Below are 60948 nucleotides of genomic sequence, written 5' to 3' on the forward strand. Positions count from 1 at the left end.
AAACCTGCTCATTCCGGCAAAACTTCCATCGGTGAACAATTAACCGCGCGTCCGCGGTAGCGTGGTTACAATACTACGGAATATGGTGACGCTCACCGTGCAGTTCTGACGTCATTTCTAGAGCTGCTAGGAGGTTCGGATCTTTTTGGGCACCTCCAGTGGATGTGATCAACAGGAAAACCTGCTCATTCCGGCAAAACTTCCATCGGTGAACAATTAACCGCGCGTCCGCGGTAGCGTGGTTACAATACTACGGAATATGGTGACGCTCACCGTGCAGTTCTGACGTCATTTCTAGAGCTGCTAGGAGGTTCGGATCTTTTTGGGCACCTCCAGTGCGATGTGATCAACAGGAAAACCTGCTCATTCCGGCAAAACTTCCATCGGTGAACAATTAACCGCGCGTCCACGGTAGCGTGGTTACAATACTACGGAATATGGTGACGCTCACCGTGCAGTTCTGACGTCATTTCTAGAGCTACTAGGAGGTTCGGATCTTTTTGGGCACCTCCAGTGGGATGTGATCAACAGGAAAACCTGCTCATTCCGGCAAAACTTCCATCGGTGAACAATTAACCGCGCGTCCGCGGTAGCGTGGTTACAATACTACGGAATATAGTGACGCTCACCGTGCAGTTCTGACGTCATTTCTAGAGCTGCTAGGAGGTTCGGATCTTTTTGGGCACCTCCAGTGGGATGTGATCAACAGGAAAACCTGCTCATTCCGGCAAAATTTCATCGGGGAACAATTAACCGCGCGTCCACGGTAGCGTGGTTACAATACTACGGAATATGGTGACGTTCACCGTGCAGTTCTGACGTCATTTCTAGAGCCACTAGGAGGTTCGGATCTTTTTGGGCACCTCCAGTGGGATGTGATCAACAGGAAAACCTGCTCATTCCGGCAAAACTTCCATCGGTGAACAATTAACCGCGCGTCCGCGGTAGCGTGGTTACAATACTACGGAATATGGTGACGCTCACCGTGCAGTTCTGACGTCATTTCTAGAGCTGCTAAGAGGTTCGGATCTTTTTGGGCACCTCCAGTGGGATGTGATAACAGGAAAACCTGCTCATTCCGGCAAAACTTCCATCGGTGAACAATTAACCGCGCGTCCGCGGTAGCGTGGTTACAATACTACGGAATATGGTGACGCTCACCGTGCAGTTCTGACGTCATTTCTAGAGCTGCTAGGAGGTTCGGATCTTTTTGGGCACCTCCAGTGGGATGTGATCAACAGGAAAACCTGCTCATTCCGGCAAAACTTCCATCGGTGAACAATTAACCGCGCGTCCGCGGTAGCGTGGTTACAATACTACGGAATATGGTGACGCTCACCATGCAGTTCTGACGTCATTTCTAGAGCTGCTAGGAGGTTCGGATCTTTTGGGCACCTCCAGTGGGATGTGATCAACAGGAAAACCTGCTCATTCCGGCAAAACTTCCATCGGTGAACAATTAACCGCGCGTCCGCGGTAGCGTGGTTACAATACTACGGAATATGGTGACGCTCACCGTGCAGTTCTGACGTCATTTCTAGAGCTGCTAGGAGGTTCGGATCTTTTTGGGCACCTCCAGTGGGATGTGATCAACAGGAAAACCTGCTCATTCCGGCAAAACTTCCATCGGTGAACAATTAACCGCGCGTCCGCGGTAGCGTGGTTACAATACTACGGAATATGGTGACGCTCACCGTGCAGTTCTGACGTCATTTCTAGAGCTGCTAGGAGGTTCGGATCTTTTTGGGCACCTCCAGTGCGATGTGATCAACAGGAAAACCTGCTCATTCCGGCAAAACTTCCATCGGTGAACAATTAACCGCGCGTCCGCGGTAGCGTGGTTACAATACTACGAAATATGATGACGCTCACCGTGCAGTTCTGACGTCATTTCTAGAGCTGCTAGGAGGTTCGGATCTTTTTGGGCACCTCCAGTGGGATGTGATCAACAGGAAAACCTGCTCATTCCCTCAAAAATTCCATCGGTGAACAATTAACCGCGCGTCCGCGGTAGCGTGGTTACAATACTACGGAATATGGTGACGCTCACCGTGCAGTTCTGACGTCATTTCTAGAGCTGCTAGGAGGTTCGGATCTTTTTGGGCACCTCCAGTGGGATGTGATGAACAGGAAAACCTGCTCATTCCGGCAAAACTTCCATCGGTGAACAATTAACCGCGCGTCCGCGGTAGCGTGGTTACAATACTACGGAATATGGTGACGCTCACCGTGCAGTTCTGACGTCATTTCTAGAGCTGCTAGGAGGTTCGGATCTTTTTGGGCACCTCCAGTGGGATGTGATCAACAGGAAAACCTGCTCATTCCGGCAAAACTTCCATCGGTGAACAATTAACCGCGCGTCCGCGGTAGCGTGGTTACAATACTACGGAATATGGTGACGCTCACCGTGCAGTTCTGACGTCATTTCTAGAGCTGCTAGGAGGTTCGGATCTTTTGGGCACCTCCAGTGGGATGTGATAACAGGAAAACCTGCTCATTCCGGCAAAACTTCCATCGGTGAACAATTAACCGCGCGTCCGCGGTAGCGTGGTTACAATACTACGGAATATGGTGACGCTCACCGTGCAGTTCTGACGTCATTTCTAGAGCTGCTAAGAGGTTCGGATCTTTTTGGGCACCTCCAGTGGGATGTGATCAACAGGAAAACCTGCTCATTCCGGCAAAACTTCCATCGGTGAACAATTAACCGCGCGTCCGCGGTAGCGTGGTTACAATACTACGGAATATGGTGACGCTCACCGTGCAGTTCTGACGTCATTTCTAGAGCTGCTAGGAGGTTCGGATCTTTTTGGGCACCTCCAGTGGGATGTGATCAACAGGAAAACCTGCTCATTCCGGCAAAACTTCCATCGGTGAACAATTAACCGCGCGTCCGCGGTAGCGTGGTTACAATACTACGGAATATGGTGACGCTCACCGTGCAGTTCTGACGTCATTTCTAGAGCTGTTAGGAGGTTCGGATCTTTTTGGGCACCTCCAGTGGGATGTGATCAACAGGAAAACCTGCTCATTCCGGTCAAAACTTCCATCGGTGAACAATTAACCGCGCGTCCGCGGTAGCGTGGTTACAATACTACGGAATATGGTGACGCTCACCGTGCAGTTCTGACGTCATTTCTAGAGCTGCTAGGAGGTTCGGATCTTTTTGGGCACCTCCAGTGCGATGTGATCAACAGGAAAACCTGCTCATTCCGGCAAAACTTCCATCGGTGAACAATTAACCGCGCGTCCGCGGTAGCGTGGTTACAATACTACGGAATATGGTGACGCTCACCGTGCAGTTCTGACGTCATTTCTAGAGCTGCTAGGAGGTTCGGATCTTTTTGGGCACCTCCAGTGGATGTGATCAACAGGAAAACCTGCTCATTCCCTCAAAAATTCCATCGGTGAACAACTAACCGCGCGTCCGCGGTAGCGTGGTTACAATACTACGGAATATGGTGACGCTCACTGTGCAGTTCTGACGTCATTTCTAGAGCTGCTAGGAGGTTCGGATCATTTTGGGCACCTCCACTGCGATGTGATAAAAGAGGAAAACCTGCTCATTCCGGCAAAACTTCCATCGGTGAACAATTAACATGGCGTCCGCGGTAGCGTGGTTACAATACTACGAAATATAATGACGCTCACCGTGCAGTTCTGACGTCATTTCTAGAGCTGCTAGGGGGTTCGGATCTTTTTGGGCACCTCCAGTGGGATGTGATAAACAGGAAAACCTGCTCATTCCGACAAAATTTTCATCGGGGAACAATTAACCGCGCGTCCACGGTAGCGTGGTTACAATACTAGGAATATGGTGACGCTTCACCGTGAAGTTCTGACGTCATTTCTAGAGCCACTAGGAGGTTCGGATCTTTTTGGGCACCTCCAGTGGGATGTGATCAACAGGAAAACCTGCTCATTCCGGCAAAACTTCCATCGGTGAACAATTAACCGCGCGTCCGCGGTAGCGTGGTTACAATACTACGGAATATGGTGACGCTCACCGTGCAGTTCTGACGTCATTTCTAGAGCAGCTAGGGGGTTCGGATCTTTTTGGGCACCTCCAGTGGGATGTGATCAACAGGAAAACCTGCTCATTCCGGCAAAACTTCCATCGGTGAACAATTAACCGCGCGTCCGCGGTAGCGTGGTTACAATACTACGGAATATGGTGACGCTCACCGTGCAGTTCTGACGTCATTTCTAGAGCTGCTAGGAGGTTCGGATCTTTTGGGCACCTCCAGTGCGATGTGATCAACAGGAAAACCTGCTCATTCCGGCAAAACTTCCATCGGTGAACAATTAACCGCGCGTCCGCGGTAGCGTGGTTACAATACTACGGAATATGGTGACGCTCACCGTGCAGTTCTGACGTCATTTCTAGAGCTGCTAGGAGGTTCGGATCTTTTTGGGCACCTCCAGTGGGATGTGATCAACAGGAAAACCTGCTCATTCCGGCAAAACTTCCATCGGTGAACAATTAACCGCGCGTCCGCGGTAGCGTGGTTACAATACTACGGAATATGGTGACGCTCACCGTGCAGTTCTGACGTCATTTCTAGAGCTGCTAGGAGGTTCGGATCATTTTGGGCACCTCCAGTGCGATGTGATCAACAGGAAAACCTGCTCATTCCGGCAAAACTTCCATCGGTGAACAATTAACCGCGCGTCCGCGGTAGCGTGGTTACAATACTACGAAATATAATGACGCTCACCGTGCAGTTCTGACGTCATTTCTAGAGCTGCTAGGGGGTTCGGATCTTTTTGGGCACCTCCAGTGGGATGTGATCAACAGGAAAACCTGCTCATTCCGACAAAACTTTCATCGGGGAACAATTAACCGCGCGTCCACGGTAGCGTGGTTACAATACTACGGAATATGGTGACGCTCACCGTGCAGTTCTGACGTCATTTCTAGAGCAGCTAGGAGGTTCGGATCTTTTTGGGCACCTCCAGTGGGATGTGATCAACAGGAAAACCTGCTCATTCCGGCAAAACTTCCATCGGTGAACAATTAACCGCGCGTCCGCGGTAGCGTGGTTACAATACTACCGAATATGGTGACGCTCATCGTGCAGTTCTGACGTCATTTCTAGAGCTGCTAGGGGGTTCGGATCTTTTTGGGCACCTCCAGTGGGATGTGATAAACAGGAAAACCTGCTCATTCCGGCAAAACTTCCATCGATGAACAATTAACCGCGCGTCCGCGGTAGCGTGGTTACAATACTACGGAATATGGCTAAAAGAAGCCCGCTTTTATTTTTAACACACCGTTCTGAGTAGTCGTTCGTGGCTGTAATATACATTTTATATCTTAATTGCGCCAGATACGGAACGTAGTATACTTAAGAATGTCACAAAAAGATTTACTATAGATAATTATATACATATCATATAATTGATCATTTAATCATCGATACGTGGGTATATTTAACCATTTACAGATTGCATAGGTTAGTTTTATAGACCAGTAATGGAGCCTATAATAAAACTGGTTATATAGGTCTTGATATACAAATTAAAATGCAGTTGGTTTGAAGGATTTTGATGTAAAGTGTATATACACGTAGGTCACTTACTTTTTGAGCCGTATGGGAATACTTGTAGAAGTTAATTGCCTCATTTGATACTTATTGTGTCGTTTATATTTAAAACATCATGTTACGCTTTCATAGAAACTTTGACAATGCATGTGTAGTTTTTAATATATAATAATTGTATAATTCAACGTGTTGACAGTGTATAATTATTTCTATACTTTCATATCAAATATACAATCACATCGCACACATCGGAATATTAATAACAACGAAGGAGTTCCGATTGATAACGCAGTAAACAAGGGGAACAACTCTGTTAGCCAAGCTATCATAGTTGTCTACCTTACTCTGATGTTATTATAACAAACTAAATCGATCGTCAATGTTTCTAGTAACCCCTTTCCCCAAATAAATTCTCTTCGGACATGAAGAATTGTAAAAATTGATGCAACATTACATGGTTTCTTATGGAAACTAAGTTAAAACTTCTATACCAACAAATACAAAATCTGCATGACTATACATTTAAGTATATACATGTATATATATGAAAAAAATAACAAAAGACAAAAACAAGAGGCCCAGGGGCCTTAACGGTCATCTGACTCTAAATTAAAACCCTTATATTATTGTAGTATGCATTCTCTGTAGCAAGTATATAGTGGCACTGTTGGCCATGGTGGCCATCTTGGATTTCTGAACAACCCAATAAATAACAACACTTGGTGTGGACCATCTCAGGATCATTTCTGGTAAGTTAGAGCTGAATTCCACCAGTGGAATTTGAGAAGAAGTTTGAAATAGGTGTTGTTCAGGAAAACCATGATTGCGCAATCTTGTTACAAAATGGCCGCCATATTGCTGCCATGTCAAAGTTTTTACGAGGCCAAAAAAAAACCACTATGTTGGCTCGCCTTCCTTGACATCCTCATCCATTCCCAGCTCAAAGGCACCAATGAACCTGGACAAGAAGTTTAAAATGTGTTTTTCAAGATGGTGGTTATGGTGGCCATCTTGGATTTCGGACCGACCCGAAAAATAACGAAAAATAACAACACTTGGTCGGGATCATATCAGGATCATCTCAGGCAAGTTTCAGCTCAATAGCACTGATGGAACTTGAGAAGAAGTTTAAAATGTGTTTTTCAAGATGGCGGCTATGGCGGCCATCTTGGATTTCGGACCGACCCGAAAATAACAACACTTGGTCGGGATCATATCAGGATCATTTCAGGCAGGTTTCAGCTCAAAAGCATTGGTGGAAGTTGAGAAGAAGTTTTAAATGTGTTTTTCAAGATGGCGGCTATGGCGGCCATCTTGGATTTCGGACTGATCTAAAAAATAACAACACTTGGTCGGGATCATATCAGGATCATTTCAGGCAAGTTTCAGCTCAATAGCACTGGTGAAACTTGAGAAGAAGCTTTAAATGTGTTTTTCAAGATGGCGGCTATGGCGGCCATCTTGGATTTCGGACCGACCCGAAAAATAACAACACTTGGTCGGGATCATATCAGGATCCTCTCAGGCAAGTTTCAACTCAAAAGCATTGGTGGAACTTGAGAAGAAGTTTAAAAAGTGTTTTTCAAGATGGCGGCTATGGCGGCCACCTTGGATTTCGGACCAACCCGAAAAATAACAACACTTGGTCGGGATCATATCAGGATCATTTCAGGCAAGTTTCAGCTCAATAGCACTGGTGGAAGTTGAGAAGAAGTTTAAAATGTGTTTTTCAAGATGGCGGCTATGGCGGCCATCTTGGATTTCGGACCAACCCGAAAAATAACAACACTTCGTCGGGATCATATCAGGATCATCTCAGGCAAGTTTCAACTCAATAGCACTGGTGGAACTTGAGAAGAAGTTTAAAATGTGTTTTTCAAGATGGCGGCTATGGCGGCCATCTTGGATTTCGGACCGACCAAAAAAAATAAGAACACTTGGTCGGGATCATATCAGGATCATTTCAGGCAAGTTTCAGCTCAATAGCACTGGTGGAAGTTGAGAAGAAGTTTAAAATGTGTTTTTCAAGATGGCGGCTATGGCGGCCATCTTGGATTTTGGACTGATCTAAAAAATAACAACACTTGGTCGGGATCATATCAGGATCATTTCAGGCAAGTTTCAGCTCAATAGCACTGGTGAAACTTGAGAAGAAGTTTTAAATGTGTTTTTCAAGATAGCGGCTATGGCGGCCATCTTGGATTTCAGACCGACCCGAAAAATAACAACACTTTGTCGGGATCATCTCAGGATCATTTCTGGCAAGTTTCAGCCCAACAGCAGTGGTGGAACTTGAGAAGAAGTTTAAAATGTGTTTTCAAAATGGCGGCTATGGCGGCCATCTTGGATTTCGGACCAACCCGAAAAATAACAACACTTGGTCAGGACCATCTCAGGATCATTTCTGGCAAGTTTCATGTGAATGCCACTGGTGGAACTTGAGAAGAAGATTGAAATGTGAAAAGTTTACGGACGGCGGACGGCGCACGGCGGACGACGACGGACGAAGCACGATGGCTATAGGTCATCCTGACCCTTCGGGTCAGATGACCTAAAAACCCTAGAGAACAAAACTTTTCATCATAAAAAGTGTATATTGCCACGCCGAATACCTATATGAAGCACGCTATTATTTTTAACACACCTTTCTGAGTAGTCGTTCGTGGCTGTAATATACATTTTATATCTTAATCGCGCCAGATACGGAACTTGGTGTAATTAAGAATGTCACAAAAGGTTTCACTAAAAATACTTACATGCATAGCATTTAATTGTAGACATGTGAGTAGATTTAACCATTTACAGGTTTCATAGGTTAGTTTTATAGACCGGTAATGGAACCTATATTAAAATTACTTATATAGGTCTTTACATACAAATTGAAATGTAGTTGATTTGAAGGAGTTTGATGTAAAGTATATATAATTCCCGTATGGGAATACTTGTAGTTGTTCATTGCCTCATTTGATACTTATTGTATCGTTATATTTAAAACAACATGGTACTTTTTCAGAGAAACTCTGAAAATTCATGTATAATTCTTAGTATATAATAATTGTATAACCCAACGTGTTGACAGTGTATCATTATTTCTATACTTTCATAGGACAATTTTAGGATTTCATTACATATAGTGATTGATAACATAATTTTCAAATGTGAATTTGTCACCAGTTTTGGTATATGGGTCATGCTATATAAGTTATCAACCAGAGTTCATTTATTCTTCTTTTTTTCTGACTGATGGTACAATTCTGACAGTTTCTCACCACTCTATATGTAAGACTGTCCGTGTATCAATTTTGTGGTGAGAAACTAAAAGTCTAAACGATGACGAATGAGTTTTCATTAGCGGTGTTTCATTAGTTCCTTTTATTCTGATTATGTATAAGATAGTCAATGGAGATTCCTGGGTATATCCAGTGTGAACGGAATTATCCTGCACTAGCTGTGCATACAGTTTGCCGTTATCAGTTCATGCTTTCTGAATGCGATCGTCATAATTGCACATGTCTAACAAATGTTGATTGTCATAAGTTAGATCATCTTTTACAACAATATGTGTCCCTTTCAGTCTGTACCGGTTAGCAATACAATCCATCTTTTTTCTGCGACTCATAAATTTCACAATGACCGGTCTGGTTATTTTGCTATCGAAACGTCCTAAGCGGTGCGCGATATCGATATCCTTGTTATGGATTTCCATTTGCAATTTGGTCTGTAGAAGTTTGTGAACTTTTTCGCAGGTGTTCTCAGCTTTTTCGTTTCCGTCATCTTGTAGTCCGAAAATGCGTACGCTAGACTTTCTAGTGTATTGCTCTAGCTCGTTGATTTCATATTCGGCCTTTTCAGCAGCACAATAGCCTCTATCGTCCATGTATTTACCCTGCTCTCTAATGTTACAACTTTCTTTTTCAGCTCGTCGTTGATTGTCTCTAGATCGAAGGTTCTACTTTCTAAGATGTCAACTTTCTCGTTTAACTTGTCAACGATTGCTGAAGTGGCATTATCTAAGTCCGTCTTTGTAGCCATTTTACTGAATTTGTCGTTGAGACTCTCCACAGTTACCATTTCAGACAATTTTTTTGTCAATGCAACACACTTTCGACTCTAGATTGTTTATAGCTTTCATCATTCCTTCTCCGAATTTTTGAAGTTGTGTATTTTTTTTATTTTTTTTTTTTTGAAATTTTTTATTTTCTTCCAAACATATGCATACATGTAGCAATACATAATATTGGTGTATATTTAATTGCAGCAATTACATTTTTTCATATGCTTAATAAAATTCGCTTATCGATACATGAAGTATACCTCAGATGCAGTTTCGTCACAATACATTCAATCTTGCAATTTATTAGAGTGTCGCATAAAATGAATGTGTTCATCACGATTTCATATGATCTCATTGTGTAATGTGGCTGATAGAACATGCTCTTTTATATTTTTTTTTTTTATTGTGTTGCTATAGCTATTTGTGGTATACTTCAGGTAAGGATGTTGCCATATTAATTCAGAAGAAAACTTTTTATACATGTAGATATACAAAAAGACATACATAAAGACTTCTTTCATACACGCACAGACTCGTACTTTAACAGTAGTAGAGTTCTAAAAGTAACAATATCAAGTTTTTCCTCTTTTTTTTTGATTTGTTACGTTACAAGTGCTTTCAAATCAACCCATCGTTTTTCAAATTTTTGGACAGTCATATTTTTCCTATGAACGTACTGTTCAATTTTGTAATGTTTTTCTAGTTCCATTTTGAATATAAATAGAGCAGGCAGATGATTTTTATACTTTTGCTTGTGTATGTGTAATTTTGCTAAAACAATAATTAAGTTTACGTTGTTTATTTCGTTGTCCGTTTCCCCAAGGATGACATCTGAATTATTCAAACTCAGAGTTTTCCCGGTTTTGTTTTCTATCCATGTGGTGAATTCTTGCCAAAATTTTGTAACAAGAGTACATTCCCAAAACAAGTGGATTATTGATTCTACATTTGCTTTACAAAATGAGCATACACAGGTATTTGTTTGTGCTAATGATTCTGCGAGTAATTCGGTATTGGAACCATTGAAGTGTTGAGTCCGAGGTTAACTTAATATTATAAAGTTAATCTTTTCCCACCAATATTGATTTTGATGTATATCAAGTTCAAGTGACCATTTGACTTTGTATTTATCATTTGTAGTTAAATCTTTAATAAAAAGATTATATATCGAGAGCCCTCGTTGTTTATTTGTTAAGATGTGATAAATGTACTTTTGACAATGTGGAAGTATAATAGTGGAATTATAATTTCTCAGAAAAGGCCATTTAGACAGAATGGCATTACTGATGCCATAAAACTGAGTTAGTATTGGTGAAAAGGAAAATTTCTCGCAAAATTCTTCATAGTTTTCAATTAATTTACCTTGGTCATTACATAAGTCATACACATAACATATCCCTTTTCGTGACCATTGTTTAAAATGTGTGGTCTTGTTATCAATCTTTATTTCTGGATTGTGCCACAAGGGACGATACAAAACACTTTCTTCGTTGCATGGAAGGTACAAAAAACAATGTATATTTTCGAGGACTTCTTTCCAGAACAGATTTTTCATAGATTTCGACTTTTTTCTCCAATAGTCCGCCCCATATGAAATAATAGTAAATTTTGATTCGCCAATCACTTCTTCAAAAAGGTAGGTCCATGAATTATCATTTGTTAACAGGCGTTTTATCCAGGATAGTTTCATGGATTTAATAAAAGCATCAATTTGAACCATTTTAAGGCCGCCATCTTTGTAATTTTGAACTATCTGGTTTCTTGAGATTCTGTCGTTTTTCCTGCCCCATATAAAATTGTATATAAGTCTTTCTAGGATTTTTACAAAGTCCTTATCAGGTCTTGGAATACTTATAAATAAATGTGTTAATTTAGAAAGAATGATGCTTTTAACAACTGTAATTCTACCTATTGGATTAAGACACCTCTTTGACCATATGTGAATGAGAGATTTAATTTCTTTAAGTTTGTCACAGTAATTCAAGCCAGCAAGTTCTGACAGATTCGGACTGAATTTCACTCCTAGGAAAGTGAATGGTTTATTTGACCAAATAATGTTATTATTAGCACATATCCTATCTGTACTTAATTTTTTAGTTCCAAACCATATACACTTTGTTTTTTCGATGTTGGGTTTTAACCCAGAGTATTTGGCGTATTGAGTAAGAAGATCTAAAGTTTTCTTGAGTGCTTTGTCTGAGCCATCTAATGTGAGACCAGTATCATCTGCATACTGTGATAACTTGAATTCTTTATTACCGACTTTGATGCCTTTTGTGTCTTTATCATTTCTTATTAATATGCCAAGTATCTCCACACACATAATAAAAAGATAGGGTGTACAGCGGATCGCCTTGTCTACATCCTCTACCAATATTAAAAAAATGAGAGAAAAAAACATGTTGTGTAACACATAAAGATGCATTTTGGAATAAAGTATGGATAACATTTTTGAAATAATTACCAAAGTTAAAATATGTTAAAACCTTTGTTATGAAGTTCCATGAAATAGAATCGAAGGCCTTTTCGAAATCTATTAATAATAATAAACCAGGTATCTCCTTCTCTTCTGCATATTGCATTAAGTCATAAATTTGTCTAAACATCTTCACCAATAAATCTACCTTTTAAAAAAAACCTTTGATTTTCATGTATTATACTATTTAAAACATCTTTTAATCGATAAGCAACTGCATTAGAGAGTGTTTTATAGGAAACATTAAGGAGAGAAATTGGTCTCCAATTTTTTAGGAGTTCTCTAGGTTTATTACCCTTAGGTAGTAGAGATACGACACCTTGTTTTTGTGTAAGTGATAACTCGCCCTTTTGAATACCCATAGTTAAGGATTTTGTAATAAAAAACTTGAGATCAATCCAAAAGAACTTATAGAATTCTGTTGTATACCCATCTGGGCTGGGACTTTTGCCATTTTTAAGACATTTTACTGAGTGAGCTAGTTCGTTCATGGTAATTGGTCGATCTAACTCTGATTTAATTTCAATGTCTATTTTAGGTACTTCATAATCCCCGAGAAGAATATCCAAATCAACTTCTTCTAATTAATTATCTTTACTTGCATATAGATTTACGTAAAAGTTTTTTTATTTCATTCAGCAAATCATCTTGATCGTTTATAATTTTACCATCCCCCTGGATTATTTTGGTGATATTTTTATTAACATAATTACGTTTTTCTAAGTTACAGAAGTATTTTGTGGGTTTTTCACCACTTTCGATCCACTGAGCCTTCGCTCTTATTAGCAGCCCATTCATTTGATTTCCCGGAGGTCCTCTAACTCGGACTTAAGATCAGTTAAAATCTCTACTAGAATATGATTAGGGTCAATGTTGTCTAGAGTTAATTCTTCAGTGACTCTAAGGTTTTCCAATTTTATCTGTCTTTCCCTATTTTTCCTCTTCTTTTTACAGCAATAAGATATAGTCATGGATCGTATATTCAGTAAAACCATTTCAAAAAATAATTGGTCATCGAGTGATGACTGAAACATGGATGGGTCTATCTCTGGTATATTTGAAATATTATAAACCGGCAGAGCATATTCTGGTTTTGTTTTCAGAATGGTTTCCTTTACTTTATTTATATAAAGAGTATCTTTCAGGAGGGAGTTATTAAACTTCCAGAATCCCCTACCGCGTTTAAAGTCGGATATTATTATTTGCAAGGTGATTGCTGAGTGATCAGTTTTGTAACCTGGAATTATATCTGTTTTACCTATGTTTGTTAACAGCTCGGATGAAATAAGGTAAAAGTCTAGTCTGGATTTTTTATAGGGTTCTTTTTAAACCAGGTGTAGCATTTTAAATCTGGATTTTTGACTCTCCAGGGGTCTACAAGGCCGAAGTCATTTGCAATGTTTTGTAGCTCTTCGCTAGCCCTAACATTATTTCTCGAATTATAATTAAGACAGTCTAGATCATAATCTTGAACCATATTAAAATCACCACATAAAATTATAAATTCTTCCTCTTTCTCTAATAATTTTTCTTTCAATGTTTTGTAAAAATCTGGAATATCCCTATTTGGTCCATAGACATTCACTAAAGTAATTGTAAATTTATTTTCTATTAATATATTCACTAGTAGATAATTACCATCTTTGTCTGCATCAACAGAGATTAATTTGTAATCAAAATTATTATTTATCAAGATACACACTCTCCTCGAGTTATGAGTACAATGACTGAATAAACACTCATATCCCCACTGCGATCGAATTATTTTTTCATCCGATTCTGTGAAATGCGTGTCTTGGAGACAGTATAGAGAGAATCTTTTTCCCTTAAATAATTAAAAACATCTCTACGTTTGTTTGCATCCCGCAGTCCCCTACAGTTTAGACTCATAATATTAACACTATCCATTTGGGTTAATTTTAAATGTGATGTTAACACTAGAACAAGTTTTCATGGTGGTAACTAAATATATTATTACTTTCACACACTCATACAAAACATAAGTTGTGTATTATCAAGTTTGAACGCCGTGATGGTGGGCTGATTAGTGCTCACTGAAGTTTTGGCTTTTTTTCACAATTTTTTTGGTGCATTTCTTTGTAGCATCATTGTTCTGAAAACTTATGTCAGAACTAGATGTAGACATTGTTTTCCTTTTATCCGCCATTTCAAATATATAAGTTCACTTTAGACATCAAGCTGTAAAACAGGTGAGCGTACGTATAACGAGGGTATACATGTACGTGTCGTGAGTACTGTTCTAGATGGAGGTGATATCGATAAAATGTCTGTTTTACTCGCATTTTAGGTGGGTTTCGAGTCTATGTTGTCCTCTCAGTTAATCACATAGTTATCGTAATTCAAATGTCGAAATCGTAATTCAAATGTCGAAAATTAGCACCGAGGATATCGTTGAGCGATAATTAACAGGAGCGAAACAAATACCATCCACATGACTGACTGATCACGTGACTTTATTATTATACGTTTCTCTTTTAATTTTAAGCATTATACATTTACCTCTTGGAATAATATAGCACTTTTTGTTAATAATCATTGTACTTCTTTTAACATTACAACAAACCTGTTTTTGATATTCTGCTCCAACTACATCTTCTTTTCAAGACTCAACATTTCTGAATCAATTACACTGTAACTTCTGTTGATAGTGAAAATAATTTCCCTCCCAATTTTGCTCTCTATAAATTGTATTATCATATTTCTCAAAGATGTCCCGATATGTGTATTTGTAATCTTGTTACATTTAGTTTAAACATTATTTTATTCAACAAGACACAATAACATTACATATACAGAAAATAGCAAATGGGATGGGAAAACAAGCTTAAAGCTTATATTAATTCCTTTCCCAATTGATTATCAGGTCTTGTTTGTTTTAAAAAAATGATTGGTTGAAGGAGTACATGGTTGCAAATTTCAATATGTTACTTTTAAGAAAGTTTGTTATTTGTTTTTTAAGCTTTGGTATGTAAATGGTACCAGGTTATTTTAATTCAGTATACACGTTAGGAAATATTTTCGAATATACAATGACTTTTTATGTCATCTATACGGATTTGAAACACACACATATATATATGTAAACATATCCTATAGTATTTGATGAACTTGAACTCCCGTCCTGTAGATTTGGTGTGGTATTGGTTGAAGGGTGTTCATGTTTTACTATTCACATTGTGTACTGGTATATTATGGGTGTAGTAAGAGTGCAGTACAGTATAAATATAACATAAGAATTTTATTTAAAGACAATTGTTTCAAAATATGCGACTTATTTGTACAATTGTATCTAAATGTCATTCTCAAGCAGGTTTCAGAATGTTTCATCAGTCAGATGTCGCTGTCATTTAAACCAATTAAATCTTTTTTCAATTTAGTTGCAATTTCAGCCACAGGTCTTCGACTTCCTCATGAATTCATTAGCATTGTCAGAAATCTGGTAAAATAAGAAAAAGAATCTTCCTGGTTCATTTAAATCTGATATTAAATCGGAAGTGGTTTCTGAAAATTCATTAACCACATGAAGCACAGATGACTGAGCATTACAAGAAGGGATGTTAGTTTTCTTTTCATTTTACATATACAATACTCTTACAAAATCAGTTTTACATCGAACATATTTTTTTCAGAGGTTCATATATAAAACTAAGGATGTCACAATTTGTAGTAATTATTGATGGTCTATTTGTAGAGTGATATTTTAGCAGATGTATGTTGCCAATCTTGGTATGCTATATGTAACTCATTGTCGATTATATAAGACATAATTGTTAAAGCTGATGACATCTGTCGGTCAATCAATAGTGTGAGATTTCATTATCTACATTTCCGGTCAATCAATAGTGTGAAATTTCATTATCTACATTTGATGGCAATGTATCTGTAGCATTACCAATGTTGGAGTACTACAACCAGCTAAGTCATTACACTGTACTCTGGAGTGGGAAACTCTTGTGAGTTGTGAGACAATATGTACAATGACATTGTGTGATTAAAATGAAACATGTGATTAAAATGAAACATTTGAAACTTTCCATCTCGTCAATTTTCTTTTCTTTTCATTAAAACTATTTTTGTACCTCTAAAAACAATCTAGCAAGTATTAGATTTATGAGAATTTATTTTCAAGTCTGAAAATTAAACAATGGCTGGAATATCACATCACATTCACATTTTTTATTCAATACATCAACAATTAGTATTCCTACACAGTAGCAGGGCTACGTTATAGGTCAAACAACTACATATTTGTATTGTTTAATAAACAAATCGTCAAATCAGTAAGACAGCCTTTGTTCACTGTATTCCAAACAGTTTTATAAGACTGGTAATGTTTAGAAAATGACTACAGGTTGTATTCCCTAATAAGCTTGAATAGACTGAATATATAACCTGGAGACGTACTTGAGTAGCACAGAAAATAAATTAAAACAAGTACTAATTGTAATGGGAAACCATTACAGAAGTCCCCCAAACACCCCCGCAGTCATACGATTACGTTCGGCATCCCTCAATATCCCTATATACTAAATTTAATTAAAATCGAACAACATCTAAATTTCGACCAATCAGAAGCTTCTGTATGGTAGTTATGGTAGCGAACACCATTCAGTTGATTTTGCAGTCCCGTAATACCGCTACATACCTATTTTCATCAAAATCTGACAATATGTAAATTTGGACCAATCAGAGGCCAGGAAATGGCGGTGATTTTGTTAAAATATGAAAGTGAGGTAACGAGAGTGACCAGTGACCCATGGTATACTATCATACAAAATTTGATCAAAATCAGACAATATGTAAATTTAGACCAATCAGAGGCCAGGAAATGGCGGTCATTTTGTTAAAAAGTGAAAGTGAGGCTACGAGAGGGACCGGTGCCCAAAGATGTACCAACATACCAAATTTCATTAAAATCGGACAATGTGTAAATTTGGACCAATCAGAGGCCAGGAAATGGCGGCCATTTTGTTAAAATGTGAAAGTGAGGTTACAGGAGTGACTGTAGTCCCATGATGTACCTACATACCAAATTTCATCAAAATATGACAATATCTAAATTTCGACCAATCACAGGCCACCACTTCATTACCATGGCAACAAATCTTTTCGGAAATGTAACCACGTTATTCGGCATCCCTAAAAACCCATATACACCAATTTTCACTGAATCGGAGACCGAAATCTAAAAACAGGAAGTGGGCTCTGGTGGCCATCTTGGATGTCTGATTGCGAAAAAAACACCTGGTTGCACACCCCTATACACTAATGAGTATGTCTGTGAAGTTTGATGATGATCCGCCCAGTAGTTTCTGAGAAAAGTGTCGGAAACCTCCGCGGCGGAAGAAAGTGGAAGAAATAAGAATAATAATAAGAAACGGAGCAAAAACAATATGTCCCCCCACTTTCGTTTGGGGGACATAATTACTAATACTGATCGAACAATAGGACGAGTGGTGAAAGTTGAAATAAATGCACTGTTTTTTCATTAGTGAATTTTCAGTGTGTGACATTAAATATATATAAAACTATGTATTGAAACTAAAATCTTATATTTCCTTAAAAGATAATGTTATATCAAAAATGTTAAAAAAGATGAATAAATCTGATTTAAATGAGGAAATATTTAAGAGTTTTAAAAACCACATTGTATTAATACACTAACTGCTGCATAGGTAACATTCATTAAAAAAAAGAAATTGACACCATGTAATTTGCACCCACAATGAACAAAAACTATCATGCCTAATCATATAGAACTTCAATTTTCCTTTCCACTAACACGCTGGAAACTATCATATGCGAGTTCCCTGAAAGTTTTAGTTGAATCACCTTTACACTCATAACATACTAACAAGTCAACACAGATCCATGCATACATTCATAAACATAAAATTACCAGTACCATCTATCAAATAACAGAAACATGTTCATAAGGCACTTGTCCATATAACTGGCATCACGTTCCTTACATCAGTCACTTGGTCCCATGTCTCTTTGTTAGAGATGAAATTATCAACCAAAATCATAACATATTATATGCCACAATAGAGTTCTTTCACAATACAGCACAAAACCACATACCCAGACCATTCAGGGACATATAACTTGCTCAATTCTACAGATGTTATGATGTGTGATTTCACAATGTCAGGTAAGCTGATTTGGGAACATGACAGGTGCTTGGATAACAGAAATTTCAGATATGGTGTTTGGATATATCTACAGTGGAATCCTGATGGTCGAGTAATTATCAGTTAATAGAGGCTACAATGTGACAGTTTTATGTTGAGGAATACTCTTCACATTTAAAACTTGACCCAAGTTTGTAGTATATTAATGGTATTCTATCTGCTATACAAGTTAATTACTAGCATTAAGGACACATGGTACAAATGACAATATCACAATTTTGGTTTTTAAACATACCTGTATCTGTACAGGGACATTAAGTAGTGTTAACAACTTGATAATAGTTCCTGTTCCATCACATGTGTCATTCAACTGATTATGTCCACTGATGTGTCACAATGAGTATGTTAGTCACATGGCACTGAAACCATGATGTTCACAGTGGTATTAGTACACTATTAAGTAGACACTGGTATATAACTGGTGGATCGATAGCCAGTACACTGAAAGTATGTATACTACACATCAATCTTTAATTGGCAACAGGCAATCCTGTCTGATGACTTGAAAGTTTGTATCTATGATGCTGTTAATATAGCAGACACCTGTGTACTGATGTCTATGGAGTAGTCAGGTACCTATCGTTTATAGATGGTTGTACTGTCTATAGAGTTGACAAGGGTACCTATCGTTTATAGATGGTTGTACTGTCTATAGAGTTTACAAGGGTACCTATCGTTTATAGATGGTTGTATTGTCTATAGAGTTGACCAGGGTGCTACCGGCGCCTTCGTTTAGATGGTCCCTCGGCACTGCTGTCTGCTGGTCTCTTCTTGGAATTGTTCAATATCTGGTAAGTATGAAATATTAAGGACAATAACAAATGGCATTAATGATCAGTCTCAAGCCTTAAGTATAGGGAATACTGAGGCTATTAGAAAATAACTTCAGTCACTTTTCTCCATTGTGGGGGGAATACTGAAGGTGTTATCTCTGGTCTTCTGTATACGAAACACTGGGTACTTTGTCATTTGCCACAAAGGCATTTTGAGGGCTTTTTTGAGTAAATTATCGACTGCATTTCGAACTTAAGCTTTTTCTTTCTTTTTTCTTTGATAAAGCCGAATTCCCAAAATTGGAAGTTTTCTATGGAAAATTTCCTTCCTAATACCTCTTACGTTAATTTCCTTCCTAATACCTCTCACGTTAATTTTCTTCCTAATACCTCTTACGTTAATTTTCTTCCTAATACCTCTTACGTTAATTTTCTTCCTAAAGCAAGAAAAAAAGGATGCATCTGAAACATTTCTGCTGCTCTTTGTAGTGTAGACAAATAATGATGGGATGACCACATATCAACAGATCAGTAATTTAAACAACAGTAAAGGTAAAAAGGATATTTGTATGGGTTAGCATCCTGTTGTAAGATTCCAGTCAACACAAACTCGGCATTGACTACGGGAATGTCTGCCTTCAGTGCCTCCTGACAAAGTTTACGGTCCTCCTCGCACGACACCACCACGGTCTGGTCTTTGAACTTACTAGGCACACTTTCCAGGTACTGTTAGGACACAGAATGTTATATTTCATAATTAAACATTTGGTTTCTAAAATATATTCAAAGAGACATGTATATAATCCTTATTTGCTTGATTTTATTGATAGATCAGTCTTTTTCAAAACATTTGGGGGCTCTCTTGAAACTAAGTTAATCTATTTCAATCGATTTGGCCTTATAATTCAATATATTTGAATTTTACCCCCAATTCGGATTTATATGCAAACATGTACAACCCTGCACCTATGGGGATTTCCCAGTGGCTGCGGTTATCACTATGGATTGGAAATTACCAAGTTAATTCCAAATTTACCTTAAGGAATAATCCTACAGAGTAGCCCCTAAGAATGCCAAAAAATTATAATGTGTTGATACATGAAAGTAGAGCTTTTCAATAAATGTAACTTTTAGAGCTAATGTGACTTGTGTTATTGTATAAACAGAAAGTTTATAATACTAGATGGTGACACCTGAAGGATGTCACAGATGGAATGAAGTGTAGTAAGGGGCGATAACTCTGTGTGAGCATGTTTTGTCAAAATCGCTCAATATCTAAGTTTCGACCAATAAAAAGACTGTTGTTCGTAAAGGCAACAAAACCCATCAAGTTGAATTTGCAGTTCCCTTAAAACCCCCATATATCAAATCTGATTGAAATTGAACATTATCTACATTTCGACCAATCAGAGGCCAGGAATTGGCGACGATTTTGTTTAAATGTGAAAGTGAGGCTACGAGAGCGACCGGTGATCAATGATGTATCTACATATCAAATTTCATCAAAATCAGACAATATCTAAATTTAAACCAAGCAGAGCTCAGTTGATGGCGGCCATTTTGTTAAAATGTGAAAATCAGGTTACGAAAGTGGCTGATTTCCCATGATGTACATAAAAATAAACAAGGACCCATTGGAGGGCCAGAACATACGCCCGGGCAATATTTGACACTTGGAAGGGGATAGTTTCACAGGTTGTAGTGCTCCGGCTCAGCAAGATGTATATTTGTGTCAAGTTATGGAGAGCCTGGGTCGGGAAGTATTGGAGTTATAGTCTGGACAAGTAATATCATCAATAGGGAATAACGCCGCAAATACGGGTGTGAGGGGCATGATTTTGGTATGGGACACTCCGGCTCATCAAGATGTATATTTTTGTCAAGTATGAAGAGCCTGGGTTAAGTAGAATTGGAGTTATGGTCCGGACAAGTAAAATCATCAAAGGGGAATTACTCCGCAAATACGGGGAAAAGGGCATGATTTTGGTATGCGACACTCCGAGTCATCAAGATGTATATTTGTGTCAAGTATGGAGAGCCTGGGTTGAGTAGTATTGGTGTTATGGTCCGCACAAGTAAAATCATCAAAGGGGAATAACTCCAATACGGGGGTAAGGGGCATGATTTTCGTATGTGACACTCCGGCTCATCAATATGTGTATTTCTGTTAAGTATAGAGAGCCTGGGTCGAGAGTTATGGTCCGGACCACCCGCCAACATGATAACATTATAATGTACGTCGGGTCGGGCGTATAAAAATCATTAAAACAGGACAATATCTTAATTTGGAACAATTTCCTCACAACATAGGGATTAACTCAATTTCCTCACAATATAATCATTAACTCAATCAGATGTAAATTTTCATGATTTTACAGGAATTAGCTCGCACCAATTTCAATCTTGGAGGAAAAGTTAATAATTCATACTTGCGTGAGGAAAATCCAAATTTTTAGTATGTATGATAGAAGGAAATTTGTTTGTTTTTTTGCCTAAGCTATTTTAATAATATGCTATTTCGAGAATTTCCCTGAAGTTCAAAGTCATGATCAGTGTCAGTCGTCCATATCAAGCAAATAAGGAAATGTCTATTACATTTGTTTTAAACAGTTTGCAACTTCTTATAGTGTTTGGAATCACTATAAAGTTCTTGATCGATCGATCATCAACAATTCTTAAACAATCCATGATCAATTATTGATCGATCATGAATAGAAAGAGAAATATCAATAATCACTACATTATAATTTATGATAAATTGATATCATGACCAGATGAGCGAGTTAATTCCTTTTATCTTTCCCTGATGAAAATTCGGTGATTAGCAAGTTTTGAATTTTTCTAAGTGAATTAGAATTCTCAATATCTAAATAGCTTGAAATTGAGAGAATAATTCTACAATATGAAACTAAAACCAGATTTCTGGCAAAATTTCAGAATATTTCAATTATTAGAACAAAGAGGGAAGTTGATTGCAGTCAGAGGCCTACAAAGTAGAATGTGTCTCCTGATGTAAATATATTTTCCATGGCAGTGTGGGCCTTAAAACAGAAACATACATTGCGAACTGTTTACACAAGTCCCTGTGCAAGTCACAGTATTCTACCTGTGTGCAGATGGCATTTTTAAGACTATTCTGAACAATTTTGCTAATTAAATCAAGTTATCTAATTCTTTGATATTGTCAAATAATCTCTATACCTTTTGTAGTAAGTTAAAATAAATCCAAATATTAATTGACTTAATAAAATAAAATATGTATTAGATATGGTACATATTACTTCAATGTAATTTTTTTTAGTTTAAATTTGTCAGAATTGGTTTCTCGCACCTTTTTTCCTTTGTTGTATGTGAGCGAAATGTTTAATAAAATATGTTACAGGAAATATGGTATTTGAGGCAAAGATATTTCAAAATTTACTGATTTTTACCTGTGCACATATGACATTTCCAGGGAGAATATTTTGTAAACTTATGATTACTAGGTAACTTCTATTAATACTTTAATATGGTTGTTTTCTAAAATACCTTTGGTATGAAGATGAAATTACTTTAAAATCAAAATATCAAAACAAATTATGTTAAATTGATGACATGATTTTAAACATGAAATTACTGAATTTAACTTAATGTGACATAATAATTAAGTTGTTTTAGTATAAATTTGTTACACCAGGTTGCTTGCAATCCTTATCAATTGCAAACACAATAAATTAATTAATAACCGACATATTCTAGGATAATTTTGTCAGAACATGTTGTCCACACATTGTTTTCTTTGGCACATGTAAAGAAATGTTGAAATATGTTGATATAGTATTTTAGGTAAAGACATTTGAAAATTTACTTATTTCTACCTGTGTGCAGATGACATTTTGAAGAAAAACTATCTTATATATGTTTAGTAATTTTCTTAAATACATTTTTTAATATGTTGATACAGATTTGAATTCAAAATATAAAAAAATCCAACATGGTTCTTAAATAAGTTAATTTAACTTAATGTGACATAATAATTGACAATATTTTAGCATAAATTTATCAGGACAGGTTTGTCACAAATTGTTTTCTTCGGCACAAGTAAGCGAAAGGTTTATATATGTTGTAGGGTATTTAGGCGAAGAATTTGAAAATTTACTACAATTGTTTTCAACATTTACATGCATGCAAAAGATTATATGATTTAACCCTGTCCAAAGGCAGTCTCAATAAAGGGCATGTAACAGCCTTTTTAATTTCAAGTTATAGGCATTTGAATATAATAGACCAGAATACTATTTCATTAAAAATTTCAAAAATGAATATGATGTAGGCCTGCTGTAGTGTAGTGAGGAAGTTTCCAGCTCGCAGTGTAGGTGGTTCAATTTAAATAGTTCTACAAAATTAAATGAAATCTTAGCCATATTTAAGTCGCCCGCGTTCTACATATGCTTGTAATGATTTTTATAATGTTCATTGATAATACTAGTCTCTCTCGTGCGAGTAGGTAGCAAGACAAACATGCACGAGTAAGGCATCGCTTCACCGCGGGACTCTAGTAAGTCGACTGTATATGTCAGAATATGATCGGTAAAAATTAAAATTTATTTCATTTCTCCTTTCACAAGGTAATTCATATATCAGAGAAGTTGCAAAGTAGTAGTCTTGTGTTTGTGTTCGTTCACGAGATAGTGTCCGAGAGAACACGGTTCTGTGTACATTGTCACCTCAATCTGGAGATTCCCGTTGTTATTTTTAGACGTAAACAATCACAGAGTCGAAGCTAGTCACAAACAAATACACAGACTATCGAAATAGTTCTATCAATCAATTAAAGTTGGAGACAAAGCAGGCCTATCACTACAGTAAATATCAAATAAACAGGAACTATTCTTCGTGCATATTACCGTCGTCTGTTTACATCAACGTTAACAAACAAGTTTACTTACCGTCAGCGTTAGGCCTACGAGGCTTCGGGAATTTGCTTGACATTCTGAACGCTGGGTTGATTTTTCGCATGCATGTTTGTGAAAAGCGACATACAATGATCGTGACAAAGTATCTATATTCTGGAGCATTGCCTCTGATGTTGATAAAATAGCAATATATACTGGCAGTGACAGTAAAATACAACGGAACCCAGCTCACCGAGCAGTTCAATCAACAGCCGGCTTACACAACAAAGTTTCGTGACGAGTTCAGGATGGGCGTTACGTCATCAAAACATGCGCTCGTCTGCTATCAAAATACCCCTGTCGAGTGGAAAAATACTGAGAGGGTCGAAAAAATAGTCCATTTTCAAAACAATATTGTGACCGTTCTGATAAAGATATCGAAAAACTAAACAGACGGTTTTCTTCAGGAAACATTTATCTACTTATATGTGCATTGTATATGTTTCTGGATTTTTTTTTCGAATATTGAGAGCGGTTTAAACAGAAACTCTTAGTCAAAATGACGATTTTGGTGTGTTTGGCCCCAGATATCTCCATAACTAGATTTTTCCCAGACATACCGAATATGTCAGGACGTAGATCACACCGAGTTTTACAAGTGTGGATAGTTTTTATCAAAATGTATCGAGCCGTTTTCTTTGCGCCCAAAGTGCGACTATATGCTGCTAAGTAGGCAGAATTAGCCGTATCTACATTACGTTCCGTAAGGAACGATAACTCAGTTATCGCCTCCTTACTGCACTTCATTCCATACATATATCCTTTTCTTGATTGGTTTTATTGATAAATATGTGTTTTTTCAGAAAGGAATTTCATAACTTCAATGAGTGACTTCATCTCTTGATAAAATGTAATCATATACAAACAACTTGTGATAACTTTACTAACCTCAGCTCCAGCACATTCTAAAATATCTGAAAAGAGAGAATACAACTTGATGACCGGTCAACATAACACTGATACATGTATGTATTAAGTGTTTCTACACCTAGCTTTTAGACCAAACTCTTCAGAATTTGTCTTTAATATAATCCAGTTTACATAGGGTGACCTTCTACAGCATTTCTCTTGTAATAAATAACAATTATAGTAAATCAATGTTCTTTTCAACAAGACAAGAAATTTTGGATATTTGTGAGATGGAAATAAAATGTCAATGCCAAAATTGCAACTACAGGAAAAGCGTAAGTATATTGCACATACTACTTCCAACACTTGTTTAAAACATGCTAGACATCTATTTTACCATACAATATGTTGACAAGTTCATCTCAGAAGGACTGACCTTTCATCTGTGTGGGATCTGGTCGGACGGACTTGGTGACATGGACACGGTAGCCAAGCAAAACACTGGCTTGACTAGCACGTTCTATTGATCGCTGGAGGGAGAACTTGTACTGTTTCTCTGTGGCCGTGTCCTTCACTAGGTAGGGTGTAACATCTGTAGAAAGTAGAAGTTAGACTTTTCTTAGTTCACTGATTATGTTTCATCACTTTTTGCAGCAATTAAATTTCCGATCTGAAAGTCATTCATGTGTGCTTTATTTGCAAATAATTAATATAATACAGGTATTAACAGTCAAACAAACAGAGTGAAGGAATTATTCTAGAACTTATGTCTTGGAATGTTAGATCATGACTTTGGTCAAGAAAAAACTACTACTTGCTCGACAGGCCAGTGTAAAATCATCTATCAAATATAAACATATGTAAATGCTTTTTGCAATAGTATGAAAAAGATTTACATTAATCATGCTATAAATTATCAGTATGATGTTATACAAAGGGATGAACCGACAATCACATCTTTCTCAACTGAAGTGTTGGAGAATGATAAACTATATGTAAACCTCATTCCTCTGTCTTACCCTGTACAAATGTGCGAGCCTGTCTGTGTTACCCTGTATAAATGTGCGAGCCTGTCTGTGTTACCCTGTATAAATGAGCGAGCCTGTCTGTGTTACTCTGTATAAATGTGCGAGCCTGTCTGTGTTACTCTGTATAAATGTGTCAGCCTGTCTGTGTTACTCTGTATAAATGTGTCAGCCTGTCTGTGTTACCCTGTATAAATGTGCCAACCTGTCTGTGTTACCCTGTATAAATGTGCCAGCCTGTCTGTGTTACCCTGTATAAATGTGCCAGCCTGTCTGTGTTACCCTGTATAAATGTGCCAGCCTGTCTGTCTTACCCTGTATAAATGTGCCAGCCTGTCTGTGTTACCCTGTATAAATGTGCCAGCCTGTCTGTGTTACCCTGTATAAATGTGCCAGCCTGTCTGTGTTACCCTGTACAGTGTATAAATGTGCCAGCCTGTCTGTGTTACCCTGTACAGTGTATAAATGTGCCAGCCTGTCTGTGTTACCCTGTATAAATGTACCAGCCTGTCTGTGTTACCCTGTATAAATGTGTCAGCCTGTCTGTGTCACCCTGTATAAATGTGCCAGCCTGTCTGTGTTACTCTGTATAAATGCGACAGCCTGTCTGTCTTACCCTGTATAAATATGACAGCCTGTCTGTGTTACCCTGTATAAATGTGCCAGCCTGTCTGTGTTACCCTGTATAAATGTGCCAGCCTGTCTGTGTTACCCTGTATAAATGTACCAGCCTGTCTGTGTTACCCTGTATAAATGTGCCAGCCTGTCTGTCTTACCGTGTATAAATGTGCCAGCCTGTCTGTGTTACCCTGTATAAATGTGCCAGCCTGTCTGTGTTACCCTGTATAAATGTGCCAGCCTGTCTGTGTTACCCTGTATAAATGTGCCAACCTGTCTGTGTTACTCTGTATAAATGTGTCAGCCTGTCTGTCTTCCCATGTATAAATGTGCCAGCCTGTCTGTCTTACCCTGTACAGTGTATAAATGTGCCAGCCTGTCTGTGTTACCCTGTATAAATGTGCCAGCCTGTCTGTGTTACTCTGTATAAATGTGCCAGCCTGTCTGTGTTACTCTGTATAAATATGCCAGCCTGTCTGTCTTACCCTGTACAGTGTATAAATGTGCCAGCCTGTCTGTGTTACTCTGTATAAATGTGTCGGCCTGTCTGTGTTACCCTGTATAAATGTACCAGCCTGTCTGTCTTACCGTGTATAAATGTGCCAGCCTGTCTGTGTTACCCTGTATAAATGTGACAGCCTGTCTGTGTTACCCTGTATAAATATGACAGCCTGTCTGTGTTACCCTGTATAAATGTGTCAGCCTGTCTGTGTCACCCTGTATAAATGTGCCAGCCTGTCTGTCTTACTCTATATAAATGTGCCAGCCTGTCTGTGTTACCCTGTATAAATGTGCCAGCCTGTCTGTGTTACCCTATATAAATGTGCCAGCCTGTCTGTGTTACTCTGTATAAATGCGACAGCCTGTCTGTCTTACCCTGTATAAATATGACAGCCTGTCTGTGTTACCCTGTATAAATGTGCCAGCCTGTCTGTGTTACCCTGTATAAATGTGCCAGCCTGTCTGTGTTACCCTGTATAAATGTACCAGCCTGTCTGTGTTACCCTGTATAAATGTGCCAGCCTGTCTGTCTTACCGTGTATAAATGTGCCAGCCTGTCTGTGTTACCCTGTATAAATGTGCCAGCCTGTCTGTGTTACCCTGTATAAATGTGCCAGCCTGTCTGTGTTACACTGTATAAATGTGCCAGCCTGTCTGTCTTACCCTGTACAGTGTATAACTGTGCCAGCCTGTCTGTGTTACCCTGTATAAATGTGCCAGCCTGTCTGTGTTACTCTGTATAAATGTGTCGGCCTGTCTGTGTTACCCTGTATAAATGTACCAGCCTGTCTGTCTTACCGTGTATAAATGTGCCAGCCTGTCTGTGTTACCCTGTATAAATGTGACAGCCTGTCTGTGTTACCCTGTATAAATATGACAGCCTGTCTGTGTTACCCTGTATAAATGTGTCAGCCTGTCTGTGTCACCCTGTATAAATGTGCCAGCCTGTCTGTGTTACTCTGTATAAATGCGACAGCCTGTCTGTCTTACCCTGTATAAATATGACAGCCTGTCTGTGTTACCCTGTATAAATGTGCCAGCCTGTCTGTGTTACCCTGTATAAATGTGCCAGCCTGTCTGTCTTACCCTGTACAGTGTATAAATGTGCCAGCCTGTCTGTGTTACTCTGTATAAATGTGTCGGCCTGTCTGTGTTACCCTGTATAAATGTACCAGCCTGTCTGTCTTACCGTGTATAAATGTGCCAGCCTGTCTGTGTTACCCTGTATAAATGTGACAGCCTGTCTGTGTTACCCTGTATAAATATGACAGCCTGTCTGTGTTACCCTGTATAAATGTGTCAGCCTGTCTGTGTCACCCTGTATAAATGTGCCAGCCTGTCTGTCTTACTCTATATAAATGTGCCAGCCTGTCTGTGTTACCCTGTATAAATGTGCCAGCCTGTCTGTGTTACCCTATATAAATGTGCCAGCCTGTCTGTGTTACTCTGTATAAATGCGACAGCCTGTCTGTCTTACCCTGTATAAATATGACAGCCTGTCTGTGTTACCCTGTATAAATGTGCCAGCCTGTCTGTGTTACCCTGTATAAATGTGCCAGCCTGTCTGTGTTACCCTGTATAAATGTACCAGCCTGTCTGTGTTACCCTGTATAAATGTGCCAGCCTGTCTGTCTTACCGTGTATAAATGTGCCAGCCTGTCTGTGTTACCCTGTATAAATGTGCCAGCCTGTCTGTGTTACCCTGTATAAATGTGCCAGCCTGTCTGTGTTACACTGTATAAATGTGCCAGCCTGTCTGTCTTACCCTGTACAGTGTATAACTGTGCCAGCCTGTCTGTGTTACCCTGTATAAATGTGCCAGCCTGTCTGTGTTACTCTGTATAAATGTGTCGGCCTGTCTGTGTTACCCTGTATAAATGTACCAGCCTGTCTGTCTTACCGTGTATAAATGTGCCAGCCTGTCTGTGTTACCCTGTATAAATGTGACAGCCTGTCTGTGTTACCCTGTATAAATATGACAGCCTGTCTGTGTTACCCTGTATAAATGTGTCAGCCTGTCTGTGTCACCCTGTATAAATGTGCCAGCCTGTCTGTGTTACTCTGTATAAATGCGACAGCCTGTCTGTCTTACCCTGTATAAATATGACAGCCTGTCTGTGTTACCCTGTATAAATGTGCCAGCCTGTCTGTGTTACCCTGTATAAATGTGCCAGCCTGTCTGTGTTACCCTGTATAAATGTACCAGCCTGTCTGTGTTACCCTGTATAAATGTGCCAGCCTGTCTGTCTTACCGTGTATAAATGTGCCAGCCTGTCTGTGTTACCCTGTATAAATGTGCCAGCCTGTCTGTGTTACCCTGTATAAATGTGCCAGCCTGTCTGTGTTACCCTGTATAAATGTGCCAACCTGTCTGTGTTACCCTGTATAAATGTGCCAGCCTGTCTGTGTTACACTGTATAAATGTGCCAGCCTGTCTGTCTTACCCTGTACAGTGTATAACTGTGCCAGCCTGTCTGTCTTACCCTGTATAAATGTGCCAGCCTGTCTGTGTTACTCTGTATAAATGTGCCAGCCTGTCTGTGTTACTCTGTATAAATGTGCCAGCCTGTCTGTCTTACCCTGTACAGTGTATAAATGTGCCAGCCTGTCTGTGTTACTCTGTATAAATGTGTCGGCCTGTCTGTGTTACCCTGTATAAATGTACCAGCCTGTCTGTCTTACCGTGTATAAATGTGCCAGCCTGTCTGTGTTACCCTGTAGAAATATGACAGCCTGTCTGTGTTACCTGTATAAATGTGCCAGCCTGTCTGTGTTACCCTGTATAAATGTGCCAGCCTGTCTGTTACCCTGTATAAATGTGCCAGCCTGTCTGTGTTACCCTGTATAAATATGCCAGCCTGTCTGTGTTACCGTGTATAAATGTGACAGCCTGTCTGTGTTACCGTGTATAAATGTGCCAGCCTGTCTGTCTTACTCTGTATAAATGTGCCAGCCTGTCTGTCTTACTCTGTATAAATGTGTCGGCCTGTCTGTGTTACCCTGTATAAATGTACCAGCCTGTCTGTCTTACCGTGTATAAATGTGCCAGCCTGTCTGTGTTACCCTGTATAAATATGACAGCCTGTCTGTGTTACCCTGTATAAATGTGTCAGCCTGTCTGTGTCACCCTGTATAAATGTGCCAGCCTGTCTGTGTTACTCTGTATAAATGCGACAGCCTGTCTGTCTTACCCTGTATAAATATGACAGCCTGTCTGTGTTACCCTGTATAAATGTGCCAGCCTGTCTGTGTTACCCTGTATAAATGTGCCAGCCTGTCTGTGTTACCCTGTATAAATGTACCAGCCTGTCTGTGTTACCCTGTATAAATGTGCCAGCCTGTCTGTGTTACCCTGTATAAATGTGCCAGCCTGTCTGTGTTACCCTGTACAGTGTATAAATGTGCCAGCCTGTCTGTGTTACCCTGTATAAATGTGCCAGCCTGTCTGTGTTACCCTGTATAAATGTGCCAACCTGTCTGTGTTACCCTGTATAAATGTGCCAGCCTGTCTGTGTTACACTGTATAAATGTGCCAGCCTGTCTGTCTTACCCTGTACAGTGTATAAATGTGCCAGCCTGTCTGTGTTACCCTGTATAAATATGCCAGCCTGTCTGTGTTACTCTGTATAAATGTGCCAGCCTGTCTGTCTTACCCTGTACAGTGTATAAATGTGCCAGCCTGTCTGTGTTACTCTGTATAAATGTGTCGGCCTGTCTGTGTTACCCTGTATAAATGTACCAGCCTGTCTGTCTTACCGTGTATAAATGTGCCAGCCTGTCTGTGTTACCCTGTATAAATGTGACAGCCTGTCTGTGTTACCCTGTATAAATATGACAGCCTGTCTGTGTTACCCTGTATAAATGTGCCAGCCTGTCTGTGTTACACTGTATAAATGTGCCAGCCTGTCTGTCTTACCCTGTACAGTGTATAAATGTGCCAGCCTGTCTGTGTTACCCTGTATAAATATGCCAGCCTGTCTGTGTTACTCTGTATAAATGTGCCAGCCTGTCTGTCTTACCCTGTACAGTGTATAAATGTGCCAGCCTGTCTGTGTTACTCTGTATAAATGTGTCGGCCTGTCTGTGTTACCCTGTATAAATGTACCAGCCTGTCTGTCTTACCGTGTATAAATGTGCCAGCCTGTCTGTGTTACCCTGTATAAATGTGACAGCCTGTCTGTGTTACCCTGTATAAATATGACAGCCTGTCTGTGTTACCCTGTATAAATGTGCCAGCCTGTCTGTGTTACCCTGTATAAATGTGCCAGCCTGTCTGTGTTACCCTGTATAAATGTGACAGCCTGTCTGTGTTACCCTGTATAAATATGACAGCCTGTCTGTCTTACCGTGTATAAATGTGCCAGCCTGTCTGTGTTACCCTGTATAAATGTGTCAGCCTGTCTGTGTTACCCTGTATAAATATGCCAGCCTGTCTGTCTTACCGTGTATAAATGTGCCAGCCTGTCTGTGTTACCCTGTATAAATGTGACAGCCTGTCTTTGTTACCGTGTATAAATATGACAGCCTGTCTGTCTTACCGTATATAAATGTGCCAGCCTGTCTGTGTTACCGTGTATAAATGTGCCAGCCTGTCTGTCTTACTCTGTATAAATGTGCCAGCCTGTCTGTCTTACCCTGTATAAATATGCCAGCCTGTCTGTCTTACTCTGTATGAATATGCCAGCCTGTCTGTCTTACCCTGTATAAATATGCCAGCCTGTTTACTACTGCTAAGCCAGGTTGGCTGGACAATGGGAATTCCTCGAGACAGGCAACAGAGTAGCTTGACTGTTCGTCGTACCTGTGTGGAGAGGAAACAGGGTTAGTCGCATATTATTTATTAATAAATGCAAACAGATATGTGCTGTAAGATTGAAAATAATCCTTTAATAAGATTATAAACACAAATATTATGGATTTATTCATAGGATAACAAAGCGATTATGTGATAAACAAGCATGCTGAGTATTGGTAAAGCTATACGTGTCCCCTAATGGCCCCGCTAAAAATAGTGACAGTGACACTGACCTTGACCCAAAAACCTGAAACTCAATGTTGATCTGTAGCTACTCATATTGAAGTAATATAGCAACTTTCACCAGTATACCTTGAAGTATAACCTAGAAAAGTGCAGAAAACTGAGTGGACTGACTGACAAACAAACAAAGAGGAAACCTGTTGTCCCCCAAGTTCCACCAGAAGGGACTAATAATTTGCACACGATTTAAAGTTGAACCCTGGACTAAGTGTAACTTTCTCCTTGGAGGCATGGATCTGCTTGTAATGTGACTTGTTACTATACAAATATCTGACATACTTTCCTTAAACATGATGGTTTCAGAATCACTTCCTTAAGAAGATTTGAATTGAAATGGTTGGTAAATGTAATGATTAAGATTACACATACTGTACAAGGTGTCATTAAGTCAGATTTTAGGTAGTATTGATTACCTTGTCAGTGACTAAGTGGGTCATTAAGTCAGATTTTAGGTAGTATTGATTACCTTGTCAGTGACTAAGTGGGTCATTAAGTCAGATTTTAGGTAGTATTGATTACCTTGTCAGTGACTAAGTGGGTCATTAAGTCAGATTTTAGGTAGTATTGATTACCTTGTCAGTGACTAAGTGGGTCATAAAGTCAGATTTTAGGTAGTATTGATTACCTTGTCAGTGACTAAGTGGGTCATTAAGTCAGATTTTAGGAAGTATTGATTACCTTGTCAGTGACTAAGTGGGTCATTAGGTCAGATTTTAGGTAGTATTGATTACCTTGTCAGTGACTAAGTGGGTCATTAAGTCAGATTTTAGGTAGTATTGATTACCTTGTCAGTGACTAAGTGGGTCATTAAGTCAGATTTTAGGTAGTATTGATTACCTTGTCAGTGACTAAGTGGGTACAATCATGGATAGAAGTCACCATCTCACCACCAAGATCCTTCACCGTCTGAAATATGATACAACTTTTCAGAAATAAGGTTTAAAACAATTAAGAACAGAAACAAACTGACATGAACTCATGTGGTTACATTAGACAAGCTTAGGATTGGCGGAAGAAGACAGTAAATCTTGTTAAATTGGTGAGGATTTACTCGGACAATATGCCTAAATACAGTCAAACTTCGATGTTTCGAAGTTCAAGGGACTAACAGAAAAACTTTGAAACAGCGGGACTTCGAATTATTCATGGTTGACAATATATATAGATTTTTGTTTTCTTGATAATGACCATAGCTGTTAATGTTACATTTACTTGGTGTATTCATGTTGATCGTCGCCTGTCAGGCTCACATTGAAAAGTTTAGTTAATTTACCCCAAACCCATAAAAATACTTTTCATCAATTATACCTAAGCACTTTTTAATCAAACAAACTATGTATCTCTTACAAAACACTTAAATCCCGTCTAATGGATAAAGCAAAAGTACAATGCACACTTACGTTAACGTTTTTCTGCTAAAGACATGTGTGTTTACATTATGTGCATATAAAATACGGAATGCCAATCAGTTGGGGAATGCATGATTGAATGACAAATAACCGATTTACATGGATATTTATGTATAAGTTTGAAACGTGACACTTTAAATATGAGTGAAGACATCGCTAATTGTTTTTGTTTAAAATTGATCCGCTTGTTTTACTGTTCCGTAAAATTTACTCACCAACCGCTGATTTCAATGGCGGCGGAGATCATCAAAGATGACTAGAATCTATCGGTATGGTATATCGGAGTGATTAAATGCCATGGCTTCTAAATACCCCATTTATCTATCAATTGGGTCTGATTATTAATTAACTCCATGATTGGGAGTGACAACACACGCTATCGTTATCTCTATTGTCAGTCAGGGCATTTGTGGGAGAGGTGTGAAATCTTGCCGCGGGGTCACGACAAACACTTGTCCAGTGGTCAGTACAGGTAATTTTTTTGTTCGAATCATGAGATGTCAATTACCTATAATATCATAGCTAACGGGCCATGAAAAAAGTTTGATACATCAAAAACTTCGAAAAATTCGAATCATACATAGGTTCGTTAGTAGCGTTATATAGTGAGGAAATTCGGGACCAAGCAAAAAGTTCGATACAGCGAGAAATTTGAATCAATGAAGTTCGAATCATCGAGGTTTGACTGTAATTTCAAACAAGGATACAAACAGGTCTGCATGTACTTGACCATGTACATGACAGTTCACCCCCCCCATCATATTTTTGAAAATGGTGACGTTGAATTTAATTATGAACATGTCAACCCAATACAAATCTACATGATATACCAGGATTACACTCGGGTATTTTATTTCTAGATTTTCAGATAATCTCTGGTAACTGAAAATAATAGAAAAAGGGACACTGTAATTAGCATTTGGCACAGATCTAGAGATAAGGAGACATTCGGCCAACAGATGGAAAAGCAATCAAATGAAAATCAGAATCATTTGACATAAGCATTCCAAACAAAGCTTGAAATACAAATGTCAACTGGAGTTATTAATTATTAATTCATATACCTTCTGGCCTTGTTCATCCTCCATCCCTGTAAACATGACGCGTGGTTTGGGATCCATGGACTTTCGTCTCAGAGACGGTGAGTCCACAGCCAAAACATTCTGTTTAGACTGGACGGGTGTCCCTGGATCTGCTTTATCTTTAACCTTCTTGGCAGGTGTTTCAATCACGTCCTATAAGTTACAAACACAAACACAATAGAAAGGTATTCCATATTTTTCTTTTATGTTAATCTAATTAGTAAGAGTAAAATATCTCTCCCAACTTTTTATCAACATGAAATAACTTTTTAAAATCAAATAGCCCAAAATGAACAAACAAAACCCAGTTCCCGAATAATTTGCAGTGATGTGTAGGAAATCTTGGTAAAACTTCCAGGTGTGAATATAGAATCATACTTCAACCTTCACATTAAATGCTTTTACTATTTCCATGGACAGATGCCTCTGGTTTAGCTCACGTTAATCAAGGCATCCATTAGACCCATGAGAGTATGTTTTTGACTCCCCAGAATTAGATGTCTATTTGACATGTTTTGACCCTTCAGATTTCTGAGAAATGTTAGTTGATTTCTGAAATTGCTAAAATTCAAAAGTCAAATGGATGCCCTGATAAGTGCAATTTTCTATAAACAGGTAACTTATTTTCTTTATATCCGACCTTTAAATCAACCTGATGAATAAAATTCATTAATAATATTTCTTCTGCTTAGACTATTCATCCTGATGTCTTAATTAATGGACTTTCCAAAAAAGATGAAAAATAACTATTTATACCTGGTCCTGACTGTGTCCGCGTTTACCCCGAGATGTAGTCTTTCCTTTCCGACTTGAACTTGCTACAGAATCATCCTCTCCCTGATCGGTATCACTAATGGAAGTGTCAGTTTTCCTACCCTTTCCTTTTCTGACAACACTTGAATTATTTTCCTCACTACATTTTGTAACACTTACATCCTCTTTTGAATTTGATGCTTTGCCCCTACTTTTAGTCCTATTTTTAGTTTGTTCAAAGTTACTTTCCTTTTCAGCATGTTCCTCCTTGGAATCTTTACTATTAAAAACATTGACTTCCTTGATCTTACTTGCACGTTTAGTTTTAGTCTGTCGCGAGGTAGAAGCCTCACTTTCTGCCTCTTCTGTTTCTTCACTATCTGCTGATACACTGTCTCCTTTTAGTTTACCCTTACCTCTACTACTCCGACCCTCAATTCCACTGTCCACACTAGTCACCTCTATTTTCTGTTTACCACGTCCACGAGATCTCCTCTCCGACACACCACTCATATTAGCCAAATCTGTAGCTGATATTTCCTCAGTCTCTACAGAATCCTTCTGGGAGGGTTCTTCCACTTTTTTCCCTCTACTTCCTCGTCTAGGTTTAGGAGGCTCAGCTGTTTCTTTTGCAGTAACTGTCTCCTCCTCGACTACCAACTGTTTAGATTTTCTTCCTCTTCCAGTTGTCTTTCCCTTCTTTTCCTCCTCCTCCTGGTCATCCTTCTCAGGGACAACCTCTGTTAATGATACTTGTTCCAGAGATGTTCCTTTTTTGTTTGACCTACCACCTACAGTCCTACCAGTTTTCTCCTGAACAGGTTCCACATTGTTGATAATGTTGGTGACCTGTTTGGAGCGTTTCCCTCTAGACGTTGATCCTGCTGTACTATCTACTGTATTTTCAATAGAGTCCTTCATTTCATTATTTTTCTTACTTCCCTGTTTTGGAGTGGGAATAACCTTTTCCGACTTTTCTGCTTCCTCTACAGTGTCTGACTTTTGTTTAACTTTCTCCTCCACTAGTGTTAACTTTGACCTTTTACCCCTTCCTCTTGTAGGAACATTTATCTCCTCAACTGCTTCTTTCTCTTTTACCTCATCTCCAGAAGTTTGTGAAGATCTCCGTCCTCTAGAGGTTGTCCTATCTCTTTCTATCACTTCATTAGCTGTCGGACTTTCCTCCCTTGATTGGATTTCCACAGGTGCATGTCTAGATTTCCTTCCTCTAAAAGTCTTTCCTTTAACTTCTTCCTCTTTATCCAACGAAGAGTCATCATTTTGCACTAAATTATCCAGATTGGATTTAGTGCTAGCAGGCTCCAATGCCTCAGCTTCCTTTCTTTTACTCCCTACCCTAACAAGCTTAGTAGCTTTCTCCTTATTTTCACCACTTCCTCCAGCCTGGATTGACCTCCGTCCCCTACCTCTTCCCTTGACCTCATCCGCAGGAGTTTCCATCTTTGATTCTACACTATCATGGTCTGTTGTTAACTGCCCAACCTCATTTTCACTTTCTTTAACATTTTGGAGAGTATTTTCCTCATTTTTTTCTTTGAACTTTGAATTTCTTCCCTTGCCTTTATCTTTTTTCAAATTAACATCATTTTCCTCTTTTTGTTTCATATACTTGTCATCTGATGCTGATTTTCTTCCCTGAGTTTTACCTTCGACCTTTGGCTCATCATTCAGCTTGACCCCAGTTGACCTTCTCCCACCCCTTCTCACTGCAGTGGTTGTCTCTGCCTCTACTTCATGTTCCTTTTTTCCAAGTTTTTTAGTATCCTCCATTTCCAGCTTTCCTTTCTTTATATTCTTTCCATTATTTTTCCCTGAACCAATATTGTCTGAATTTGAGGCAGGAAGTGACCTTCGACCTTTAGCTGATGTGCTAGCAACTCCTTTTTCTTCAACTGCAATGGCAGGTAATGACCTGCGGCCTCTTGTCACGTTTTTCTTCGGTTTTTCTTCTGCAGTTGCAAGTTTTGACCTTGTAGCGGTGTTACCAGTAGATGGACCAGCTTTTTCATTCTCATCACCAATTGTTGATTCTGAAGACTGGCTCTAAACAAGTAAAATATTGCTTAAGTAGTTGTGCATGATTGCATTGCTTCATACATTCTGTGTATATTTATTAACATTGTTACCTTGACCTTTCATCATACGACAATAATGCTGTCCTCATATACTATCTACTATTAAAAGGTTTATGATTGAATTTTCTTTCGTTAAACCACAGGTGTCTGCTTCTGGTTAGTATTTATAGCAAAAAATATTAACCCTTAAAGGTGTAACACTCAAAAAGTCGGAAGTGGGGGGGGTCGAGCTTCGATTCACCTTCAATCTGACTAAAATATCAAATACAAACAAACTTTATAAGTACCTTGGTTTAGAATCCTTAAATATCAATGCTTGTTATTCCTTTGTCATGTGACAATGATTTAAGATGAGAAAATGATCAAAAGTGGTCACGATAGCTGATGATGCATCAACTGTGGAATGGAAGTAGAGCGGTTTGCAAGGGGCAATTTGATTGGTTGACAGCTCTGTAAACAATACTAACTATAATTGTCGTCCAATCAATAGCCTATTTCCGTTCCACAGTCGATGCATCGTCTGATCTTTTAGTGTTACACCTTGTTGATATAATAGGAGTAGGAGCTAATTCCCCTCCCCCCCCCAAAAAAACACCTGTGGTTAAACCTCAATAAATACCACAGTAATTCTCCCAATAAGTTTGCTACCCTCTTTTAATGCTAATCACCACATACGTCAATCACCACATACGTCAAAATTTATATGCCCTAAATTGGTGTGTAACTTCCATCAATATTATCACCATTTATGAAGGATTTCACATTTGGTATATGGAAATATCAGTTTTGAAAATTTTGTGCATGAAATGCATATTTTACAAAACAAATAATAGCTGATACCAAAAACAAATGCATGTTAGCAATTTATATTAGGAACTGCACGCTAATCTAACATACAAGAATTTATTATTTACAGTAAGTGCATTAGTGTAGTGAAATCCTCAATCTTGATTCACCATATATTATGCTTATTGATATACATTGTCTTATTATTGAATTCTTTTCAATGAATGAACATATATAAAGTGATTATGTGTGCCTCAATATATTTCCAAAATTTCTACTAAAATTATTAACTGTTAGATAAAATACATGGGTAATAGACATTTAAAGGTATCGCCATAACACTCACTTGCTATGCCAACTATGTTCAATTTTAGCAAGTCTATGATAATTTTTGACCTTATATAATAGGATAATGATCTCTTAAATAAAGATGGTGATTCTCTACAAATACGTCCTTATCTCTAGCATACTTCATCCCCTATTGTACCAAGTAACAATGATTACTCTGGAGAAGACCCTGTACAAAGACCTGACTTACCTCCACAGCAAACTTGACCCTCTTTGGAGAAGGGCTTTTGTTGCGTTTGTCTGGACTGGAGAGAGCTGATTTGTGGGGTGATGTCTGTGGAAGTGGTATGATGGGGCTCTTCCCTAGGACGTCCTCACTGTCTTGTACCATCTACAAACCAAACACAAGTCCAGAATGACCTTTTTGTTCTAATATCAAATTCCTACACAAGAAAGAACATGTTTGAAATTCAAAATTCAAGTAAAAATTGGCTATACCAAAAACATCGATGAAATTGTTTTATTTCTATAAAGGACCAATTCAGTAAGAAGCAATGACTCATTGCTATAAAAACCAGCAGGTGTGCAAATTACATGGGATTTACTATTAATGCCTCATTGAAATTATGGAACATCAAATCTTCAGTAAAAGCCTGTCTCAAAAGGTTACTCAAAGGGACCAGAGAAAATTTGTTTATATACAGGTTCAAAAGCTGAAAAAGGTAATATCTATACACAGCACATTCTTGCAGTCAGTTATTAAAAGCAATCTTGAAACATTCTTGAAATATGAAAGAACATGGTTTATAAAGAGTCTCGTTTTGCAAGAAAAAAAAGTCCAATTAAATGCAGCATGGAAAATAAACCATATACAGTATTACAAACTAACCTCCTCACTAAGAGGCGGGGTATCCTCCTCATCAAACCATATACAGTATTACAAACTAACCTCCTCACTAAGAGGCGGGGTATCCTCCTCATCAAACCATATACAGTATTACAAACTAACCTCCTCACTAAGAGGCGGGGTATCCTCCTCATCAGACTCCTCTCCATACTTCTGTGTGGCTGCCTCCACATCCATACCAGCCAACTGGTCAGTTTCTGTAAGGTAACAAATTATACTAAATCTATCATCCCGCATTTCATTTACCAAATTTCTGCTAGTAAAATGACTCAACAAAACCGTTTACTTTTATGATAACAATAGTTATCACTTCACATCCTCATTACAACTAACACTGAAGTCTGAATAGAAAAAGACTAGAATTTCCATTCTCTTTTTAGATCAGGCTATGCTTCTTGTCCTTACCTTCTGTTTCTGGCTGTAGTGCTGGTAAGTTGACAAGGTCTTTCTGTACCTGGTCTGTTTTCTGTTTAGGGGACGACACCTTTACCTGTCTTCTCCTGCCCCTGGGTTGATCCAACTCCTCCTCATCCACATCCATACCATACACTTGTGTTGCTTCCTCACCACCAGAAACTACCTCTGTACTTTCCCTTTCTCCAGGTTCGGACTTTGTGTGCTCTACAGTATCTCCAGTTGATGCATCCTTTACCATCTGTGTTGCTTCTTTCTCAGTTGTTTCCCTTCCCCTCCCTCTCTTCCTCGGACGTCCTCTAGGAACCTTGACCTTTTCTGTTGATTCCTTTGCAATGTTTGTTTCTACATCTTCTATAACTTGGGTAGCTTGGTCTTCTTCACCTGCTTCAGTGTCTTCTACCATCTGTGTAGCTTCTTCCTCCAAAACCTCTTTTGCTTTACTTTTTCTCCCTCTACCTCTGCCAGCTTTCGATTTGGTGGAAACTTTTACTGAATCAACACATACATCATCAACAACTTGTGTGGCTTCATCTTCTGTTGTATCATTTACAACATTACATGTGTCTCTCTCAGTCACCTTACTCTTTCTGCCCCTCCTACGTGGCATGTCTTGTGGTACATTAATATCCTCTGCAACTTGTGTAGGCTCACATTCATCCGTGATGGCATCATCCAACATCTGAGTGGCTTCCTCCTCCTCAACACCCTTTGTCTTGCTTTTCCTTCCTTGTCTTCCTCTACTAGTTTTATTTTTATGAGAAGTTTCTTCATATTCTGGCCCATCTTCTATAACTTGCGTTGCATCATTCTCAAGATCTTTGTCATTGTCAAACATTTGTGTGGCCTCTTCCGTGACAGCCATTGTGGCCTCTTCTGTGATAGCCATTGTGGCTTCATCTATTATAGCCATTGTGGCTTCATCTGTGACAGCCATTGTGGCCTCTTCTGTGACAGCCACCGTGCCCTCTTCTGTGACAGCCATCGTGGCCACTTCTGTGATAGCCATTGTGGCATTTTCTGTGACAGCCACCGTAGCCTCTTCTGTGACAGCCACTGTGGCTTCTTCTGTGACAGCCATCGTGGCCTCTTCTGTGACAGCCATTGTGGCCTCTTCTGCGACAGCCATCGTGGCCTCTTCTGTGACCTCTTCTGTGACAGCCATCATGGCCTCTTCTGTGATAGCCATTGTGGCATTTTCTGTAACCATCACTGTAGCCTCTTCTGTGACAGCCATTGTGGCATTTTCAGTAACAGCCACAGTGGCCTCTTCTGTGACAGCCACTGTGGCCTCGTCTGTGACAGCCACTGTGGCCTTGTCTGTGACAGCCACTGTGGCATCCCCAAAACATTGAGTAGCAGTGTTTTCTGAGTCCCCCTCCTCTTCGATAACTTGGGTTGCCTCATCTTCTGTGATCTTAGGGGCCACTACCAACTGGGTGGCATCTTCATTTACCATCTGTGTTGCAACATCGTCATCAACATCTGCTTCATCTACATTTGTATGGGGTATCTTCTTGATGTCTGTAGGTTCATCCTCTTCCTCCTCTACATCGGCCATGTCACAAGCCAGTGTGGACGCAGCAAAGATATGACTGACATCAATATTTTCATCCTCTTCCTCAGTGTCCTCATCCATTATAGCTGCCTTCTCATTGTCCTGAAAAAATTATCCTATTTTCTCAAATGGAAATGATATTTTGGTGTCAAACAACCAAACATATTGTGAAACCTTGTAAGATATTTTTAATATCGCAAGCAGCATCTACCAATTCAAATAGAATATACCCTATTTCCTGACCATATCGAGGATTCTCCATACTTAACTCACATCCTTATAAACCAAATCTCATTTCTATAATAAAAGAACCAAGATTGACCTTTGTCTGATTACATGACTTTTGTTTTTTGGTGAGAACTGGAGCACGTCTTCCTTACCATGTCAGTTTCCTCTTCACTCTCAGCCACAAAGGTCTCTACAGGCTGGTCATCATCTCCATCGGTTTTGTCATCACTACAGAAAAAAATGTTAATGTATCATAAAATTTAAAAGATGTTTTCTGTTCAGTAATATCCAGTATGGCAATGCTAACATCATCACTCTTACCATTCTTCTGTAAATGCTTGCGTTTCAGCTGCAAAGATGGCTGGGGAAGTATTTCTTGTATTCTCAGCATCTGTATAATTAACAAAATGATAAGTGTATTCTTAGGCATCCGTAGCGAATGTTGATTAACCAGTTACTAGTCCGAGTGAAATATGTATATGCTTCTACAACTGCTGTCCAATTACGAATGTAAGAATTAAGTAATGATGCAAATATAAATCTTAATGTTGTCAAATGATGATTAAAATCAAAAGTATAATCCATGTAAAAGTTATCCAAATAGATATTATCATTTCTTAATCTGATTTTATTAATATTATTACTATAAGGATGTGGCAAGATATTTGAGGCATAAAATACTGGTCAAATCCTTTACCATGACATTAACCTAGCAGATTATTAGCCCTGAATCTATCGCTGGTGTCTGCCCTAATACATGTAACACTCAATGTTATCCAGAAACAGTTCTGAACCCATAACACTAAGTGTATTAGGACAGGCATCAGCGATGCATTCAGGGCTAATCTGCTGGGTTTTGTCATGGTAAAGGATTTGACCAGCACTTAATGCCTCAAAAAACATGCCATGTATTCATGAAGGAGGCCATTTCATCTTTAACTAAAGTCACTGAAGTCAAATTCTTCATCTGCATTCGGAATCCAGTAGCATTTATATAAGTATAAACCATGTAGCATTTACTGAATACTGAGAAAAAAAGAGATATTGAGCAACACCAGTGAAAAAAACAATATTCCTTAAAAATGAACTATTACCATCTTCTGTGTCACTTTCCATGACATATGCCTGTGTGGCTCCAAACAAAGCAGGATCAACATTGTTGTTTTCCTCTCCTTCTTCTTCATCATCGTCTTCTTGGGTGTCTGATTAAACCAACAGATATTAACACTTGTACAGATTTTTTCTATTTGTTTTCAAATTTGTGTTGATGTATTTCAGAAGAAAATAGGAAAAAAATCATATTCAACAATTTCATTTAAATATTTAATATCTTGGAATAGTTATTTAAACAACATATAGAGAGGTGTATTATAAAACTCTGACTAATGGTACAGTTACAGTAGATCAAAGAGTAAAACATTTATCAGAACCTGCCACAACTTGTGTTTGTAGATTCTGCAATACTCTGGCTTTCCTTCTATCTTCCTCCTCGTCATCAGTGTCAGACTCTGGCAATACTAGTGTTGACACAGCTACAACAACAATACTCATAGTTCATTACTGCATTACTTTGTTATATTTATTCTTTAAAACAAACCTTTTCCATTAAAATGTTTCCATACCTATCTTTTAAAAATATTTCCATATCTAATATAATAATATCCATATCCATTTATATTGTGAAAACATTACCAAATTCATTCTGTAATAAACCCATAACTAATCACAACTCAACTCATCGGACTGACAATGTAAAAAGTATTTGTTGGCACTGAATTACAATATAGATTTATCACCTCATACAAATTTTCTGTAATAATCTAGTAATATTCCTAGATATCAAATACAGTTACAATACAATTTTAGAAGGTCCCATATATTGCCAAAATTTGCTAAATTTCTTCTTTTCAATTCCTATACTTTCTTCTCAAAAAATCTTTTGGATTTACAATTTTCCCCTCATAGAGAAAAAACTATAACAAGTATGCTGGGTATAGCTAAAGCAAAACATGACCCCTACTAGCTCCTGCAAAAAATAGTAATAGTGACTTTGACCCAAAAACACTGAAAATTTAACATGATCTGAAGCTATTCATACTGAAGTTACATATCAACTTTCACTAACATACCTGAAAGTAAACCTAGGGCATGTTCATTTATGCAGATAAACCGGTTCATCAGTTTTTAAATGTAATATTTCAAATATATATCTTGACGGACCTGCAAATATTAGTACAAGCCTTGGAAGTCTTTGTCAAGGCTTGTCTAAAAACAATATAAAATCACCAGGTCCGTCTTTATTTCATAAACGAACAACATCGGTCCAAGTTCTCTAACCGTTTGGACTGCACAAACGAAAACAGCCCTATAGTGTCCCCACCCCAGTTTCACTGGTAGGGAACTAACATGCTTGGTACATCCTACCTGTATTTCCTATAGTCCCGGCTCGTTTTGGTTGAAAAGGTGTGTCCTGTACTGTCACATTAGGTTTGTGATGGGGGCCATCTGTAAGTGAAATATTAATCATATCATCATCATCACAACATTAATATTACTGACTGATTATTGACAAAGGTGAAGGATAATGAACACTTGGAATGGTTCAATTCTATTTCCCTATTTTAACTTTATAATAAAAGTGTAATAAGTGAAGTTTTAATAAGTTTGTGATATCTAGTTAATTTTACCTTCTTCATCTGAATCTGGTGCCAAGTTCAATGTTCTTCCCCCATGATAGGCCTGCAGCAGTGAAAAGAGTATAAGTATACAAAGAATTGTAACACTATCATAAATTATTTTTCCAAGGACATTGATGTTTGTTAATCAATGAATGTGTTAACAACGGTGTTATGGTCCTATAACATGCATTGTCATTGCTAAAAAACTTCAGTTTGTCAGCAAGAACCATGAATGATGCAGCGCAATATATTATCACTGTACATTCCTCTACCTTTTGTCTGTGAAGACTATGCTGGCATAATGAGATCGACAATGTCATAATAATGGGAAATAATCAAACAATCTTAATATTGTATTTTCTAAATATTGCAATAGGAGCATCTGGAAACATCCAAACATTTTATAAACAATGATTTCAAATGTTCCCACCCAGGTTTATACTGCCAATTATAAAACCTTTATTAAGATGAGTTACTACTTCATGGTTATCATTTCCAGATGGAAATCCTTCTTGCAGATTTGCAATATTAGCAGATCAATGTAGGGAGAGACTATTGATAATTGATATAAACAAGGTGGAGACCGACCTGTGTTGGTTGTAGAAGGTCTACACTGGCATCACTATCACAATCCTCCTCCTCCATTACCAGTACCGTAGCCTCTCCCTTGATACCATCAATACCCTCATCATCCACTGGAGCTGTCTGAAACGACTCAGATCCAGTCTCAGATCCATTGTCATTGACCTACAAACAAGATGAAATCCAATACCTAATTATACATGTTAAACGACATGGTACTGGTGACAATACAGGGTTATAGAATAATGTAACTGTAATGCAAGGGTTCTCCAAAGAATACTTTTTAAGCTTGATATTTGACATCAAGGCCAGGTAACAGTTATCACTGGCTTCCTTAAAGCCTATTCAGTATTTACACAGAATGTATCAATTTTATACCAAACTTTAATCAAAACAAAACAAAATTCTATTTCATAGCCATTTACAAAATATGACAATGATACAAAATAACAATGAACTTAAGTTAACTACAGAATGTATGTCACCTGTTCTTGCCCTTTAAAATTTCCAATCCATTTTTCATTTTAAGTTATGATGTTTTGATGCTTAGAGCAAAACAAAACAACATACCTATATTGATGAAAGTTAACTTGCACTACAGTAAATTTAAGACATTTTGATAATTGGATGGAATAGATGAAAAATATTTTGGCATACTGTGTGATTTCTCAGTGAAAAAGTGATCAAAGCAATGGCATTAAACAATGCACAGCATACTGTCATCATAAATGATTGCAGTTTATTTGCAAAGTATAACAATGTTTTAAACAATGGTCATGAAACTGCAGTTTAATATGTCCATATCTGTAACACAGAATGTTTACGCACCTCTTCTCCTATGTAGTACACAGCCTCCACATCACCAAATGTTACACTAGTGTTACTTGTTAATTCGTACCTCACGTCAGGTTTCAGCACAGCCTGTAAATTGATTACCACTACCTTTATATTCCAAACAACTTATATTTCCTTGTGTTCATGCCAAATACTTTAAATTCCATCTATTACATTGATAATATATGTTGGCAATTTGTGTCCATATTAAATGTAAAAGTAAAGGGCATGATTCCAACAGGACTGTAACATGAACATATTTCATTACTAGAAATGAATATTGACTACCAAACACATCTTATTTCCTTAAAATCTTATAATTTCAATTTATTCATACTATTAAAATTGTTAAGTTCATAAAAATATTAATGAAAAGATAATTCTATAAATGTTTGCAAAGTAGAGCGATTTGGAGACAGAATTTTGTGGATATTATCATTTTACATAATTATGTAATTTTCTGCTACATATGGCACCATGTCTCTCCAACATTTAAGTTACCCTGTACTTTTTTGTGGAGCACTGTGACTCTTGAAGTAGGTTTCTGTGATAAACCTTGCTCACCTTGCCTCTTCTGGTTTTGTTCCTACTGCCCTTGTCATAGATGAAGTGCGAGTCTCCTTTGACTTCTATACATGCATGCTCCCGGGACAGGGCCTGAAACAGTTTTTTATTTTGCAATTACCAATGTGTACCAACTTCAATATTTTGTTGATGATTGCCATTTATGTAATTTGTTGTTATGCCCTGAACATCTAGGTCTGGAACATCAATGAATGAATTAATTATTAATTATTAAAAACACTGATTTTGGCTATCTTTCCCCAAAGTTGTAAATGATGTTTATGAAAGTTGACAATATCTGACTTTTAACACATTTTTAAAATAATCTTTCTTATTTTTCACCAATCAGAATGATGCAATTAGTTTCCATGGTAACCAATTAAAAAAAAAAGAATTTGCACTTTGCAGTCATAATAAACACTTGTGTAAAGTTTGATAGAATTCAATGAAAATTGGGTATGAGGGATATAATTGACTTCAATCATCTTTAAAAAAAGTCTGGATATAACAGTAAGACATAAACTCCAAATTTACAGAAAATCAGAATGCATGTATAAATAAATGATATGTTTGGAAACAAATTAATAAAATTTAGGAAGTGTTTTTATCTTACAATTACTGAGTTCTTCTCTTGTTTAAACATGGCTATTGACTGAATTGTATTCTCACATAAATGTTGTAGAGAAATGTAAACCAACCTTGAGGGGAATCCAGACCTTGCATGTGATCTCATGACGTCCTATCACATTATCACCTATAGAAACAGAATCCTGATTTATCAACAATTCTACATTACTTCATCATCATAATCATAGTCAATCATAGTGACATAAGTCAGCTCCATCATTTGTGTAAATCTGAATTCCATCCATCTAGGAATGTTACCACTAAAATATTAAAGTCATACTTGCTTAGTTCCACAGAAGAAGTCGTGAATATTAACAGACCTGCCAACCTTTCAAATTCAAAAATAGTAATTTGGCCCATTTTTGAGCAAAAAAAAGAGTAATTCTTAACAATTCTTGCCAAATCTATTGCATCAAAAAGAGTAATTTGCTACTATTTCGAGAGAAAAAAGAGTAACGACCACCACAAAATAGTAAAGATTACTATAAAATAGTAGTAGTTGGCAGGTCTGTATTAATATTGTCAAATTAACCCCTTTTGGCCCTACCCCTCCGACACCTGGGAGGCCAGCATCATTTGTATAAATTTGAATCCCAGCTGACTCTACGCCTGGGAGGCCAGCCCCATCATTTGTATAAATTTGAATCCCAGCCACCTAACGGTGCTACTGATAAAATATGAGTAATATCCATCACTTAATTCCAGAGACGAACTGATTTAGCATTAAAAAAAGTCATTTAGTGATATGCAAATGATTGGCTTTTTTCCTTTTTACAGATAACTTGATTAAACATATACCTATCATAACTTGGTCTGATAGCAAATAAAGAGAAAAAATATTGATCTGAAAAAAACTGTAATGCTTAGTGTTGCCTACAATTTTATGCAATACAAAAGTCAAACATTGGGTTTTCATGGATATTTCCCTGTGAAAGTTACAAAAATGGTAAAGGCTATAAATTACACCAGTTGTCCGAATTAAACAAGGTCTGTTTCACATAGAAGCTAGTACTGTAAGGTCTGTTTCACTAAGAGCCTAGTACTATCATGCATCTGACTTTTGGCCTCATGACATCTGATGTTTGTTGGAAAATTGGGCCTACATCCATGCCTACAACTTTTCATTGTGAGGAGTATGAAAAATGTCTACACATGGTGGGTTCTGGAGGTAAAATGTGGTTTATGATACTGTTTTACTTAAATCAAATCTTTTCTGCTGATTCCTGTCGGCAAACCTGGGTCCTCCTATTGGGTATAAATTTAACCTAAATAGCCCAACGAGAAAATTTCACCAGTCATGCTTTCTGATTACCCGGTATGCATTCATTTTTTACCTTCATAGATTTCAAACACTTTTTCTTGAAATTCCTTTTGGCCTTTCACTTTCAAGTGAGCTACCTTAAAGAGAGATAAAAAGGAAAGTTATACACCAACAGTAATGTAATCAATTGATATTTTGTGAACAATCATTATATATTAGGTTTGACTATATCATGTATAATTCACCAATTGCTAAATATATACAAAACATTAATATAAGAAAAACCCAAGTCAAATAATTGTAACAACATTTTTTACACTTAAGTTTGATGCTATTAGACCCAAATCTCACAAACAATAAGTTATTATAGATGCTTTGAACTTATATATACACATCATTAATGGTAACAAGATATTTTACTGGTTTTTTTACTGCTTCTTCATCATCAGTTTCATCTTCATCATCAAAATCTCCATCAAAGTCTAGCGCTTGTGTTTGTTCCAAATCCATATTTGTCTCCTGGAATAAGGTATAATCCATATAGTTTAAAACATTCATTACAGTGTAAGATTTTGAACAAGTGGATAATCCAAATACAGTAGTGTTAAGAGTTATTTATATGAATAAAGAGAAAAAAAACATCATTTTAATTTTTTTCCATGTGATAATGACCTAGCTGTAGAGAAATGTTACTACATTGTAATTAATTATAATATATTAACCAACCAAAATCGTTTTAATATGTAACTTGCCTGGCTATCCTAATAATTTGTAGACATGCTTGACCATCAGACAATGATTCTCTGTAGGAACAATCAACTGGTGAGAAAATAATGAAAGCAAACTTGCAATTCGTCATCGCCATAATTTCTTATCAAAACAAAACTATATTAAAGGCAGACTGGCATCAGTTTCAATGAAGATTTTTTGATAGTTTGCTTGCATAAAACTGAAGTGATCAGTGCACTCCTTAAATAAGTCTCAGCTTCATCTCCACCTCTTATTGACTGAAAAATCTGATGGCTTGATTGCAAGTTTTGTACAAGCAACTGTTTTGCTAGTACTTAATGTATATATAAAAGAAATTGATGCCATGCATCCAAGTATATCTTGCAAGATGCTAGGCCTGACAAAAGGAAAACAGTAAATCCGCACCATGTCTCTCTATGGATACTCTATTGATCCATGAAGCTGGACACAATGCTGATCGAGTAAAACAAGCTTTGGCTTATTCTGAATGTTAACAAGGGATGCATGAATGGTGTTTTTGTTTGCATGAATGGTGTTTTTGTTTGCACTTTTCTGATAATTACCCATTTTCCTCTAATCACAAGTTATATGCAGCTATGTAATTATAAGATGTCTTGTAAACAACATCAATCATGTCAACAGTTGGTTTGGTTTAAAACGACATAAAAAAAGTTCCCATTTTGATAATTTACACTATAACCTAATGACATCAGGAAGTATATCATACTGAAGTATGAGCTTTACATGAAAAAAAGTTCGTATCAATCACTGGGCCTTCTGTAGTGTCTGTACTGCAGTAGAGTACAGTAGATTCCCCCGACTTCGGTATAATACGCCACTTCCGTGCCCCCAAAGAATACGGTTTGCAATAAAGTGAATAAAATGGCATACAGACGAATGGATTTTGATTCTTTACCAGCATTAAACCGAAAACGATGTTTATATGATCAAGCACAACACCGATGTTTACCTTCTGTGATTTTCTGCTGTTCGCGCACTTTCATCACGCATGCGCACATGAATAGCGTAATGTCTATTTCATAAAGCAGTGTCGGGTTGACATATTCCGAATGCACAACAATAGATAAACTAACTTCTTTATTATTGGACTATTATTTTAAGGCGATAAGAACACAAAACAAAAATTATTAAAAGCGAAAATGATTAATTTATATGTTATCAAAAGCCTTGCTGAAATATTTAGTATGTATTAGATTATCACTAAGATTTAGTATATTTATGATGGTGGTAGAGAATTTGTGTATCCCGAGCCGAGCCCGAGCCGAAGACCCGAGCCCGAGCTTTGGATATTTCCGTTTTTCTCCTTCATTACTGAATGGATTAAAGTTATTTTTTCTACAAAGATTTCATTTCAGGTTTTAAATCAATCCGTGTAAGTGGATTTTCTTAAAATGTATTTTAACGTCCTTAATCGACGATTTTCATTTTTTAGGGGGAGAAATTGTGTAGCCCGCAATCAAGCGTGACTATTCATGTTTTTTGCTAATTATTTCCGATACATGCTATTATTGAGAAATATTACTAGATACAAACAACAAGTAAATATAGCTGATTCTTAAAATATAAATTTCAACATATATCTAATGTGACTTGATGTCAAATTTTGACATTTTTGTAACCGCGCCGACGATCAATGAACTCGCCGTGTTTACCGAGCTTTCACCGAGCCCGTGCTAAGGGCAGATAACTCTACCGATCCCGAGCTTTGTAGAACTTTTAGCCATTCTGGTATAAGAATGTTTCCGGGCTCTGCGACGAGGACGCAGTTCTACAAAGAGCCCATATCATTTTATTTTAATGATTTTATATATATTTACCCATCTTTTCATTATTGTTTATCACATTAAAATATTTTTATCACCATATGTACTTTTGTATTTTTTTACGTAGAAAATAAAGTTTTCATTTGTGTTATAAACCAATTCACTCGTTTACTTTTTATCTGTTACTAAAGCTATTTCTTTTAGTAAAAAAATATTTTCATCAATGCATGATTTTAATACAACTACAGTACTATTTTCCTATTGTATTCTAGTTTGAATTTCGAACATTTAGTACAATGCCAAACGAAACTGTCTCTTGAAAGATGAAAATCTGACTGATCACAAACACATCTATTGTGAAACCACCTATCGCAACCAGCGTCACAACTTACCATATCATCAAAAACATTAGAAATATGACATCCATCTGACTCACAATCGATAAAAATATCATAAGTTAAGGCTTGAGAAACTTTCTTTTTTCTGTATTTACTAAGTTTTTTCTTTGGAAATTTAGAAAACCTACCATTTGAAATACAATTTACTAGATGCTGTCTCATATAATCTATGTCGAATTCTATTTCTTCACTACCTTTAAACCCATTAAAACAAAACTCTACTAAATTAGCGATGGCAAAAACCCCACAGTCAACCCCATTTGTTTGCTGTTGTATGCTAGGTAAAATTGTTTTTAAGATTTTCCTATTTTCCCCGTATGATGAACTTACCTGCATTTCTAAGGACGCTGACAAATGATCTTTCTGCTTAGTTATACCTATCAAACTATCAAGAATATAAACTTCGTTACCACTTACCTCCTGTACTGATACATTGTACTACCCAATGGTCCTCACCTGTATGATGGATTTGTGCTGCTGATGCTGTCGTCGGTTTCATTCGTAAAGCATAATCCCACTTACCGTTTCTCAAAACTGGAGCGTAGCCTGTATCTTGCATACCGTTTATATTAGGAAATTGTTTCTTTAAAATGTCCTGAACATAACACATAGTATTTCCGCATAATTTTCTATCCTTTAAAATATCATCTTTTTCTTTAAAACTTATTGTACTCTTATCGTTATCCATCCAAATACGTTTTGTTTCTACTGGCTTACAAATTGACGGTCTATCATCTTCCATTATATTTGATAATCTCCTATTTGTTAAAGATAATCTAGACCTAGGTTTGGGCTTTTTAGGAGTACCGATGTCTGAAATATCATGGAGGGGAGAGATTTGATCAGATTTCACTGGAGAAACTATTGTTGTGCTTGGCGCTGAACATAGTACAGAATCACCTAACTTAGTTAACTTACTCACATATATCACTAAAGGCTTTACTAATGTACAGTCACAAAGCTCGGGATCGGTAGAGTTATCTGCCCTTAGCACGGGCTCGGTGAAAGCTCGGTAAACACGGCGAGTTCATTGATCGTCGGCGCGGTTACAAAAATGTCAAAATTTGACATCAAGTCACATTAGATATATGTTGACATTTATATTTTTAGAATCAGCTATATTTACTTGTTGTTTGTATCTAGTAATATTTCTCAATAATAGCATGTATCGGAAATAATTAGCAAAAAACATGAATAGTCACGCTTGATTGCGGGCTACACAAATTCTCCCCTGAAAAATGAAAATCGTCGATTTAGGACGTTAAAATACATTTTAAGAAAATCCACTTACACGGATTGATTTAAAACCTGAAATCAAATCTTTGTAGAAAAAATAACTTTAATCCATTCAGTAATGAAGGAGAAAAACGGAAATATCCAAAGCTCGGGCTCGGGTCTTCGGCTCGGGCTCGGCTCGGGATACACAAATTCTCTACCACCATTTATGATAACGGAAGTACGGAAAGGACCTGTATAGGCTTACCCTGTTGTCCAATCCATTTTTCCTTGTCCAATCCATTTTGATATCTAAATCATATCTCTATTACGAAATATTGTATGTAAATTAATTCAAATGTTTGATTGAATAAAATATTTTGAATGAAATATTTAGCAGTTCAACAGCAGCTAATTGCCGGAAAATATTCTATTTTGTAAGCCTAATTTAGTATCGCCTTATAAACATTTTAGTGACCAGGAAGAAAAGCAGACAACACAAGCATGGCTGCCACCAGGGTAAAACTTGTTTCTAGAATAAAACCAAGGCTTCCCGAAAAATGGAAAGGCGGAAAGATAGAGAAAATGGGTAAGGAGTTATGTACAATAATGATACACGTTGAAGTATTGATGATCATTCCAAGCTACAATAATATGTAAACGCAAAAAAAATATGTACATTTGTAAATAAATGATGAAATCTGTTACAGTACTCAGTAGGGTATTGATTGACAATTCTATTTGGGGATATTTTATGTACAAATCAATTATCATTAATTTGGTGGTATCTAATTTATAAGTATGTGTCATAATCTAAACAAAATTGTCGTTTGTGGCACTGTCACGACGGTTTAAAATTGTTAGCAAGATAATGATGAAGATATCTTGCTGGTGGTCATGATGAAGGTCAAATCGCAGGAGCTCCCAGGTCTGTGGTAAAATTTAGGAAATTATAGCACAGCACACCACAGGGATACGAATCATACAAGTTACATAACCCAACTCCCCTATAAGCTATATATTGAAAGGGATATGCTTCAATTTCATACACAGGATATTAGCACAAATTACCAACACACTGTCCATAATCTGTATAAATGTACATTGTCGTGTATCGTTGGATGGAAATTTGTGCCATTTGTTCCTGTATACAAAATGTATACCCAAGCGTATGGTGGCCATTTGTGGCCTTTTTATGCTGACAAACAGGTTTCTCTTTGGCAAATGTAATATTTCAGGTATATGTCTTATTATCAACCTGCAGATACTAATGCATGCCTTGAAAGTCTTTGTCTGTAAATGACTCTTCTGAAAACATAAAATCACCAGGTTTGTCCCTATTTGCCAAACAAACAACTCTGGTCCAAATGTTTGGACATTTGGACACATTGGACCACAATAAACAGAACAGCATAGGTATGTAGTTGATCAGGTGATAAATTTATAAGTTATAGGATTACTGTAGTTACCTGTCTAACCACTTTCTTGATGTAGTTTTTAGCAATTAGGGGACCATTTGGAATTTTGGTCTAAAATGTTTGAAGATTAAGGGGGATAATGTTTTCTTCCTGATGTCTAACTGAATCACCAGTCAGGAAACAGATTATTAGTCACAAGTCTCATAACAAGTTTCACACAAGCAGTACTGGAACAGAACAGTCAACAAACTTTAGATTATCATGTAGTTAAAGCATTTCTATGAAACATTATCAATATGTTGAAGCACATTTTCAGGAGTGCAAAAGGGATCTCTTTAGCTGGTTAAATGTTTAAAATTCTTAGAGCAAGCATAGGTCTTATATTGTTCTGTATCTTAATGTTTTTTTCAAGATGTATTGGTTGCCACAGTCAAAAAACAAACCTTTTGATTGTTATACAGCTGAACAATTTTTTTTTTTCATATGATATATGGAAAAAATGGGACCGATTCCCTTCAGTAGACAATAAAATTGGTTAAGTTGGCTTTATGTATCAGTGAAGTATTTGAACAGGTCTTCTAATTTTTCAGCAAGTGTTTATTCACTGCTGTCATAAAGCTTTTGATATATATGGAATTTTGGAAATGTGCTAAGATATATTTCATATTTTAAAATTAGCCTCAAAAAGGTTAAGTGTTTTTACTCTGTGTAAAAAGCAGGTTGGTCTTGGAAATCACTTTAAAACTCATGATCAGTCATCATAATTTCTTAAATGATCAATGATAATTATTTGATTGATTATGAACAGAAAGGGAAATACAAAGTATCTACAAAACCATTCACCCAATAAAAGAACAAAATGGATATGTTTCAGGCATCTTGCTACTATGGTTAAAATGTTGTTTTAGTGGCTTTCAATGTAGACTTTCCAGTGATTTTCTTCATTTATTCATTTTTCAATTCTGTTGTAAATGTCAACAACTCATCTTATAGTAAAAACATGATTAATCACAGAAATTTATGATCAATTAGTCATAATCCAAGATAAAATGATTAATCATTAAATTTGATTACCTTTTTAAAGCGGAGCATCACTAGTGTATATTGTAATACTATTTCACTTCTGCAGTTCATCAAGTAAAGATGTAGTAGGCCCAGCTTAGGAATTCTAGAGGCCTAAATGAGGTTCACATAACTGTTTGGACAACTATCTCTACCCATATTGGATCACTGGCACAGTTAAAAGAATGTTGACCTGAATTATAAGGTTTAAAACATGTACCTTGATATGGAGCATATGAACAATAAATTCAGATTTATGGGACCAGGAAAGGGGTTAATTGAAAGTTATTAAATTTTTTTTAATGCGTAGTAATCTCAGTTTTTTAATCATTTTATGAGAAAACATAACATCAGTAAGCAAGCTAGGCTGTTCTCCAACAGTTCTTGAGGTTATCTCCCTTTGTGAAATTCATTCTAAGAGATTATCCATCTGAACACCAATACATGCATTCAGTCATTATTCAGGAAATTTTGTTTAAACTTTGTGGGTAGATTAATATCATTATCTGATGTCACTAATGTAGTTGTCACTATATTTCATTTCAATACTTTTTACAGAAGTTATGCCAGCTGTGTAATCTGTCTGACTCGAGGCTGTAAATTCACTCCACCTTTGTGAATTAAAAGTGGTTAAGAAGGCATGTGTGTTGTAAGATGTAATATTTGACTATAAACCTTAAGCCTAAATTCAATTATTGTACATTTAATACCAAAATGGATTTTAAATAACATAATATCTTATATTGTAGCCAATTATGTCCACGTCATCCTGAGGGACTACCACATGGTGTATACAGACACAATCCAGTATATGAGAGACCATCGCCTGAAGTCATCTATGTGGCTGTCACTTTTGGGGACAAGTGGGGCCCTCATAGCGACTAACCCTTCACCATCAAAAGAGGACTATGAAGCACAGTTAGTGGAACAACACAATGATATTGGTATCGTTGGAGATCCAATAAAAAATCCGGAGTCACTAAATTATCTTCGTAAAATGTTTGTGGCACATAAAAACTCTAAACTAAAATTTCATAACTTATACCTGTTTTCCCTAGCAAGGATAGACGTAGCTTCAACACAGGTGGATCTATTTGCTTCAAAGTGTAAACAAAACAAACCCCACTGGAAAGAATTCCACAAAAGTATTGTGGATGTGTGCGTATTTGGACACTGGATTAATTTAGAAAAGGCCATGAAAGACTATGATGTGAATCCTTCTGAATGGGAAAACTAAGTTAATTAAAAAATGAATATTAGCATATTTTGTTTTGGTCATTTGTATCATTGAATAGAAAAAGTTTGGTATTTAGTCCAACAACATAAAAATGTTTTCTGTCTCCTGACAGGCCATTTGTTTGACTTTCAAATTTATCCTAATTGTTGTATAGCTACCTTGTAGTTATATCTACTGATCCAAGATTAGAGGAGCTATAGTTATCATTTAAGTGGCGAGTTGTCTGTCTGTATCTCACAATAGCTACTTTAATACAATGTAGATGATGCAAAAACAGGCCCTCCACTAGTGAGTAGGGCATGGTCAATATTTGACCTATTTGTCATTCAAGATGACTGCCATGACCACCATCTTGAAAAGTTATCACTACATCTCTCAAACAGAACTAAATAACCTTATGGTCCACAAACCTGTCTAGATGGTCAATTATCAATCATTCAAGATATCGATGATCGCAAGGCCACTGTCTTGATAATCTTATTAGTTCCCTACCAGTGAAACCAAGGGGACTATTGGTTTCCTCCCATCCATCTGTCAATCCGTCCACTCAGTTTTCTGCAATTTTTTCAGCCATGCTTCAAGGTATGTTGGTGAAAGTTGGTATATTACTTCAGTATGAGTAGCTACAGATCAAGGTTGGGAGTTTCAGGGTTTTTTGGTCAAGGTCGCTGTCACTATTTTTAGCGGGCGATGATAGGGGACAAATATTGCTTCAGCAATACCTAGCATGATTGGTATTATTATTCTTCTGAGACAGGAAGTATTCTCAAGGAAAAGAGTTTTGTAATTTGTACACACAGTGCATCACAATAAAATTTTGTTTTGATGGCTTCCTCATACCCCTTGCTTGGATACCTCCCAGTGATTGAGGAATAGGGAATAGTCGATCACGTATACATATCTGGTCAACAAGAACAGTACTGCATCTGCTTCAAAGTTGATCAATCGCACATCATTTGGTTTGGTGTCTTACAATGTAATGGTCAAAAATTGTTAATTCAAGCTAAGAACACAATAATCATATACATTGTTTGTTTGGCCTGAAAGTGAATATGGAGGGATGTAATTGTCTTCAGTGAGAGAAGATGATTTTTTGGGCCAAATATTGATAAACTTTTGTTTGAAAAATGTTATTTCAATGCAAGTCAAATCTCATGTTATTTCATAATCACAAATACAAATGTGAAAGCTAGTGAGAGTTATCTCCCTTCTTACAACAAATAAATAATTAACAAATGTTGAACTAGGTGACCCTTCGAAGTGCTTGTTCTTCTATATGTTATATTAATATACCGTATAGCAGGAAATTTTAGCTGTCATAAAATTTGGCAATTTGGTCATGAAAACAGAAAGTTAAATTTTGGCGGGTTAAAATTTAGCGATTTCTCTTAAATCAAAGATTTTAATTTGGCGTTGAGCATATATGTTATGTCCATACATCCTATCCATGTTGTTGTGTGTTGTGTATTATCGATCCTCTGTCTAGAAACCAGAAACTATTACCAAAAATCTTTAGACGAACACATACATCTAGATTTGTTAAATTAGTGTTTATATGAGTATGTGTACAAGCAAGTTGAAGCAACAGACAAAGAGAATTTAATCAACCGTATGATATTGACGCGGTCATCTATTGCATGATGTGTATACGTACAGGTAAATTTAACAATGAATATACAGGTAAAGTGTTAACATCAGTTCATTGAATGGTATGGGTAGATGGCTCTGTTTTCACAAAAACTAGTTATAATGCGGTATATGTCATACTTGTATTGATATACTGTACATGTATCGTGAGTAGTTAGTTGTTCACTAGCTTTTCGTATGTACCTATCTGCATTTTAGCCGACATTTGCCAGGCAACAACCAACGTTATGCATCACTCGTTACTCTCTGAGGTAAATGACGGTCGGTACAGAAACTATTGGAAAAAATGGAAATTTTGGCGTCTTTTTAATTGGCGGTGTTCAAATTAAATTTTGGCGATCTATATACGGACCCACCAAATCACCAAATTAAAGCCCCGCTAAAATTTCCCGCTATACGGTATATATCAGAATATAATTCTAAAGTATTTCTGTTCCTGAGGTTCTGAAAAAAATTTCCAGATTCTAATCTATTGAAATTCAAATTGAATTTGAAGATTGCTGTCATCACTCACAGTAATGTACCATTATTGAAATTAGTCGGTGTCATTTTCATGTCACCTAAGGTCAAATGTACATGTAAAGTGTATAGTCATATTGTGAGGATTACCAGGTATATCTTGTAACACTATATAACATGAAATGTTTGAGTTGTATAAACATCTGCTGTTTTTGTGGATGATTAGATATAAATATATAATTTAGTAGAAATACTATACCACTCCTTGTTTATACAAGAGATCCCAGAGGGATCTTGGCGCCCACCATTGAATGATCTTCATAGGTTCCATGTCATATTGATCTTTTCTCTACTTTTCCCTTCTTCTAAGTCTTACTAATCTGTGTAAATTCAGAAACAGCCCTCTATAGCTAGTACTTTTCAAACAAGGGGAAGCTATATATAAAATTTAAGATTGAGCGATAATGGCTGTCTGTCGACCATATTGTTTTTGGATTGGTCCCAATATGCAAAACTAGGCACTGAGGGGAACCTACATATGAAATTTGAGAAAGATCCCTTGAGTGCTTTCTGAGAAATAGCGATAACAAACTTCAATTGTCAAAATCCAAGATGGCTGCCTGTCGGCCATGTTGTTTTCTGATTAGATTCAAAATGCAATATGCATAACTAGGCACCAAGGGGAACCTACATATGAAATTTGAGAAAGATCCCTTCAGTACTTTATGAGAAATAGCGATAAGAAACTTCAATTGTCAATATCCAAGATGGCTACCTGTCAGCCATGTTGTTTTCTGATTGGTCTCAAAATGCAATATGCATAACAAGGCACTGAGGGGAACGTATGTATGAAATTTGAGAAAGATCCCTTCATTACTTTCTGAGAAATAGCGATAACAAACTTCAATTGTCAAAATCCAAGATGGCTGCCTGTCAGCCAGGTTGTTTTCCGATTGGTCTCAAAATGCAATATGCATAACTAGGCAACAAGAGGAACCTACGTATGAAATTTGAGAAAGATCCCTTCATCACTTTCTGAGAAATAGCGATAACAAACTTCAATTGTCAAAATACAAGATGGCTGCCTGTCGGCCATGTTGTTTTCCGATTGGTCTCAAAATGCAATATGCATAACTAGGCACCAAGGGGAACCTACATATGAAATTTGAGAAAGATCCCTTGAGTGCTTTCTGAGAAATAGCGATAACAAACTTCAATTGTCAAAATCCAAGATGGCTGCCTGTCGGCCATGTTGTTTTCTGATTGGTCTAAAAATGCAATATGCATAACTAAGCACCAAGTGGAACCTACATATGAAATTTGAGAGAGATCCCTTCAGTACTTTCTGAGAAATAGCGATAACAAACTTCAATTGTCAAAATCCAAGATGGCTGCCTGTCGGCCATGTTGTTTTCTGATTGGTCTCAAAATGCAATTTGCATAACTAGGCACCAAGAGGAACCTACATATAAAATTTGAGAAAGATCCCTTCATTACTTTATGAGAAATAGCGATAACAAACTTCAATTGTCAAAATCCAAGATGGCTGCCTGTCGGCCATGTTGTTTTCCGATTTGTCTCAAAATGCAATATGCATAACTAGGCACCAAGGGGAACCTACATATGAAATTTGAGAAAGATCCCTTCATTACTTTATGAGAAATAGCGATAACAAACTTCAATTGTCAAAATCCAAGATGGCTGCCTGTCGGCCATGTTGTTTTCCGATTGGTCTCAAAATGCAATATGCATAACTAGGCACCAAGGGGAACCTACATATGAAATTTGAGAAAGATCCCTTCAGTACTTTCTGAGAAATAGCGATAACAAACTTCAATTGTCAAAATCCAAGATGGCTGCCTGTCGGCCATGTTGTTTTCCGATTGGTCTCAAAATGCAATATGCATAACTAGGCACCAAGTGGAACCTACATATGAAATTTGAGAAAAGATCCCTTCAGTACTTTCTGAGAAATAGCGATAACAAACTTCAATTGTCAAAATCCAAGATGGCTGCCTGTCGGCCATGTTGTTTTCCGATTGGTCTCAAAATGCAATATGCATAACTAGGCACCAAGGGGAACCTACATATGAAATTTGAGAAAGATCCCTTGAGTGCTTTCTGAGAAATAGCGATAACAAACTTCAATTGTCAAAATCCAAGATGGCTGCCTGTCGGCCATGTTGTTTTCCGATTGGTCTCAAAATGCAATATGCATAACTAGGCACCAAGTGGAACCTACGTATGAAATTTGAGAGCGATCCCTTCAGTACTTTCTGAGAAATAGCGATAACAAACTTCAATTGTCAAAATCGAAGATGGCTGCCTGTTGGCCATGTTTATTCTGATTGGTCTCAAAATGCAATATGCATAACTAGGCACCAAGAGGAACCTACGTATGAAATTTGAGAAAGATCCCTTCATTACTTTATGAGAAATAGCGATAACAATATTCAATTGTCAAAATCCAAGATGGCTGCCTGTCGGCCATGTTGTTTTACGATTAGTCTCAACATGCAATATGCATAACTAGGCACCAAGGGGAACCTACATATGAAATTTGAGAGAGATCCCTTCAGTACTTTCTGAGAAATAGCGATAACAAACTTCAATTGTCAAAATCCAAGATGGCTGCCTGTCGGCCATGTTGTTTTCTGATTGGTCTCAAAATGCAATTTGCATAACTAGGCACCAAGAGGAACCTACATATAAAATTTGAGAAAGATCCCTTCATTACTTTATGAGAAATAGCGATAACAAACTTCAATTGTCAAAATCCAAGATAGCTGCCTGTCGGCCATGTTGTTTTCCGATTTGTCTCAAAATGCAATATGCATAACTAGGCACCAAGGGGAACCTACATATGAAATTTGAGAAAGATC

At 37.4% G+C, this 60948-nt stretch overlaps 2 protein-coding genes across 2 annotated transcripts; one reads left to right on the plus strand and one right to left on the minus strand.

Annotated features, from left to right (window-relative positions):
* Positions 1-16199: 16199 nt before the first annotated feature.
* LOC117325805 (mediator of DNA damage checkpoint protein 1-like) lies at positions 16200-49856 on the minus strand. Its single transcript, XM_033882285.1, has 25 exons — positions 49817-49856; positions 48849-48915; positions 48517-48615; positions 48170-48233; positions 46907-46962; positions 46209-46301; positions 45639-45731; positions 44817-44975; positions 44238-44289; positions 43975-44055; positions 42981-43082; positions 42645-42752; positions 41872-41941; positions 41703-41778; positions 39756-41424; positions 39453-39547; positions 38694-38834; positions 35277-37337; positions 34503-34673; positions 32867-32935; positions 31690-31792; positions 25284-25439; positions 24887-24912; positions 19630-19790; positions 16200-19086 (listed from the first exon to the last, which is right to left on the minus strand). Exons 3-25 carry the CDS (start codon positions 48604-48606, stop codon positions 19008-19010), a joined length of 5775 nt encoding a protein of 1924 aa, XP_033738176.1. The 5' UTR covers positions 48607-48615; positions 48849-48915; positions 49817-49856; the 3' UTR covers positions 16200-19007.
* Positions 49857-52702: 2846 nt separating this feature from the next.
* On the plus strand, positions 52703-55985 carry LOC117325806 (mitochondrial import inner membrane translocase subunit Tim29-like). The gene is made up of 2 exons (XM_033882286.1): positions 52703-52832; positions 55473-55985. Exons 1-2 carry the CDS (start codon positions 52748-52750, stop codon positions 55958-55960), a joined length of 573 nt encoding a protein of 190 aa, XP_033738177.1. The 5' UTR covers positions 52703-52747; the 3' UTR covers positions 55961-55985.
* Positions 55986-60948: the final 4963 nt, after the last annotated feature.

This window comes from Pecten maximus, chromosome 4, assembly GCF_902652985.1.
Source record: "Pecten maximus chromosome 4, xPecMax1.1, whole genome shotgun sequence".
Taxonomy (NCBI): Eukaryota; Metazoa; Mollusca; class Bivalvia; order Pectinida; family Pectinidae; genus Pecten; species Pecten maximus.

Coding starts and splice junctions, on each gene's coding strand:
- LOC117325805 (XM_033882285.1), bottom strand. CDS start 48,606: ATGGATTTGGAACAAACACAAGCGCTAGACTTTGATGGAGATTTTGAT. Junction 44,056..44,237: donor ACCAGATTCAGATGAAGAAG/GTAAAATTAACT, acceptor TTTCACTTACAG/ATGGCCCCCATCACAAACCT. Junction 38,835..39,452: donor CCCCGCCTCTTAGTGAGGAG/GTTAGTTTGTAA, acceptor TTTGGTTTGTAG/ATGGTACAAGACAGTGAGGA.
- LOC117325806 (XM_033882286.1), top strand. CDS start 52,748: ATGGCTGCCACCAGGGTAAAACTTGTTTCTAGAATAAAACCAAGGCTT. Junction 52,833..55,472: donor CGGAAAGATAGAGAAAATGG/GTAAGGAGTTAT, acceptor CTTATATTGTAG/CCAATTATGTCCACGTCATC.